Source organism: Hevea brasiliensis, chromosome 14 (assembly GCF_030052815.1).
Source record: "Hevea brasiliensis isolate MT/VB/25A 57/8 chromosome 14, ASM3005281v1, whole genome shotgun sequence".
NCBI classification, from domain to species: Eukaryota; Viridiplantae; Streptophyta; class Magnoliopsida; order Malpighiales; family Euphorbiaceae; genus Hevea; species Hevea brasiliensis.
In genome coordinates, this window is record NC_079506.1 from 74,689,177 (window position 1) to 74,761,265 (window position 72,089).

Below are 72,089 nucleotides of genomic sequence, written 5' to 3' on the forward strand. Positions count from 1 at the left end.
GGTGAACATTGCTAGCCTGTTTTTGGTAGAAAGGGCTGATTCTTGATTCCAAAATTTGGTTAGGAAGGGATCCAATTCGTGGGAGGCATTTGAGAAAGGGTTTTTTTAGTACGTTTAGGGAGCAAGAGTTCAATGACATTGTGGAGACTCTGATGAGAATTAGGCAAGAGAATTCTATAGTGTATAAAGATCAGTTTGAAGGGTTGAGAATAAGGATGGAAAAGGCAATGCCTTAGCTAGGAAAGGCATACTTCCTCTCTGGATTCACTGGAGGACTCAAGGAGGACATAAGGCCTATGATAAGGATGCTCAAACCTGCAAACTTATTTCAGGCTTTTGAAGTAGCAATACTTCAGGAACAACTATTGGAGACCAATAGGAGAGGCAAACCCATTTACAAACCATCTCTACGGCCTTTAGGCCAAATCAAGTTAGTAACCCTTCCCCAACTGTAAATTACAGCTCCCAACCTTATCAGTATAGCAACTATAGCTAGAATTATAGTCAGAACCATCCCTATCTTTTTAAACCTCCTGATGTGGATCACAACAGTAATCAGAAACCCTTCGGCCCTGCAACTAAAACTTGTTCCACAGCTAGCAACGCTTCAATCAATCAATCAATCTGTAGCTAGTTCTGTCAACCTTAGGAGTGCCACACTCCAAGACTCTTTTTCATTAACATATTATAACTAGAAAACAACTCCACTACCAGCAACATTAGCAGAAAATTATTTATCTACCATTTCATTAATAAGTTGTATTGCCCTTGGTAAACCCTTACATAATCACATTACAAAAGCAACTGCAATCATTTGGGAAAGAGCAATCCACTTCCATTTTTCTGAAGATCTTGCATGCTTCACATAGGATAGTACTAAGAGGGGAAATGTTTGCAGTTAGACATATCAATGAAATAACAAAAGTTATAGTCTCTTTTGTCCTTCCTGATTTTTGCATACATGACAACAAATGATCAGATACCTACCAAATCTAGGTACAGATACCAAACTGTTATACCGAAGAACTGGAATATCAAAATGAGTGAAATGAGCACATACATAAGAGAACACACACCATTTTGAGACTGTATATAGGAAATTGAAGTTATGTTACTTAGCACAATGTAGTATTAACACAAATTCACTAATATTGATAAGCAAGCACAACCTAAAACATGAGTTGAGCGACAGTTTGCCATATAAAGTAATAGCATCTAACTGGCAGCAAATTAATTGTACTCATATTGGAATGGAGTGAATCACAGATAACTCAAAACGTAACAAAGTCCTCTTGCACCTATTGTTCAGGTGTTGATTGTTAAAATCTCACTTCGTATCTACACCTTTAGAACTTTTAGAATAATTTCCTAGTTTTCTTAGAAAGAGATCGTCATTGTCTGATTGATGTGCCAGTGGTCATGGCATCTGCAGAGAATCCCTTGCCAACCATTTCATCAAGAAATTGACTTGCCCTTGGTACATGCTTGAGCTTAAGAAACTCTTGAACAATCACATTATTACAGTAATTATACAGTAAAGTCCACCCTCTCCCATTCCTCTAAAGACCTTGTATGCTTCATTTAGTAATCCTTCTTTGCAAAGTCCTTTAATCATTGTACAATATGCATAAACATCATGTTGTGAACCATTTTCAAAAAACCTAGAAAATAGTTCCTTGGCATCATTAATCTTCCCAGCTTTGCACATACCATTGATTGAAATATTATAGATCACAAGATCGAGCTCCAATTCGCCCTTTTCCATCTCTCTAAATACTGTGAGTGTCTCATCAAGGCCCCCCTATTTACACCAGTTATTAAGCAAAATTGAGAAAGTTATTATATCTGGCTGCTGATTCTGAGAACACACGTTCTTGTAAACCTCTTGTGCATGCCACAAGCTCCGTGCCTGACAAAAGAGCCAGGAACTAAACATTTTTTAGGTATTTCATTAAAAAGATCCTTTGCTTCATCTATCCTTTTGCTCTTCCAGCATCCATTAATCAAGATGTTGTAGCTAAAGGTATCAACTATTCCATCGCGTACCATCTGAGCAAATACTTTTCTAGCTTCATCCATTTGGCTATGCTGACAATATGCATTCATCAATGAACAGTAAGTGACAACATCAAGCTTTATGCCCATTTGAACCATCATATTGAAAATACCTTGAACCTCTGAAACCATTCCTTCCATAAAAAAGTGTCAATCAATAGATTGAAGGTAATAACATTTGGTGATATGTTCTGTCCCACTATTTCATTCAATAAAGTCAAAACTTCATTCCATTTTCCTAAATTGCAAAGACAATTAATTAAGGAGTTATAAGTGACCACATCAAGCTCCACACCTCTTGGAATCATTATTTTGATTATACATTGAACCTCTGTAATCATTCCTTTCTTAGAAAGACTTAACTATCAATACATTGAAGCTAACAACATTTGGTGATATGTTCTGCCCCACCTTTTCATTCAAAAAGGCCAAAGCTTGATTCCATTTGCCTATATTGCAAAGACCATGAATTACACAGTGAAATGCCTTTATTCCTCATTTGAGAGAAGAGGTCTAAAGCCTCAACAACTAGCTTATCCTTGCAAAGGGCATCGATGATTGTATTGTATGCCGTGGCATCTAGCTCACAACCTCTCTCAACCATTCCCTTTAGCAACCCAACAGCAACATTTATTTTACTATGACATCCTAAGCATAAACATCAGGTTGACAACGCTTGATCGATTTTACCCTTGTAAATGTCACAGTCGCTCCAATCCAAATTTGAGGATTTTCCCCAGAACAGAGAAGCCAGAATACACATGCTGTAAGTGGCAGAAGCAATTAATCAAGATGTTAAGAGAATAAATAATGGGTGAGATTTCCAACAATTCAGTTGTTTTGGATAAGGAAATGACAGTATGATACTGTTTCATTCTCACAAGAGCAGATAAAAATCGATTAAATTCAACCCTAGAAGATAGAGGATGCATATGAATAAGGAAGGTGATTTGAACTTAGATCTGAAGAAATGTGCATCTGGATTGATTGAACGGTACCCAATGGCCTTTGCAGTTGAAAGTGGAAGCTGAAGCTCCTCCAAGTCCATGGCTTGCAGTTGAAAGAGGAAGCTGAAGCTCCTCCAAGTCCAATGCTTCATTTTCATCGATCTCTCTGCAAATTTTTTTAGGTTTGTTTGGATCTGAGATAAACGTGGGAAAGGAAGGCTAACGTCTGATGAAGTGGTAAACTGGAAATAATCGCTGACTGCGTGCAAGGTTAGGTAAACCACGCGTATTTTTATTAGTAAAAAATTGCTTTTTAGTCACTAAAATATTCAAATTAACATATATGTCCCTCTATTTCTAAAACTCAACATGTTTGAAACCATACAATACAAAGCCCATATTTCCTTTAATTTATGGATGACTAAAAAAAATAGCACTCTTCAAATTTTTATAATTTTACCTTATATTATCAATTAAATATTAAAATTTTTAATTCTTATTAATTTTACTCTATTTTTAAAAATATTATACAAAAATATCACATAAGTATGATCTAATTGCAGTCAATATAAGAGAGGAAAATATACTTTTGAATAAAAGAAAAAAAAATATAAAAGAAAAAAAATATATTTAACTAAATGTAGTTACCTTATATTAATATATATATTTCACAAATTGCAGTTAAATAATTTTTTATTATTAACATATAAAATAAAAATATGAGATTAGGATATTTAAAAAAATTGAAAATATGTGTTTTTGGATAAAAATATATTATTTTAATATGCTAATATGAAAAATATTGCATATAAATTGTATTATTACATGATACTTGCATGACACTTCTGGTAGTGAAATAATTGTTTTATTGATGATAAGGTAGAATTAATAAGGGTAAAAAAATTTGGTATTTAATTAATTATTTTTTAGACATACAAAAATTTAAACATTATTGATTTTTTTTTAATTATCCCATTAATTTACCATTAATTGTTTAAGAAATGACTAATATGTCTTTAAAAATAAATTATTTTTCTGTATTTATCTTATGTTCACTCACACAAACCCACATAGTTATGAACATAAACTCATACAAGTCCTCCCTGTATTTTTACAATTTGATATCTAAATATTAAAATTATTTACAAATAACACCTTATAATCTACGCAATAATATTCAATTAACCTTTCAACAAATCTTCAGTAATATTTCAACTAATTTCAATAAAAATTCAACCAAAAAAACAATCTAACCAAAAAGAGAAATCAAAAGCAATATATGCGTGACAACAGAAGATAGAATTTGTAATTAATAAAAATATAATCATTAACTTATAAATAATTATAATATTTAAAAATTAATTTATTACAATATATGAATGATTTTATAATTAATTAAAAATTTTAAGGATCTAATGTAATTAATTCATATTTTTACTAATTATAACTTAAATTCAATTTTTTTTTTAATTTAATGTGATCCACATTTATCAAATTAATGGCTTATTTTGAGTTAGATGGAAGAAATTCTAGGAATGAAACCATTAACTTTTAAAAATTGATGGATATATGTGATAATTCAGAGATAAAACTATTTAATTTTGAAAACCAACGAACATATATGTTAATTAGGTTTAAATTATTTAATTATTATTTCTATTAAAATAATTTTGTAATAATTTTATTCACTGTTTTAACTACAGCGTTGTGATCATTTAATGATGTCGTGGTTCTTTATTTTCTTTTTTTTTTTAATATAATTTTTATTTTATTACTAAAAATAAAGACTTTTATTAAAAATAAAGACTTTCTTTTTAATTCTTACATAATATATTATTGAATTTTTTTAATAAGCTACTCCACTTTTTTATTTTTCAATTAGTTGAATTTTTTTGAGTTAGAAAGAACGGTTGAGGCCCTTCAAATTTTTATTTAGGCTTTTATTTTATTAATTAGATTTTCAAAATTTTATTTATTTATTTTTATTTTTAAACCACATAAGTGTTGATATATAAATTCAAATTATTCTTTTTAGTAATTTATTTTTCTGTTATTGTCATTTTAATAGTTTTAAATTTAATTATTATGTTAATTATTATTATTATTATTATTATTATTATTATTATTATTATTATTGTTAAGATGACTTTATTTTACGATAAAATGAATTTACTTTGTATCTCAATATTTAATGAAATATCAAATTTTTATCTCATGACAACAAAAGTATAAAAAGAATAAATTATTGATCTATTTTAGTAATATTTCTTACTTTTATTTTTTGCTATAAATACTTACTATTTTAATGTAATAAGATTTTGATTGACATTATTATTCTTTTGCTATATTATTATTATTATTATTATTATTATTATTATTATTATTATCAAAAAAGAATCTATAAATTTTTTTATAATATATATTTTGAGCTGTTAGTCTATTAAATGTATAAATTTAATTTATAAGTAAAAAATTCTTAAATTTACTAATTTACAATTTATTTAATTTATGTTTTAACAAATATAATTTAATAATAAAAATTATTTAATTATAGAGTCTAATAATAATAATAATAATAATAACTAAACAAAGTAAAATTAATTAACTCATCTAAAAAAGCTTAACATTATTTTATAATAATAGGTATAGTATATAAAAATAATGTATATGCACTTTCTTTTAAATATTTTTGATTTGTTATAAATATTTTTGATTTGTTAAAACATAAATTATATATAAATATATATAGTGAGTAACTAAAATTTAATTTCATTTGAACTAACTATATAAATATTGAAGGATAATAGCTTTGTTTATAATATGTAAATATAATATTTTATATTATTATAAAAAATAATAAAATACATGTTTGGCAATCATATTAATATAATAAATATAAAAAAAATTTTCTGTAGTATAACGGAGGCTTTAGAGCTTGTTATTACAAAATTAGTCCATTTTCATTGTTTTTAAGAACAGTGAAATCATGCCTGTCTACCGTTGCTTAAGGATCACCCTAAATTCTTCTGCAAAATAGTCTACGTGTTAGTCACTCCTCTCCATAAAGAAGAATAATTAGATCTAGCAATAAAAAAAGGAACACCTTCCCCATCCATCTTATAATTTTTAAAGAATTTAACCTAGAAAGCTTCTAAATTACATAATACATTCCAACCAAGCTTCTTAAAATAAGCTTTATTAAGCATAAACATACTTTGAAGACCCAAACCACCAACCTCTCTAGGTTTAGCAACTCTATCCCTATTCTACAAGAAAATTATAAAAAAGATATATTTAATTAATAGTTTCATTAGAACTAGATTTAACTTCATTTTGTAAGATAGACAAATTTTGGCAGTCAAAGGTGAGACCTTTGACACACAAGTTTGCATGCATTGTGTACCCGACCATATACGTAGGGGAGAGCAGTTTTCGGCTTAAACCGAAAAATAGAACCGAACCGATTAATTCAGTTCAATCGGTTCGGTTTTAAAATTTAATCGGTTCGGTTCGATTTATAATTTTAATAATTTCGATTACTCGGTTCGGTTCGGTTATTTTCATAAAAAAATCAAAAAAATCGAACCGAACCGAAATTATTAATATACATAGGAAATAAAAAAAAAAATCGAATCAAATTGAATCGAACCAAATCGAACCGAACCGAAATCAAAGAAAACCGAACTGAACCTTAAGATTTTTTAGTTTTGATTTCTAATTTTTTTTGTTTTTATTATTTAGATTTAATGTTAAAAATATGAAATTTTATCAATTTCGGTTTGATCGGTTTAAAACCGAACCGAACCGATATTTATCAGTTCGATACGGTTTAGTTTTCTCTTATCAATTGGTTCGGTTCGATTTTTAAAATTTTTGATTTTTAATTTTCGGTTTTGTTGGTTCGGTTCGGTTCGGAACCGAACTGACCGTTTGCACACCTCTACATATATGTAGTTTGGTTGCTAAAGATTGATGGTTCAGCTGCTGAATTTGCACTTCCCAAAATGTCCATTTTTAAATTACAATAATAATAATAAAATAATATTAAAATTCTTAATTTTATATTTTTGAAATTCAGGTTAATACAATCCTCCTCTTGAATCTATGAAGGAGGAAGACATTTAACAATGATATTTACTACATATTGTGACAGATAATTAGCAAATAGGTTTCACTTTCACCTCCCCTTTTCATCAACATAATTAATAACCGATGTTCCCCATCTGCTGCGGAATAATTCCTTGCACGATATCAACTAACACATCTCCACAGGGAAGTCAATTGTCCTACCAAAATCTTGCTGATTTAGTCAAATTATATAGGCATTTAGGGTTTGTTAGCATTTAGTCTCTTTTATGTTTATTTTTAAGTGTTTTTATTAACATTTTAGAAATTTGTTAATCCAATCTAATTTTTTTATTTTTATATTTTATCAGGTATTTTTGTGTGGTTCTTGAGCCAAGGACAAGCTTGGAAAAGATCCAGAGATCAAAAAGTAAAAAATAGAAGGCTAGAAAAATTGCATCGGGCGTGCAAGTAAGGTACACGGTCCATGCAACTTAATCCTGCAGAAAACTAATTGCACAACCCATATAACCTACCCTGTGCAACCTCCTGGACCCTGTGCAATCTTTTGGACAAAAGAAAACTCAAAGAACAAAGCTACAGAACATTACATGGGGTACCCCGTGTAATGCTGTATGGGCCATGTAATGACTCCAGACAATAATTCTAACTTTACCTTTTTTCTTTCTAATTCAACCTCAGAGGACTTCTAAGGCTTTTAAAACTCTGAAATAAGGGTTGTTATACTAGATATAAATATAATAAGTTAAGATTTAAGGGAGATAGAACCAATTTACATTCAAGAGAGTACATTAACTTCAATAGAGGTAAAAGGAGAAACGGATTTGCAAGGCTTTCAGAGGAAGTTCCAACTGAAGTTCTAAAAGTCCAATGTTGTAATTCTTCATTTGGGTTCTTTCATTCTATTTCTTCTCATGTCTCCTTTTTATTATTTTATAAACTTTATTATAAACTCACTATGTGTGAGTAGTTTCCTTACTATAGGGATAGGGTTGTAGCACTTTTAATTCAGTTATGGATTTAATTTAATTTTCTTTAATAAATTGGGCATTTTGTTCTTTGATTCAATATCTCGTATTTTTAATGCATGCTTTGTGTTGAGCTCCACTTAGTATTAATTCTAGATGTTAATTGAATGACTGAAAAATGAAGATTATATTGGAATAATAGGGTTTTGAGCTTAGGGTTCTTGATCCAAAGATAGGTTAGAATTTTATATGAATCTAACAATTAATCAAAGAACTTAATAGGTTTTAATTGATTTAATCATCATGAAAGTAGGATTTAAGTTGATTAAGATACATCTTGAGTGCCTTGAGATAGGACTTAAGATAACTCCTTTAATGTAATAATTTCCCATTTATTGAATGAATTAGATTGCATTTGTAATTAATTGAAGTGTGAACCCCTAACTCTGAAGTGTTTTTATCCATTGATATTCAAGTTTAGTTAATTGTTGATGGTTTTCGATTTCACCAGAAATTAAATTAACTGAAATTACCAGTTATAAAATATTTTTTGTAGTAGGTGGTAAATCTAGGTCGAACCCTAAAGACTGAATTACTAAAATTTCATGCACTTGTGTAAAGGAAAAAGAAATAAAGGTTGGGGGTAGTTCGCAGTCCAAAGAAGAAATCAGAAATCAGAAATCAAAAATTAAGAACTAAAATTAAACATGATACTCTCAAATTAAACAAACTTTAGTCCAAGGTAATTCACATTCCAATGCATTGATTCGATTATAGACAAAAGAAATACAATTATCTCTTATTGAATACTTAACCTAGATTTACCAAACAGCGAGGTACAATCCCTAACTTACATATACTCATCAATTCGAGCCCAGCACTCTTATTGACTCTAATTATTAATTGAGTTGCTATTAAGCAATCCTCATCAAATTAATAACTGCTTTAAGAAAAAGAAGTAGTTAAGCTGAACAATAATTTATAAAGCATAAATCATTTAATTCACCCTATTGTTTCCTTAGGTTATTATCGAAAATTTGGATCATAATCAATAAAACCTAATTGCTACTCACGTTCAATCTTATAAAATAATTATAGATTATGAAGATGAACTAGTAATTGATCACATCAAACAATTAACTAATAGGCATTTTTAGCAAATCATTCAATAAATCAAAGTCAATGAAATCAAAAAATAATAGATATTCAAAAAGATATAAATTAAATTAAGAACCTGGCCTCACAAATCAAGCATAAGAACTAGAATCCCTTGAACTGAATTAAAAACTTAGCCACTCATATTCATGGCTTACAGAAAATTAAAGAAGAAAATTAAAGAAATCTAGAATGTGAATGGAGAACGAAGGTCTGATCCCCCCTGTGTTGGCTGCTGCCTCTTCTATTTATAATAAATGGCCTAGGGTTAGGTTTTTAGAGTCCCTGAGGTGTTAAGAGTATTTCTCTCTGTCAAAAACTGCAACTGGAGCAAAATCAGGGAACTGATTGTTGACGGATACACGACCCATGTATCACTACACGGCCTAAGGCCATGTAACTTACTGGAGCTGAATGGGTATGTCTTGCATTGGTACAGAAAGTTACACGGGTCTCCAAGATTTATACGGGTCAAGTTACACTGCCCATGTACTTTGTTTCTGCCTCAGTTCTCTGGATTTCTTATGGCAGAATGTTACACGGGTCTGTGGTTGTACTTACACCACCTGTGTACTTTGTATCAGCAACGCTTCTCAATCCTTTGACCTTTCCAAGCTTCCTTCCACACCTCTATGCTCTGGAACTTACCAAGAGTCAAATTAATGCAAATGCTAAAAATTTGTCCATTTAACACAATTATTCCAACAACTCTCTAAACATATGCCTAATAGATAATTATACTTTAATCAACTGAATTAGTCATAAAGCTACCCTAGAAACAATAAATGTGATGGGAGTAAAATTAATAAATTATGCACTTATTAATTGTTTTAGATTTTATTTCATTTAATTTAAATTTAATTACTATTTCTCTACAACTTGATCATCTAGATAATTAAAATCACTATAATTTATACTCAACACGGTCCTAGTGGGAACGATGCTTTTCTCACTACTTTATTATTTATTAATGATCCATGCATTTGTGAGATTTTGCACAACTAGTTTTTTGTTAGTATTTATTTAGAGTTGTTCAGTATATTAAATATAGGGCTAAGTATTTGGTTCAAGCCAAACCAAACTGAATCATTAAAACTGAATTAATCAAATTATTATATTTTAGAAATCGAACTAAACTAAAATGAATAAAAAATTAATTGAAGCAAACCATTCCATTTCACTTTAGTTTGATTCAAACTGATCAGTTTTTGAGTTTTGATTAGTTTTTTTAATTTATATTTACTTTTAAGTTATTTGGTTTGATTTTGATCTTTTTTTTAACCTAATAACAATTAATCAATGAAATTAAATAATTTATATATATATATAATTACTTATAATTCATAAATTCTTTATAAAAATAAATCAATTTAAAAATAAATAAAGTAATTAGGTTCAGTTTGGCTCAACTAATTTTTTTCTCTTCAAAATCGAACCAAATCAAAATAATCAAAATTCTTAAAATGTAAATCGAATTGAACTAAATTATCTTAAAAATCGAATTGAATTATTGAATTAAGGTGGTTTTGTACAATTTATTTAATTCAAAGAATATTATTCACTTTTAATTAAATATACAAATTTAATTTATAAGTAATAAATAATTAAATTTTATTTATTTTTAAATTGATTAAATAATTTTAATAATTATTAAAAAAATAATTTTATTTATAATATATAAATATAATAGTTATATTATTATAAAATAAAATTGAATATATTTTTAGTATAAATTTTTTTTATTTATTAATCATATTAAAAATTAAATAAAAAAATAACATCCGCAACACAGTCGAACATTTGGAGCTTGTTTATACTTATAAATCGTTTATAAAAATATATGAAATTTTATTAATAAAACTTTAATTGAGTAGCATTGGAGTCTCCCCGAAACTACAAAGTCATGCCTTTTTTTTTTTTTTAATCAAGTTGGAAGGCTATGGGTTGTGTTTTAAATTTAGAATAAGACAAAAAATTATTTTTTCTTTCTTCCCTTATCTTCTTCAAATTTCATGCCTGTCAAGATTGCCGGGCCATGCCAACATTACAGCTGGCTGGCTAAGCCATGTCACCAACTGCACTCTACCATTCACACAAGCAAACAAACCCCATTCCACACGATCACCTTAGGCTGACACGCCATCTCTGGACGTAAACATCTTGTCTGCCACAGGAACCTTTCTCCATGCGCCCTTTTATCACCTACATAACCCGACCGATCAATTAAAACTCTCACACTTAAACCAGTCAAAAGCATCACCTTCTTTTCCATCTCCATCAATTTAGTTATAAACTCCAGATTCTTTGATTTTGCAACAACATTTTGTTCTGAGTTTTCTTCAAAGATTAGTGTTTAATGGAGTGGAATAGCTGTGGTAGTGGGTTTAGAGAGTTGAGGCCTTTGGTGCACTTGCTTTTGCCATTATCTATACATTGGGTTGCTGAGCAAATGACTGTTTCTGTTCTTGTTGATGTTGTTACTTCTGCCTTATGTCCTGGGGAGTCTGCGTGTTCTCAGGCTATTTATCTAAGTGGTCTCCAACAAACGGTAATTAATAATGCCTGCTATTATACAACTTTTTTGTTTGTGTTCTTCTATTTTCTTTGTTTGGTTGGTGAGAAAATGAAGAGGGGAAAGAAAAGAAGGAAAAAAAGAAACGAAAAAAGAACAGAAAATTGGTTGTTGACTTTTATGTTTGTTTTTTACTTCCCTGATTTTTTTTTTTCATTTTTTTATCTGTTTGGTGGTCATTTTTCTCCTCTTGTTTTGCTGGCGCTAAAATTGAGGAAAGGCAACAGAGAAGAGAAAACACAATTACAGTGTATATATTTATCTTTTAACTGCAATGACATAGTTGTATTTTGTGTCCTGTGGTTCAATTTGTTTTCCTTTGATTCATTTGATTGTTAGGCATCTTTCTCTTTTGAAGTTTTTGAAGGGAAGAAAAGAAAGGACATGACTATTGAATTTGGGACCTTTTTTTTTCCATTTGCAAGTAAACTGTAGAAAGGGGAAATGGGATTACTAAATTTTTGTGTTTGATAGCTTTGATTTTCTTATTACTCTTAAAAATCTTTGGTTTGAATAAATTTTTGTGATTTCCGAAGTTTTGCATCTGGGTTATAGAAAAGTTGAAAACCTTCACTATTCGAAGGCGTTATCTTCTCAAACTTCTCTTTTTCTGGGCAACCAGAGACTTAACATGAGCAAAAAGAATTCACATACGGCATTAGGCATATTCAGTTCTTCTATAACTAGGAGATTTCCTTGACTGATTTTCTTTTCTCTAGCCAGTAACTTCTCCTAATTTTTCTCAGATATTAGAGCCTGTAAGTTCTATGACAAAGGTTATGGGATTTTTATGTACTGCAGTTTCCTTTGTTTCTCTTTTTTCCTTCCTTCTTCCAGGGTTGGGTTTTGGATGTTTACTTCCTGACGTAATATCTCAGTAATAGTTTTTTTTTTTCTCTTAGTATAATATATTGGTTACATCACCATCCAGGGTCAACACCAGGTTCTAGTATGACAGAAGGGTTTAGAAAACTAATATGTTTTGGAAGCTATCTTGAGAGGGACTGAATCTGTCCTTCTAGGCATCATCTTGTTGATGTTCACTGAGAGAGAGAGAGAGAGAGAGAGAGAGAGAGAGAGGCTGAAATTTGTATCTACTTTTTTGTTTGATTTGTGATTATTGACAAGTGCTCTAATAGCATTCAAATGTGAAACTATTCAAATGTTTAACTAGATTTCTGCATAGGCAAATCACAAATACTATGACAGGTCTGGACTTGTATAGTTGTATGTATATAAGAAAACTGTATTTTGCGTATGTTAATTACGATCTTATTTTTTTCTATTGAATAATTGGGTTACCCAGTGGGGGCGAATTTTCTCCTCTCTCGAGCAGTCTAATTGTGGACATGAGCAGAATTGGATCCCTGGTCTTTTGAAATAAGGATTTTACCGAGTAATCTTCAGTTGGTTGTTCATTGACCATGTTCCTTAATTTATTCCTGGGGAAAATCATGAAAATATTTTCCACAAACCATTTGGGGAGAAAGACTATTTTCTCAGAGATAGTAGCCTTTTTTATTATAATTCAGCCATTTCGGGAAGTAAATTATAGTTCCCAGTAATGAATTAAGAGTTTTTAAACATGTGATCATGTGTTCCATAGATGATATAGTTGTTGACAACTAGTTTTTCTTATAAAGTTTTGTGCTTTCGTTTAGATATATCATCTTGCTGAATGCTTAAGAATAGGGACACATGAATATCGCTTTCATCTAATGAAAGCAGTGGGTTCACTTTGGTCCCAGCAAGATGATAAAGATAAAAAGCCTAGGTGAAACCTCATTTTCTCCTCCAATTTTTTTCTATTAAATTTGGATTACATCTTTGTCTATCTTTTATGTTTGATGCATGACAAAGACATGTTGCATCACCTCTAAATATGGTTTTCATCATTGGACTTTTATAAAGCTTTAGGTTTTTGGCTATGTTGGCTTTTATCTTTCTTTTGTTTGGATTTATGATTTGTTATTTAATCTTCTTTCAGTTCCTATCCATGGCCCTGGTTTAAGACTGAGATTGATAATGACTGTAGTGGTAGTTGAGTGAATGAGATAGCTTGTGGGTGCTAACAGTTCCACAAAAATGAGTAATTGTAAGGAGATGAGGCCAAATTAATGGGAAAAAAATAGGCGATAGAAAAAGAAGACTGCTCATTATGGTAGCAAGGAAAACTTGTTAACTTAGTTGGAGACCATATATTTATATGCATGCAGCTCAGCTCAACCCAACTCAACCAAGCCTTTATCCTAAAAATTTATTAGGGTTGGCTACATGGATTTTCTTTCTTCATTCTAAACGATTTTGAGTTAAATCCTAAAAAATATGTAATGCTTCTAGGTCATGTTGTACTACTCTCCTCCAAGTCAGTTTAGGTCTACCCCTTTTTTTCTTTCTATCCTCTAACCCAATGTGCTCTACATGTCTAACTGGAGCCTCCGTATATCTACGATTCACATGACCAGACCACTTCAATCTCTCTTCTCTCAACTTATCCTCAATTGATACCACTCCTACCTTTTCTCTAATACTCTCATTACAGATTTTATCTAGTCTAGTATGGCCACTCATCCACCTTAACATTTTCATCTCCGCAACTCTCTTATTTATATGCATATAGAAAAAAAAATTAAAAAAATTAAAAATCTTAATTTGGGCTAGAGGATGTATGTATACACCCAAGTGCTTAGGTGGAGACTTGAGAATATGGCATTATAATTTTAATATCTATGAACAATCACCATAAAGTGTAAAGTTAAGTTTGTAAAATATGACTTAAATATTCAACTTTATTCTATGTTTTCTTTTCTTGAAGCAAAGGTTTAGGCTAATACTTTTTGTTTGTAGGTGGTTGGAATTTTCAAGATGGTGGTATTACCACTCCTGGGACAGCTTGCAGATGAGTATGGGCGTAAACCATTTCTACTTCTCACTGTATCTACATCCATATTTCCTTTTGGTATGTTTCAAATAAGCATTTTCAGTGAGGAATTAAGATTAACTGAAGTAATACTTAAGCTTAAATGTTAGCACAGCAATACACTTAATTTCCCCAAATTTTAGAACTGAAGCATCATAAATGAGACATCCTTTTTGTTTGACTTTGCTAAGAACCTTGAGTTTGTGAAAGAAAATTCTGAAGTCTAATTACTGATTTAATATATAATGTCCTAAGCCTTTTAGTTATGAAAAATACATCCCCTGTGATTTATCTGATGTCCTATTTGAAAAAAATTAGTGTTGCAATCAAGACAATATCTGATACTCTCTCTCTCTCTCTCTCTCTCTCTCTCTCTCTCTCTCTCTCTCTCTCTTCCTTGTTTTGTTATTTCAGCTTTACTTGCCTATAATCAATCAAGAGAATTTGTGTATGCCTACTATGTGCTTCGTACAATTTCATATATTCTAAGTCAAGGAAGCATTTTCTGCATTGCTGTTGCCTATGCGGTAAGAACTGGTCCCTGCTGATAAAAAGTCATATTGAATGTCAAGGTTTAGATTTTTCCTTCCTTTTGTAGGCAGATTTTGCCAAAGAAAGCAGGAGGGCTGCAGTATTTAGTTGGATGACTGGTCTCTTTTCTGCTTCTCACGTCATAGGAAATGTTTTAGCACGTTTTCTTCCTGAGAAATACATTTTTCTGGTATGTTAGTCCTGTGAACACCATGTCATTTTCTGCACATCTTTCTTTCCTTTTATTTTTTTTTAATTTACCTATTTTCTGATTTACAGTTGTTTTGAATTGTGTTATAGTGATTATCTGCAAATTCGTAGTCTTTGTGCTGATTGACCATTTTATTCAGGTTTCAGTTGCTCTCTTGATCTGTTGTCCACTTTATATGCAATTCTATCTAGTTGAATCAGTTGAACGTACTCAAAGGAGGGAGCAAAAATCAGCCTTCTTAACTAAGACCATTAAGGTTTTCCATGCAAGATATAAATCAATGATAGATGCTGCAACAGTGGTCTTTAGCAGGTACTTGTGTGTTAGTTAAAAAGAAAATAAACCTCTTCAAATACACACCATTTCTCAATTGTTTTCTATGCTGCTACTTTTTTATTTTATTTTTTGCAATGTGTACTGGCCTTGTCATATAATTTTTGTTTTTGCAAACCATTCTATTTATGGGATCTGACTGAGTTCTATCTCACTTTTCAGCCCCACTCTTAGGGGAATTTCTTTTGTTTCCTTCTTCTATGAGTTGGGAATGTCCGGCATCAGCAGTGTCTTATTTGTAAGTTTGTTTTCAACTTTATTCTTTTTATGCCCAATCTGATAATCCTTATGCATCATGAGCAAACCATTAATGCAGAAAGTCCTTTGAAATCCAGTCTTAAAGTCAGTTTTTGCCCTTCTGCATGGAGAAAATAGAATCATTTTTTTTTACTGTCCATCTTCTACAAAAAAGATTCATGATGCTTAGTTCTTTTGTTGATGCTTCGTGTGTAAGGGCAAAAAAATCTATAAAATAAGGTGTTGTTAAGGAAAATATGGGCTTCAGAGTTTCAGAGTTATAGGATCTTATTGTATACCTATTTGGCATTTAAATTCTATTGGAACACAAAAAAGAATGAAACAAAAGGTAATTGTGTAATTCAATCTCTACCAAATCAATTGCACGAGTACTGTTCAGGCTTGCTTGCCTTTTATTCTATAGATAATGAATTTGCCTATCCCCACAACCACAATGGAGGAAGGCTTTTTGTGGAGGAGGAAATTGATCTCTTAAGGATGGAGAAACTAATTGTTAAGACAGCTTTACCCTATTTGGATCATCCTAGGAAAAAAAAGGAATGGGAATGGAAATGACAGTTTTGCAGGCCTTTTATTCCAAGATTTCCATTCAAATTTATTTTTGTGATAGTTAAACATATCATAATGGCAATTTAATTATTATTATTATTATTATTATTTTGGAAATTATACTTACATTTCATATGTACTAAGATTAGTTTGTCGAACACCAAATATCATCCAAAAAATTGGAATTCTTTGTCTAACAAACTATTATAATAGAATCCTATCTCAAATCCATTTTCCAGCCGAATCAAGCCAGAGTTCTGCTAATACTATACTCCATGGGAGGTAATATTACTTTGTCATTTTAATTTTCCTTGTGTTTTTACGGTTCAAGCAATTAGTATAATGCATTGACACTATTCATTTTTAACAAAACATGAACCTAAGGGTGTACCTTAATATAATAGCACTCATTGAATCAATGGTCACAGTGCTAATTGTAAATATTTGTGTTTTCTGGTGCAGTTTTTATTTTATTGTAGTTTTTCTTTGCTTGAGTAAAAATTTCCTGACTTAGGATTGTGTGTGCAGTTCTATCTCAAGTCAGTGTTTGGGTTTAACAAAAATCAATATTCAGAAATTCTGTTAATGGTGGGAATTGGTGAAATTTTTTCTCAGGTATGTTTTTCTTGGAGCTTATTTCTTCTGTTTTATTTCCTTTACGAACCTGAAAGAAGTATGTGCTTAAACAATGAACAATTGTGATTCTTATTCACCATAACTTTTCTCCAAATATTCTTTTATGTTTCTCTGAGAGAAAAGAGAAGCATTCTCAAAATTCTAAAGCTAATTGGCTTTCTAATGTTTCTCAGCTATCCTTTGTATAATTCTTAAGTCGAAAAGGGTGCACGTATTACTTCATTGCAATAATATTAGATTGATTTCTTAAAATTCTATTGTGTTGATGTTAAGTTCACTTTGAATTAAGTTCTTAGCATTTAAAATTATATTCTTTTACATTTTTCCATGATATATTTTGAACTGACTGAAATTTTTTGGCCTAATATATGTCTTTTCATGTGTTTTTTTCTCCCAGATTGTGGTGCTTCCTCTTATCAATCCATTGGTTGGTGAGAAAGTGATATTGTGTCTATCCTTACTTGCATCAATAGCTTATGTAAGTTGCCTTGCCTTGCCTATCACTATCCCTCTCAACATCCAACACATGTGCACATCCACCAAAAGAGAAAAGATGAGACAAAAAAGAGAATCTAATGGTGCTCTTTTCTGAACAGGCACTCCTATATGGATTAGCATGGTCATCTTGGGTACGTACTTAAACAGCCCTTTTTCCAGATAGTAAAGTTCTTATGGTGTTTTCAAGAAAAAGCTTAAAGTAGAATTCCTATAAGAAAAAGTTCTTAAGATGTACTTGACCAATTCTTTACTCATTAATTTTACATGTTGCATGAGATAAGGACTCTAGTTTCTTTATTGGAATATGTTTTGTACATTTCATATTGCTAATTGCAGGTGCCATACTTGAGTGCCTCATTTGGAGCCATTTATATCCTTGTAACCCCTTCAGTAAGTATCATAGATTCACTAATTCTCTCTCCTTTTATTTCCATGTAATGTAAAATTGTAGTTGATCATCGACTTTTTAAAACTTGAATGATCACTGCTTGATGTTCTGAATTTCTTCATGTGCAGACTTATGCTATTATTTCCAAAGCCTCAAGCTCAACTAATCAGGTTTATAACTCTTCTTTCTTTCGGATAATCACATTTCTATGAACTCCTGTGCAATTTTCATTCATGCAAGAAACCCTGTTTAAAACTTGAAATGTGGACTTCAGATTTTGTTCAGTCGAATCATTAACAGAATTTGCTACCAGAATAAGCCTGCATATTTAACTTCTACTTGGTGGAACCAATTAGTGCAAGTTCACATACAATTTGTCCACTGCTAACCATTTAATAATTTTATAGAAGGCATTAAGTGAATATAGCTTAAACTTGCTACACAAGGAAAAGAGGATTTTGATCAAATTAAAATTTTCATGTTATCTTAATCCTAGACTCAAGGTAGGGTTAGCAGCATTCCCTGCTTGGCATCTTCTTATAAATATTTACGTTTGTGTATGATTTATCTCAAATTCAGGGTAAAGCACAAGGATTCATTGCAGGTGTGCAGTCAGTAGCAAGTTTGTTATCCCCTCTTGCAATGAGTCCATTAACTTGTGAGTTGTTAATCTTATTGCCCTTTTTCTGTTTAGTATGAGTATCATTTCACTCTCTCTTTTGCTTAGTGGTTGAGTGGTTGTTTCAGCATTATTCCTGTCTAGCAATGCCCCTTTCAACTGCAAAGGCTTCAGCATCATAGTTGCATCTTTATGCATGGTAAGCCATTACATATCTCTCTCTGGTGCACACGCACTTTCCCGCTCTTTTCTCATTGAATGAATTAATGATAGAGTAATTCTGAATTGTTTAATTTTGTCAGATAGTTGCTTTATGCTATGCTTGCCTGCTTAAACCAGAGCAACAATTACCTAGGAAATCAGAAGAAGATATTGAAGCACCACTCTTATCTGACAATCAACTGGCTACCTAACATTTTAATTTCCAAGGAAAATTATGTAAATATCTATATCTAGCATCACTTTAGTCGTATAATTGACGCATTTTGTTGTGTAAATATTGTTTTTCTTATGCAATTTTCCCTCCAAAGTCCTGCAAATGAACATTGCAAATCAGCATACATTTCCTTTCATTAACAAAAGTCTCAGAAGATTTTTTTTTTTTTCTGTCCTGAAATTTAAGACATACCCAAGAAGAAAAAGAAGCAATCTCTAGTGTTGATCCTTATTTTCACCCTCCTGTGGTCTTGATTATGGTTTGCAGAACTTAATATGATGCATTAGCCTGGAAATGGAAAAATTATACAATGAAATCGTCATATACAACAATTGCACCAAATAAAAATTGAATGTAGAGAGAGCAATTTTGTAGAAGCAAAAATGGTCATTGTCGTCTATTGGGTCTTTATCTAGTTGATTATCCTATGAGCATTCCTTATCAATTCAGTGATATTTTTAAATTCTTAAAATAATAATTATCTAAACTGAAATCAAATTAAATGTGGCTATACAGTTGCTTATTTGTTATAATTGAAATCAATTATAATATATAATTTATATATTATTAATTTATAAGATATTAAAAATCGTATTTATCAATTTTTTTTTAAATTAATTAAAATTATAATGATAAATAATAATTATAAATATAAAATTACTACTATAATTAACTACCATATTTAAAAAGAAAATGCCGATAAGAGGGTGAAATTATGAAATTTGTATAATTAAACTTATGTATTTATGAAAAGACCTAAACTTATTAAATTAAATTTTAATTACAAAGTGATCATAATAAACATTTTTTGGGTATTTAAACATTGACATGATTGATTGACAAGTATGGCGTTTGTAATCCCACTTTAAAATCTATTATTATGTGATTTTGTTCACTTTTTTTTATTAAGCAATCATAATAACGCTTTTGTGTGATTGATACATTCTTATTGTGTTATTTTTCTTTTATTTTTAAGTCTTCTCACAAGGTGGGATAAATTTTTATAATCCGTACTTTAATTTTATTTTATATTTTATTTTTATTTTTTAATTTTTATTTATTATTAAAAAAAATTTTGAACTTTAATTTTATTTCAGAAAAATTTATCTAACTTGCTATAGTAGATTTTCAAATTAAAAGAATAATATTTTTTTTTTTACTTTCTTTCCTCTTACACTCAAAAAGCACCGATCATTTTAATCTTTATTTAGACTTATTAGAAAAATATTAATGTTATCATAATGATTTATTTTTTTATAAAAGAAGAGGATTTATCCGTCATCAAAAAGTGTTGAGACTGTATTTATAGATGTCACACTGTAGTTTAGAGAAATTTTTTTTAATCTAAAAATCTATTATTGTATATTAGATGAATTTCTTAAGAAATAAAATTAAAGTTTATAAATTTTTTAATAACCATTTGAAGTTAAATAACAAAAGTGTAACATATGGCAAAGTTTAAAAAGGGGCTATAAAAATTACCCCACAAGTGTCACCAAACCATATGTTATATATTTATATTAATGACACCTATAATGCTTATATAATTTAAAAAGAAAAATTGTTATTTATTCTCTATATTTTAATAAAATTAACTACTTAGTTTTTATATTTTAAAAAATATATTAATTAATTTTTATATTTTATTTTTATAAAAAAATTTAATCTCTTTATCAAATTTTAATGCTAATTAAACTATTATATAATCTTTCTATTTTAATAAAACTAATTAATTAAACTTTATATTTTAAAAAATATATTAATTAGTCCCTATAATTTGATTATATTAACTTTAATTTCTCCTGTTATTTTTTTTTTATACCCAAATTATCTTAATCATCCTTATATTTCTTTCTCCTATATTTTTTCCCCTTTGCTCCCACACTCTTCTCTCCCTCATTTCTCTCTTTGTTTTACATCTTTTGACTAAAATTTGGTACTGTATAAAAAGGTTAATCATTACCCACTATATTTCCAAGTAAATAAGGCAATAATATAAAAAAATTATTTTTTAATAGTGAAAACACACAAATGATGCTAAGGTAATTGAATGAAAATATATAAAGAATTTTTTAAAAATGTAAATTCATATTTAATATTCGGACATTAAATTTCATTTAAAAATATATTTTTTTAAAATATTGTGTTTTCAAAATATAGAAATTAATTAATTAATTTTTTAAAATAAAATGATTAAATAATAGTATTTTAAAAAAAAAATACTGAGACCAACTAATTATTTTCATTAAAATAGATGGACTAAATAATACTTTAATAGACATTGACTAACAAAAAATTTAACAACCAAATAGTGAATCTTTCAAAACATAAAAACTAAATAATTAGTTTCATCAAAATACATGAATTAAATAATAATTTTTTAATTTAAAAACTAATTTTCTAATTAATAATTAAAATAGTAAAAAATTTATGTATAGTTCATTGAATTTCTATTTTAATATTTTTGGGGATGGGTTGGTATCGTCAACGATGGCAGCAAAGTTTACAATACTGAGTCCACTGTCTTACCATGTGGCGATGGATGAGGCAAGTAGGAAGCACATGATGATGGTAAGATGCTATGTCCATTTGAGAAAATTTTCTTTTAAGCTTTTAATTTCCATTTGAGAAGTTAGTAATCTCGTCTTTGGTTTAATCATGGCTTATGAGTTCAATTTATTCGATAGGATGCTTACTCAAATTCTCACTCGCCGTGTACAAGCCAATGTGTTGCCACTCAAGGATTTTCTCTAAAAACAAACTTATGTCAAGCTTTAGGATACAATGTTTTAGTGAGTTTATATGCTCCTTTAACCATGTCTGTTATACATGTGATAATGTAGGAGTATTTAGTTAATCAAGTTGATGCCAGTATATATACATATATTTTTTTAAATAGATAGAACTTATGTACATACTGATCATAATTGAGGTCTACGAATGAGTTGGACATACTCAGGGATTAGTCATTCGATATCCCATCGTTGGATGTGCAATGTACGTATATAGGTTATATAAAAAAAAAAGAATTATATAAAAAATTGTTAGTACTTGAGTTAGTATAAGGCTTTGAAACCCATTGCAAGTCTAAATTATAACCATGTTCAATCATATTTATAAACTTGCATAATATGCATATAAGGTCAACTGGATAAAAAAATATTAAATTTTTATGTAAATTCAAGATTATATTCAATTTTTTTAATTTTATGTAAAAAATATTAAACCTTTTATCATTTATTGGGATTGTATTTAAAATACTAAATTAAATTGAACAAAAGTTAATGATAAATTATAATACAGTGCTCAAAGTTTATTTAATTAACTAAATAGTCTATTATTTTAAATTTTATATTTAATTTTTTTTATTTATTATATAAAATATATTTATCAAATAAAATATATCTTATATTCTTTTATTGAAATTTTATAAAAAAATATTTTTATTGATTAAAATTAACTTAATTATTTTTTGAATCAAGCAAAATAACTCCCTATATTCAAAAATAAAATAAACATATTTTACAAATCTCTCTTGTCACGATTGATTTTCATTTGTATCTATTGAACTTTTTTTCAAGCAAAATATACTAAATCGATTCAATTTAAAATATAAATTGATTTTGAATCGAACTCAATCCATCTATTTGATTTTATTTAAAAGCAAATTTTTAAATAAAATAAAAAAAAAAATCAATAATTGAATTTATCAAAATTAGAATCAAATCAAAATTTTAAAGAAAAAATCAAGCATTCTATGATTATATTAAGCATTTACCCTCCAAGTTGTTTTAGTGAGAAGTTTGTATTTTTACATTTTTTTTTAGATATATAAATCTATTGGCTTAATTAAGAAAATAATTAAAATAGTTTCCATCAATAAAATATATTTTCCAGTATAAAATTTTGACTAAAAATAAATATAAAATATATTTTATATAATAAGTATATTTTACATAATAAATAAATAAATAAAATTTAATTATAAAATTTAAAATAATAAATTATTTTATTAATCAAATAAAATTTTATAAACTATAATTTTCGGTTAAATTTTATTAATTATAATTTAATTCTTTAATACAATCATGATAAATATTAAAAATTTAATATTTTTTTACAAATAATTAAAAAAATTAAATAAAATTATAAATTCACGTAAAAGTTTAATATTTTTTTTTTCATCGGATTAGTCTTATATAAAAACACAATGGTGAGATAAACACCCAGCCAATCTCATACAAATGGTAGTAATATAACCTCAACTCGTCCAACTCAACATCTATAACTCGGCAGTTCAACTCAACTCACATCGCTTTAACCACTATTTTAAATATTCACACACAGAGAGAAAAAAGGGTTTTTTTTTTCTTTTTTTTTTTTTTTATGAAACTTCAATTTATTACTATATAGTTTAAAATTTTATTTTTAAATAATAATTAAAATTAGTGGGATTGATATTCTAACAAAAATTAATATTATTGGTTTTTTTTTATAAAATTATACAAATAAAAAATTATTATATTGTGAAATTTATTGAATTGGTCAATATAGTATTTACTTATAAGATTTTACAATAAATAATAAAAAAAATTAACGATAAAATTATTTTAATCATCTTAATTTTAAATGTATCTTATTGGACTCGTACAAATTTAATAGGTTTATAAATTATAATATTGATAGATATACTTTATCATAATTTTTTTTAATAATTTATGATATGACACATAGAGGATATTTAAATAAAAGATTATATTTAAGATATTAATATATGCATATATTATATTTTAAATCTAATATATAATTATTTAAATATAAAATTATTTAAATATAAAATTCATATGGATGGATCAACTTGTTAATAAAATAAAATTTTAGAGAATAGAAAATCAAGTTAACAGTAATTTAGACAAAAGAGATTAATTTATTAACGGAATAAAATCTAAAAAATAAGTTATTTATAATTAAAAATAAAAAAATAAATTATAAATTTGATAAATTTTAAAAACTAATTTATAATCTATTTAATCATTAATTATGATAAATTATGTGAATTAATTTATAATTTATATTTTTCAAAAAATTATTTCCTCTATCTCATAAAAATATATTTATTTTTATTTGTATATAAATTAAAAAAATATAAATAATATAATTAAATTAATAATTTAAAAAAAATTTAATATACCTTACATTTATATTATTTTTTAAAAAAGTAAATAATTTATGTTACTGTAATTATTTTAAAATTAATAAATTTTATTTCTTAATGTGGAATAATTAGAAAATTAATAAATAAATTATTTAAAAATAGAAGTGGCTTATGATCCGGACCAAAAAAAAGTAAATCTATTTAACCAAAAAAAGGTTTCAGCCAGGAATTGCAGACAGAAGCTTAACGTGGTTAGGAGCGCAGCAGAAAATAAATAAAAATACAGAAATTTACAACTTAATTCTTAAATTTATATGATATTTACATTCTAGTCTTTAAAATTTTAAAAAATTAATTATTTAATATTTAAATTTTATATTATTACACTTTAATTTCCAAGTTTTTAAAAAATTATTTATTTAATTCCTAAATTTTATATTATATCATATTTTCAATTTTTAACTTTCATATATAGAATAAATTAATTTTTTTATAAATAAATAAAATTATTATAAATATTAAAATTATAAATATTAATTATTTTATATATTAAAATTATAGAAATTAAATAATTTATTTTTTAAAATTTAAAGACTAATATATAATGCAGTATAAAATTTAAGACTAAATATTTAATTTTTTAAAATTTAGTGACTAAATGACTCATAGAGCAAATTGTAAATTTCCCATAAAAATATCGCAATAGAAGCAGATAAGCCGAAAATAGATTACACAGTAACACAAGTTCCGCAACAAAGAGAAGAGCTTCCTTCATGATTCCTTAGAAAGGTAGCCATGGAAATCCTCTCTCCCTCATTCTCCACCACCATAACTTCCTTATCCAACAAACTTCCAATTCAAAATTCTACTCCAACTATCAATGTCCTCAATCCCACGAAAAACATGAACCGCACTAATCTCTCTTTGTCCTCCTCTCAATCTTCTCCCTTTTCTTGTGTGTTTTTATCATCCAGGATAAAACCAACAGTTACTACATCAACAACTACACTTTTCACTTCCCCTTCTATGTCTTCCACTAAAACTGACGACCGCCATTGGATGGTGCTCATGGAGAGTCCTCAACAAGGGGTTAATTCCAAGCCAGAAATCATTGATTACTATGTCAAGACTCTAGAGAGAGTTTTGGGCAGGTGGGTGTGTTTCAATACTTGACCCGCTTGAGCATTTCTTGGTTTTGGGTGTGAATTTACTTTCTTTGTGGTTTTAAACAGTGAAAAAGATGCTCAAATGTGCATATATGATGCTTCTTGTGATACCCACTATGGTTTTTGCTGCGATATCGATAAAGAAGCCTCCCGTGAGCTTGCCAGTAAGTTTTGATCCTTCCTGATCTTTATTGCTTCTATTGTTCATTTGTTCTTTGAAACTGTTTAAATATTTTGGTCATGATATACGGGTATGCGAAACAGAACAATATGCTTATTTCCTGTTTTACTGATGGAGAGATTGCAGATTGCAAGAGGTTTACTTGTTTTGTTAATGATTGATGACTGGATGGAATTTTTATCCGCGCATGTTTTATAGGTTTGCCTGGGGTTTTATCAGTTATGCCTGACCCAGATTATAATTCTAGAGAAAAAGATTATGCTTCAAATATTCAATCGAGTAACCTATCGAACCTACAAATCAGAAGTACATTGCTTTTTCCTGCTGGGACTACGAGACACTGGCTGGTTAGAATTGATAAGCCAGGCGTTGGGGTTGTTACAAAGGCTCAAATGGTTGATTATTATGCTGAAATACTAACCAAGGTTCTGGGGAAGTAAGTGTTAATGTTTAAAGAACAATGTAATCTATTTCCCATTATCAGTTTCTTTCACTTATCTTAAAGTGAAAATTTTGTTTATTGCAGTGAGAAGGATGCTCAAATGTGTATATATCACATTTCTTGGCGATCTAATTTTGGGTTTTGTTGTGAACTTGATGAGGAATGTGCTCAAGAACTAGCAGGTGAGTTTTTTTCTGTTTGACCAATGTTTTCCGTTGAATGCATTGTGCAGTTGAAGGAAAAATTCTTCCATGTTTTTGTAGGTGTGCCTGGGGTTTTATCTGTTCAGCCAGATAAGAATTATGATTCAGAAAATAAGGATTACGGAGGTGAGTCCCTTTCTTTATTGTGCATAAGATTTTTCTTTGTCTTGTTCTGGTTGTTTGCCTTGAACGTGGTTACAAACTTTATTTCCTTGGTTCATCATCATGAATGTTTTTCTGTAACAATCGGTTAGATATAATTTTTCCAAGTTTTGTTATTTTTATTTCTTATTTAATGTCTTCTTCGGTATAAGGCAACAACCTCAAGTATGTAACTTTTCCTTGTATTGTTGTCATAATAATATAATTTATGACCTGTATGGTATTAGGACTAACTGTATGGGTTGCTGGCAATACATATAGCAAATAGCAAAGAGGCTTTATAGGAGGGTTATAAGCTTTAAAACTCTACCATGGCCAGTTTTATTGCGATAGAATATTATACAATTACTAACAGACACAAGTCTTCTCGTTTGTTGATTCATGCATATGCTGTGGGAAATCATTGTGTGATTCATGTGGAAAATTTTGGAGACAATTGAGGTAAATGAAAATGCGATTCTAGAATTTTTGTTAATGACAGAAGGAGCAATGGCATAATTGCAGCTGAAGAATAACTTTTGAAATGTATTCCCTCTGTAGAACTTAATTGAAGGCAGTGGACCTTTTATCTTCTGAAGAAAATCCTATCAGGTATAACTAATGCCTACAGAAAAGCAGATGAGTTAAAAATCTATTATCGGTATATGCTGAAAATTCTAGCTGGGATAGTCTTTTGTGGAACTGTGCTAGGAATGGACTAATGTTGCATTCGGACTAAAAATTCAAAATCCTATGATTTGCTTTTTAGTTTTTAGTTGATACTGTATAAGTTCAGGAAAGAAAAATGTATAAGCAAGGATTTGGTCTTGTAAAGAAGAGAGAAAAATATTATTTCCTGGAGAGTGTAATTGAAATTACACATTTTTCTTTTAGTTATTTTCATCATGAATCAAATAATAATTCAGATTGATGAACCTAATCTTCATTCAATGAATCTAACCAATCTATATGTATATATATTCAAATGCCCCTTCATTTCAAATATTTGGGGTCATCAATGAATATAACAGATAGGTTTTTGTTCTTGATTTGGAAAGTGATGAATCAGTTAAAATGTAATTTCTTTTGGAATCTACTGATGCCTTGTGCTAGAAAAAGTAGAAAATTTTAAAAAAGAAAACCTTGAATTGATAGAGAAGAAAATTTTAGTGCATAGACTATAAGTATGGCAAATGAGACCAAAGTTGAATTGTTGGCTTAAATCCACATTGCCACCTCTGAAAGAAAAACTTCTTATGGGACCAGCTTTAAGGTTTCTTACCAGTGAAGCTTTAAAAACTGATCTTTATTGTTTTTTGTCTGTAGATGCCATGTTATAGCATTTGTAGCAAGAAAATGTTTGCTGATGTTTAACTCAGATTCCTCTTTGTTAACGTCCTCTTCTTCCTCTCTATGTTTCACATGCACATTTGCTTGTGCGTATGCGCACACGTCATGGAGGATGACATTGGCCTTAGAGATTTGAAAAATCTCAAATTAGTTATATCATTTTCTATTGGACTTAAAAATTATCATAGCTATTGTCGTGACCTCTAAGATAAGCGAATCACCTGTGTTTTTATGTCTGTATCATTGAGAATGTGGTATGTTGATTTGATTTTCTTCCCTTCATATGGTTGATGATATTTTATTTTACAGGTGATAATATTGAAAATCCTGTAGATAGATCTGCTTCATCAGAAGCAAGTCAAACAACTCCTGTGAAAACAAAGAAACTTTTTGTAACTGGTATGTGGCATCTCTAAATCAAATTTCGAGTATTATGTTCTATAACTTGTGCTTGCTTTTTCTTGTTATTTTTCCCCAAAAAATCTTGCTTAGAAATAATATAAGTTTGTTCACTTGTATATTTTCATATTGGTAGCCAATATTTATGAATAATGCATAGACCAAAATCAAAATGCAAAATGCCAAAGAAGTTCCTGTAAAAGTTATATCTCTTGCCAGTTGAAAATGGCTATAGTTAGGACTCAAAATTTATTATGTTATGCCTTGTCAAAAATTCCGCCTGTTTCCTGATTTCGTATCAACGAAAATGTGTATGATAATATAACCTGTCTTTTCATATTATAGTAAGCTGTCCCATATTTTATATTCTAGCTTATTATAAATAAATAAATAAATAGATTATCTTTTTATTAAGTGGTGGTAAGTGCTTGGGGATCTTTACAATAGGCCTGTCGTTTTATACTTCTGAAAAGACTTTACGAGCAGCATTCGAGAGCTTTGGTGAGCTTGTTGAAGGTACATTTTGCAGTCAACGCAAGTACTTCACTTTTATAACAATGCTGAGCTCAGTATGCTTTTACTAATGGAATGCTAATCTTGACAGTTAAGATAATAATGGACAAGATCTCTAAAAGGTCGAAGGGTTATGCATTTGTAGAGTACACCACCGAGGAGGCTGCAAGTGCGGCACTCAAAGAGATGAATGGCAAGGTGGGTTTGAACACGAGTCTTTGATTTTGTTCAGCTTTAATTTAACACTCTAATCAAGGGGCCTGAGCTCCATTCTTTATCACTCATACTTGCAGATTATTAATGGTTGGATGATAGTTGTTGATGTTGCCAAGGCCAACCCTCCAAAATACAGCAGGGGTCGTCCAAGAATGGCAGCCTGAGAGTTAAAGATGAGAGGGTGGATTATTTTTCAAACAAGCTACCCAAATCTCATATTCTGAAATTGCTAATTCATACAAATGTACTCGTTATCTCTACCAGCTTCTTACTGTAGAAGCAGCATAATTGAAATTGTTAAATTGACACATGACTACTTTCCATTGATTATGCTATATTACCCTTTTTTATAAATTCTGACTGCTGAGTTGAAGGATACTCTTTTTCTGAAACTAGCCCACCTCCCCAAAAGGAAGTGTGTGCGTGTGTTCTGTTAATTTAAAACATTAACTTTGTGCATTGGACTATGAAATTTACTCATTCATTTAGATATGCGATATTTCTTTGCGGTGGAAAACATTAACTGCTGGTGTTGTCCCATCTAATTGAAAATATGAAGATTTTACATGTGGCTGAGCAGTTATATATACATACACACACACTTAACAATATACATTGTATTATCTGTTTATGTGATTAGTGAAGGCCTTTTCTTATCCTAAAAGTAATCAGCCCTCCTCTCCAAACTCCTTTGTGAATCTTTCATGCACCTCAAGATCAGCTTTACTCACTGTTGGCTTCTGCCTTGCCAGCACTTTATCAAAATCTGCTCTTGTGATTGGCGGTGGAAGAATCTGCAAAGTCATTGATTTCTACTAGTGAGTCACCATTCAAGTCGATCGAAGGACTAAAAGCCTAGAGATTATAAACTTGCAATCAATTGTTTTCTTAAACCTAGCCCATTGTGTGGGAAAGTGATTATGAAAATACATGGAATATGTAATATGAAAATATACCTATTCCAGTATCATGAAATTATCATTGTGTCTCAGTTCAATGTTGAAAATTCAATTCTATCCTATCAAATCACCATTCTTTGTTTTTCTGCAATTAAAGCAGCAGAATTAGGAATCCTTAAACCAGGTTACAAAATGGACAAAAGTCAATGCAGCATGTTGTTGGGAATTATGTATGCTCTGTGTGCCATAATGATGCCACATTTTTTGTTTCTTGTAATTTTATAACATTTTGTTGTTTTATTATTTCATGTACTTTGTTTGTTACAAGATTTAGAAAAAGTTAATTTCCACAGGTTATGTTAGAACTAGAAAACAGTTGGAAGATATTTTTACCTTTAAATAAATGGAACACAGGTTGACTACATTCGTATGAAGTTTTTTAAATATGCTCATCTTTTCAATCTTCTCGCCTCCCCAACTCCAGTCAGTGGAAGTCTTTTACCCTTTATGCCTAAATCTGCAAAATTGTTCTCTTTGTTTATGAAATAGAGGGAAAAAAAAAATTCCCTAGGAAACTGAAATTACCCTCAGGAATAACACGGAAAAGACCAACTAACTCTTCAGATTTGCTCTTTGCATCTACAAGCTTTTCATATATTTGCTGCAAATTTTCAACACCATACCATTCAGGACAAGGGTGAAAAAAAAAAAAAAAAAGATAATATGGACAGAGGTATTTGAGAGGACAGATGAAACTGGGATTTCCGGAAGATCAGTTGGAATGAAACATTTTCATTGAATATGCTCCAATTTTTTAGGTTTCTCATATTATTCGCTTGAGCATTCAAGTAAAGAGCATTCGGTACTTCTCAAGTGCATTTGATGTCCAATCACCCTACCTATTACCCCATGTTTTATTTGGGATTTGGTCTTTCTCTTTTCTACCAATGATGACAAAGGATCTCCAACTTGTAGACACTGAATTTTGATAACACAATTTCCCAATGATGATAGCCAAAGGATTGTTTGTTGGGGGCATAATTAAATTGGTTCAAGTAACTTATATGGTTTCAGAGTGGTTGGAACGAACTCTGGGTTGACTTTAGACCGTACAAACCTTTTTTCAGTCCTATATTGCTAGGATGCATCATTTCAAAACAAGGAACGAGGTTGGCTGGAACACGGGCCTGTTTAAGGAGCACGCAACCCTGTATGCGAATTCCTCAGCCTAGACCCAGCCAGAGCCAGGGACCTGGGAAGCCCATGAATTGGACTGAGGCTGGTCCAAGTCAAACTTGGAACAGGCCCCAGTCAATGATTCAAGTGCCTGAAGTGGCCCTGAAGCTTAAATAAGGAGAGAATTCTGCTAATTGTGCTCTAGAGCCAAACAGGCTCAAAATCTCGTCAAAGTCATTGTTCCTGTCTTGGCGAGTGATCGGAGTGATCACCAACTGCTCCAATTCATCTCAGAAATTTGAAATCCATTAATTTTTGTTCTTTGTGCAAACTCTAACCAAGGTAAGCCTCTAAAAGCAAGAGTTTACTCAATTCCACATTTATCTGATGTTAATCTATGTTATGAAAGTTGTTCTTCATCTTGGGTGAGTTTTCGATGGTAATATTCCACATGTAGCCCACACAATTGCCAACAAGCATTGTATCATCTCATTTAAAAACACTGACTTGATTGTAATGGATTAAACTTTTGAAAGTGAACCAAAATTTAGGCCACAGATGCAATTCACCCCACAATGTCATCTTATAGAATTCTATACACTGTCTTTTAAGCACCAAACAATTTTTAATGCAAACCGTGCAAATGGTTCCCTAGGTGATCTCTCTTCATGTCATGCAATATCATTTTATCCGGTACATACCTTTGAAGCAAGGCCTTGTGCATCAAGTTCCTCCAATGTGATCTTGACAGCTCCTCGTTGAGTTGGTTCACAAGGGAACCACATGCCATCAGAAGTCTCCATGAAATATTTAGCATCTCTGGTTTTACGAACAGGCTCAAAGAGTACATCTTTAACCTATCAAATAGTACAGTGATAAAATGAGGAAAAAGGAAACACTTAATTACCTTTTGCATTCACTAATCCATCTGATGAAATTCACTATAATTAGTGTTCAGATATTGCAAGACCCAAAGTAAACCTGACACTCACACAGATGGAAATATCTGAACCTGAAAAGCTTTCTGTTTTCTGAGCCAAGTGCTCAAAATAACTTTCGGTCAAATTGTGCGGAGTATCTCCAAGATGCACCTGCTTATGACTCATATCAGATCCCAGAAGGATGATAAAAAGTTTATAAACTCAAAAAATATATTTTACTTGGACGTTTTAAAAAGCCTATGTGATTCCAAAGACAAATACCTTAAATATGTGTTTCCTTGCCTTCAAATCTGGGAGCGGAATGTATATTCTCTTGTCAAAACGCCTCCTGATGGCCTGTTATCCACTTTGCATTGTTTTGAACAAATTAATGACACTTACGATTATAAAGAAAGATTTTCTATTCAAAACCGTTGAAGTTTAAAGGAAGAGGTTCTTCTCACCTGATCCAGAGCATAGGGTGTATTTGTGGCTGCAAGAACAAGAACTTTATGATCATCATTCCCTATACCCTAGAATTCAAGAAAGAGAGACCCCAGCTCAAGGTTAGGACAAACATGAAAAGAGCATAAGCCCCAGTTTTAGATTAAAGATGCAAGTGTGTTACCAACTAGTACTCAAATTAAAATACCTATGAGGAGAGAGGCAGTTTTAATTGCCTACCAAAATTAAGAAATAATATCAGGAGACACAAATATAGGTTGCAAATTTAAAATGCTGCAGTGCAATATGCAATAATGCCAACAGAATACAACAGATATAGGCTCTAGCGTTAGGTCTGCAAGTTATTGTGGTGTTAAACTTGTGTCAAAGGAAATTGGTTTTGAGACACGATTAATTTGGTGGTTAACCACTAATGAAACCAAAAGTACAGCTAGCTAGTATTTTAACAAAAGGGGCTCAAGGTGCAAGTTTCCCATTCCAACTTTTGTAAGTCAATGTATACAACACCTAAGCATTAGATTGAAAATTTGTAAGAGAATGTAGGAAGACAATTTTGTGCATCTCATTTTATTACTGACATTTTTATATATATTAAGACTTGAGATGAACTCCACCTAAGTTGTTTGAGTTTACCCGGTCCCAAACCCAGATAAAAGAGGAGGATTGCGGTAGGTGACAACCAGCGTAAAAATTTCGTCACACCTTATGATATGGATTTAAATGATATGAACGTTGGGGCATCCTCTACTTACGACGCGCTACATCGGAGCCCGAGTGTAGTGAAAAATATGCAAGAGTGTAGGGTGTTCACCGAAAGCGACGCGCCATGCCGGTCCCCGGGTGTGGTGTTAAATGAGCAAGGGTTCCCACATCATGGACGGGTGTGGGTAAAGAAGTTAGTCCATAGGACAAATAGTAAAACAGATAGTGGAATAGAACACAAAATAGGTATAGAGAACAATAAAAGATATCATAAAAGGAGATCAATTAGGAAAGAACAGGATAGGAGGAGAATCAAGGTTGGTACTTGGAATATTGGATCACTTATAGGAAAATTAATGGAGTTTATGGATACTTTGGAAAGGAAAAGAGTAAATATTGCTTGCATTCAGGAGACTAAAGCCCTGTTTGGCATTGAGTTTCAGAGTCTCAAACTGCTTTTCTGAATAAAAACACCATTTTAGATGCTGTTGAGAAAAGCAGTTTGGAAAAAACTGTTTTGTTATTTTAGTATTTTTATGATTAAAACTGATTAAATTTCATTTTTAATTATTTTTTAACACTCCCTAACTAGTATATTTAAAAAAGTGATTTTCTCAACAGCAATTTCAACAGCAATGCCAAACAGGCCCTAAATGGGTAGGTGAGAAAAGCAAAGAAGTGGGTAATTCATGGTACAAACTGTAGTTTACCGGAAAAAGAGAAATAAGAATGGAGTGGGCATAATCATAAACAGGACATTGAAAGATGTAATAGCTGTGAAAAGAGTAGAAGATAGAATTATACTGGTAAAGCTAGTATTAGAAAGAAAAACAATAAATGTAATTAGTGCTTATGCCCCACAAATAGGACTAGATAGTGAGAGTAAACAAAGGCTTTGGAAAGATATGGATGATCTAATACAAACATACCGAATGAAGAGAACGCTTTCATCGGTGGAGATTTGAATAGATATGTAGGAAATGATAGGTAAGGTTATGAGAATGTTCATAGAGGTTTTTGTTTTGGCAGCTGAAATGAGGAGGAAAAAAGCATCCTGTATTTTACTATGGCATACGACCTAATGCTAGCAAATACCTACTTTATAAAAAGAGAGTCACATTTAGTGACTTTCAAAAGTGGGCAATATAGAAGCCAAATTGACTTCCTCCTAACCAATAAGACAAATACAGCTCTATGCAAAGATTGTAAGGTCATTCCGGGAGAGGCATTAACAAGTCAACATCGGTTAGTGGTCTTGGATGTCAAGTTTAGGAAAAATTCAGGTAAGGCTAGAAGAAATAGTATAACTCGAATAAAGTGGTAGGAGTTTAAAGGAGTAAAGCAAGTGAAGTTCAAAAATGAACTTCTCGAGTCCGAAGCATGGAAGCTAGATATGAAGGCCAATGGTATGTGGATACAGATGGCATCAAAGATTAGAGAAGTAACTAGAAAAGTACTTGAAAAGTCTAGAAGACATGGGCCACCCTCAAAAGAGAGATGGCGGTGGAATGAGGAAGTACAAAGAGCTGTGAAGAGAAAGAGGGAATGGTATAAGAAATTACCTAAGTGTGATAATAATGAGGCATATGAACAGTACAAGATAGCAAAGAAAGAGACAAAAAAGGCAGTTAATCAAGTAAGAGTGCAAGCCTTTGAAAAGTTATATGAGAAACTTAGAACTAAAAAAGAGGAGAAAGATATTTATAGATTAGCAAGGAGGAGAGAAAAGAAATGTCAAGATCTCAATCAAGTTAGGTACATTAAGGATAAAGAAGGAAAAGTGTTAGTGAAAGATGAGGACATTAAAGAAAGATAGAGAAAATATTTTAATGATCTCTTTAATAATAGTCAAAATGGTAATAACGTGAATATAGATTACAGAGCAATAGAAAAAAATGTGAATTATACTAGAAGGATTAGATTTTTAGAAGTAAAGGAAGCACTTAAGAGAATGAAAGTGGGTAAAGCCTGTGGACCCGATGGAATACCAATTGAAGTGTGGAAGTGTTTGGGAGATATGGGAGTGGCATGGTTAACTAAATTGTTTAATAAAATTCTAAACTCAAAGAAAATGCCTGATGAATAGAGAAAGAGTATTTTAGTACCTACTTTTTAAAATAAGGAAGACATACAAAGTTGCTCAAACTATAGGGGAATTAAATTCATGAGCCATACTATGAAGTTGTGGGAGAGAGTTGTGGAACATCGACTGCGTCATGATACTTCTATCTCTCCCAATCAATTTGGCTTCATGCCCGGTCGTTCAACTATGGAAGCGATCTTTCTCATTAGAAGCTTGATGGAGAAATAAAGAGATGGGAAGAAAGATTTACACATGGTTTTTATCGATTTGGAAAAGGCTTATGATAGTGTTCCAAGATATGTCTTATGGAGAGTATTAGAACAAAAGAGGGTATCTATAAGGTACATACAAGTGTTGAAAGATATGTATAAAGGAGCAACTACTATTGTGCGCACAGTGGGAGGAGACACAAGATTTTCCTATCTCAGTTGGATTACACCAAGGTTCAGCTGTAAGCCCTTACCTTTTTACATTAGTTTTAGATGAATTGACGAAACATATACAAGAGAGTATTCCTTGGTGCATGATGTTTGCGGATAATATAGTTCTGATAGATGAGATGCGAGAAGGAGTCAATAGAAAGCTTGAGCTTTGGAGAAGTACTCTAGAGTCAAAGGGATTTAAGTTAAGTAGAACAAAGATAGAATACATGCATTGCAAGTTCAATGAAGGCTAAACTGGTGATAGGGAAGAAGATAGTTTGAATGGAGTGGTACTATTTCAAAGTAATCACTTTAAATATCTTGGCTCAGCCCTTCAAGTAGATGGGGGATGTGAGGAGGATGTTAGTCATAGGATTAAAACCGGATGGTTGAAGTGGAGACGTGCCACGAGAGTTTTATGTGATCACAAGATTCCCAATAAATTGAAAGGAAAATTTTACTGTATAGCCATATGACCGGCCATGTTATATGGTAGTGAGTGTTGGGCACTGAAGAATTCGTATGTGTCTAAGCTAAAAGTTGCGGAGATGAGAATGTTAAGGTGGATGAGTGGCCATACTAGACTAAATAAAGTCCGTAATGAGTGTATTAGAGAAAAGATAGGAGTGGTGTCAATTGAGGATAAGTTGAGAGAAGGGAGATTGAAGTGGTTTGGTCATGTGAAGCGTAGACATACGGAGGCTCCAGTTAGACAAGTAGAACACATTAGGTTAGAGGACAGAAAGAAAAGAAGAGGTCGGCCTAAACTGACTTGGAGAAAAGTAGTACAAAATGACCTAAAAGCATTACACATTTTCAAGGATTTAATCCAAAATCGTTTAGAGTGGAGAGAGAATCCATATAGCCAATCCTAAATTTTTTGGATAAAGGCTTAGTTGAGTTGAGTTTAGTTTAGTTTGAGTTTAAGACTTGAGATGCTTAAAGGAACAAAGATAATTCTCTTAATCTTCCTCCTACCATCCTAAACTTCCCTTTCTTTCTTCTCCTCCTTATCTCTTATTTTCTGTCTTAAAAATTATCCATTACCTATCTGAAAGAACTGCAGCTGCAGCAAAAGTTGCCTCTACCAGGTAAGGACACCTGCATTTTGTTTCCCACACTACCCCTTGCTATTTGAAAATTTTAGTTTCTGTGATTAGCTCAAACAAGATCCCCTTGCTTTTACATATCTAATCATGTAAGTTTTACCTTTTTAACTGTCATATATGACAATGCCAAAATGCAGGTCTTACTTTGCATCAAGGAATAGTCTCAATGACCACAATCACCTTTCCTGTTATTCTGAACATATATATCTCCAATCACAGGATAGATTGTCAAATGTCATTATTGCATCAAAGCAATTATTTTCTTTTTTCCTGGAGCACACTCACAAACAATTGGCCACTACACATTTATTTAGAGAAATAATTGCTTTCATTTTCCACATTCAGCAAAAAGAAAGTACCTGCATTTGCACTAAAAGTTCTGTTTTGATGCGCCGAGATGCTTCACTCTCATTGCCTTCACCCCGTTTACCACATAATGAATCAATTTCATCAATGAAAATGATGGAAGGAGCATTATCACGAGCCATTTGGAAAAGATTTGAAACTAGCTTCTCACTTTCACCCATCCATTTGGAAACAAGGTCTGAGGAAGAAACACTGCATATTGACAGAAGCTAGAACTTTTCAATGTACTTGCCAAATACATCTGAGATGAAGATGCTAAAAAGAAAAGAAAACAAAACTCACAGACATCTTTTACTGAAAAAGGATATACTGATTTACAATCCACAATTACAACCAAACGAGTCATATAATAGTAATTGCATATGTAAGTTTATTATAACATTAAGATTCAGAAACAGAGCTGAATACATGTACCATTAATTCTCCTCTTGAGAGGCATTTCTGCTGCAAGTTTGTGAAGGCATCCGACCAGTTCATTAAAGCAGATCTAACTCCAGACACCTCAGGCAAAACAAATTTCATCCAATAAAGAAAGAATGGGTTCTATGGAGTGAAAGATCCTAGAAAAGATGTAGGCATATTTTATATGGAAATGCCATCCAAATTCTGTTCAAGTTAAATCCAAAATAAGAGGAGCACTCAAACAAAGGTTCTGCCTAAAAACCATTCAGAAATTATTTTCCCCTCTTTTCTTGTTAACCCTTAATGCATAAAGCCACTAACAAGGGGAACAATTAAATTAAAACCTGCTCTGCCTGAATTTATATATATAGCTGTCTTGATTTTCAGCCCCAAAACTTAGAACCCTAGAAATAAGATTCAACTCATTTTGTTGGGCTTACTGTTGAAGTATTTTAAGCTAGCATCCCATTGTGTTTCTGTCAGCCAGGACTTGAGACTGCAGGGTTATTTCCTTCTGTATCCTAATTATCCAAAAAAGAAGAACAAGAACAAACAAAATAAACAAAGAAAATATCCTTGTGGAGGTTGCTAATATTATGTTTCCAAAAAGATATCAATAGTCTAGCTATTATATTTGTTATTATTTCTCTTTCATTTTTGGTCCTTTACATTCATCATATCCTTAATCTGCAGAAAATGCTCCACAACCCCACATTTTTTCATAAATGATATTTTGAGATTTAATTAGCAAAAAGGTCCTAAAAGTTTGAAACATGTCTTACAAGCACAAAATGACCAAAAAATGAAGGTGAAGGACAAATGAGCCAGATAATTAATAAAATACATAGAAATTCAAATGCTTGCTAGATAAGAGCAAATAGCATTTTGAAAGTTTAAAGACAAACTACTCATATAGTAGTAATGAAGTCAATGTGATGCATTTTGTTGTGGATGGTTGAATATATTACCTGAAGAAAGTTGAGTCTGCCTCTGTTGCAACAGCCTTTGCTAAGTATGACTTCCCTGTTCCAGGTGGACCATATAATAAAAAGGCCCTCCATGGTTTTCTCTTCCCTGAATGAGCACCAGACCAATAAATTAATCAAGACTTCCAAAAATTCACAAGGAAAATGCAGTAAAAATTTAAAAATTAAGAAGGGACATGTCTCAATATTTAGATTTACTGCTGAAATTTGGAGCATTTAATCATTAGTAAGCATTACCTTTAACCCTGTTAACTCCACCTAAGTAGTTTGCGCTTAGCCGGTCCTAAGCCAGGATAAAGGAGGAGGGTTGCGGTAGGTAACAACTAGCGTAAAAATTTCGTTACACCTTATGATATGGATTCAAAAATTATAAACGTTAAGACGTCCTCTACTTACGACGCGTTACATCGAAGCCCGGGTGTAGTGAAAAATATGCAAGGGTGTAGGGCGTTCACCGAAAGCGACGTGCCATGCCGACGCCCGGGTGTAGTGCTAAATAAGCAAGGGTTCCCACATCTTGGATATGTGTGGGTAAAAAAGTTAGTCTATAGGACAGATAGTAGAACAGATAGTTAAATAGAACACAAAATAGGTATAGAGAACAATAGAAGACATCATAGAAGGAGATCAATTAGGAAAGAACAGGATAGGAGGAGAATCAGGGTTGGTACTTGGAATATTAGATCACTTACAGAAAAATTAATGGAGCTTGTGGATACCTTGGAAAGGAGAAGAGTGAATATCGCTTGCATTCAGGAGATTAAATGGGTAGGAGAGAAAAGCAAGGAAGTGGGTAATTCAGGGTACAAACTGTGGTTTATCGGAAAGGAGAGAAATAAGAACAAAGTGGGCATAATCATAGACAGGATATTGAAAGATGCTGTAATAGTTGTGAAAATAGTAGGAGATAAAATTATACTGGTAAAGCTAGTATTAGAAGGAGAAACAATAAATGTAGTTAGTGCTTATGCCCCACAAATATGACTAGTTTGGATGGACATGTAGAAAGTGATAGGCAAGGTTATAAGAATGTTCATGGGGACTTTGGTTTTGGCAGCCGAAATGAGGAGGGAAAAAGCATCCTGAATTTTGCTATGGCATACGACTTAATACTAGCAAATACCTACTTTATAAAAAGAGAGTCACATTTAGTGACTTTCAAAAGTGGGCAACATAGAAGCCAAATTAACTTCCTCTTAACCAGGAAGACAAATAGAGCTCTATGCAAGGTCATTCCGGGAGAGGCTTTAACAAGTCAACATCGGTTTGTGGTCTTGGATGTCAAGTTAAGGAAACAATTCAACTAAAGTTAGAAGAAATAGTGTAGCTCGAATAAAGTGATGGGAGTTTAAAGGAGTAAAGCAAGTGAAGTTCAAAAATGTACTTCTCCAGTCTGAAGCATGGAACATAGATATGGAGGCCAATGGTATATGGATACAGATGACATCAAAGATTAGAGAAGTAGCTAGAAAAGTATTTTGAGAGTCTAGAAGAAATGGACCACCCTCAAAAGAGAGATGGTGGTGGAATGAGGAAGTACAAAGAGCAGTGGAAAGAAAGAGGGAATGGTATAAGAAATTACCTAAGTGTGATAATAATGAGGCATATGAACAGTACAAGATAGCAAAGAAAGAGGCAAAAAATACAGTTAATCAAGTAAGAGCGCAAGCCTTTGAAAAGTTATATGAGAAACTTGGAACTAAAAAAGGGAGAAAGATATTTATAGATTAGCAAGGAGGAGAGAAAAGAAATGTCAAGATCTCAATCAAGTTAGGTGCATTAAGGATAAAGAAGGAAAAGTGTTAGTGAAAGATGAGGACATTAAAAAAAGATGGAGAAATTATTTTAATGATCTCTTTAATAATAGTCAAAATGTTAATAACGTGAATATAGATTACAGAGCAATAGAAAAAAATGTGAATTATACTAAAAGGATTAGATTTTTATAAGTAAAGGAAGCACTTAAGAGAATGAAAGTGAGTAAAGCCTGTGGACCCGATGGAATACCAATTGAAGTGTGGAAGTTTTTGGGAGATATGGGAGTGGTATGGTTAATTAAATTGTTTAATAAAATTCTAAACTCAAAGAAAATGCCTGATGAATAGAGGATGAGTATTTTAGTACCTACTTTTTAAAATAAGGAAAATATACAAAGTTGCTCAAATTATAGAGGAATTAAATTCATGAGCCATACTATGAAGTTGTGGGAGAGAGTTGTGGAACATCGACTATGTCATGATACTTCTATATCTCCCAATCAATTTGGCTTCATGCCCGGTCGTTCAACTATGGAAGCAATCTTTCTCATTAGAAACTTGATGAAGAAATAAAGAGATGGGAAGAAAGATTTACACATGGTTTTTATGGATTTGGAAAAAGCTTATGATAGTGTTCCAAGATATGTCTTATTGAGAGTGTTAGAACAAAAGAAGGTATTTTAGTACCTACTTTTTAAAATAAGGGAGACATACAAAGTTGCTCAAACTATAGGAGAATTAAATTCATAAGCCATACTATGAAGTTGTAAGAGAGAGTTGTGGAACATCGACTACATCATGATACTTCTATCTCTCCAAATCAATTTGGCTTCATGCCCAATCGTTCAACTATGGAAGCGATCTTTCTCATTAGAAGCTTGATAGAGAAATAAAGAGATGGGAAGAAAGATTTACACATGGTTTTTATCGATTTGGAAAAGGCTTATGATAGTGTTCCAAAATATGTCTCATGGAGAGTGTTAGAACAAAAGACGGTATCTATTAAGTACATACAAGTGTTGAAAGATATGTATGAAGAAGCAACTACTATTGTGCGTACAGTTGGAGGGGACACAAGAGATATTTACACCAAGGTTCAGTTGGATTACACCAAGATTCAGCTATAAGCCCTTACCTTTTTACATTAGTTTTAGAAGAATTGACAAAATATATACAAGAGAATATCCCTTGGTGCATGATGTTTGCGGATGATATAATTTTGATAGATGAGACGCGATAAGGAGTCAATAAAAAGCTAGAGCTTTGGGGAAGTACTTAGAGTCAAATGGATTTAAGTTAAGTAGAACGAAGACAGAATACATGCATTGCAAGTTCAGTGAAGGCCAAACTGGTGATAGGGAATGAGTTAATTTAGATGGAGTGGTACTGTCCCAAAGTAATCACTTTAAATATCTTGACTCAGTCCTTCAAGTAGATGGAGGATGTGAGGAGGATGTTAGTCATAGGATTAAAGCCGGATGGTTGAAGTCGAGACGTGCCATGGGAGTTTTATGTGATCGCAAGATTCCCAATAAGTTGAAAGGAAAATTTTACCGTACAGCCATATGACTAGCCATGTTATATGGTAGTGAGTGTTGAGCACTGAAGGAGTCGTATGTGTTTAAGCTAAGAGTTGCGGAGATAAGAATGTTAAGGTGTGTAGAAAAAGATGATTCTCATTGATATCAATTAATCTGTACATGGGTGTATATATATACAATTGATTCCTATAATTGTGTTCTACTAATTAGGAAGAAATCCTAAATAAGAAATCTTAAATAGGAATACAGAATACAAAATATACAGAGAAATAATATAGTGATCGACTTTCCATAACATAGTGATTGACTTTCCATAACACTCCCCCTCAAGTTGGAGCATAGATGTTAATCATGCCCAACTTGTTACAAATGTAGTCAATCCTAGCTCCATTCAGAGCTTTTGTGAAAATATCTCCTAACTGCTCTCCAGTTTTGATGTGTCCTGTTGAGATGATCTGTTGTTGAATCTTTTCACGAATAAAGTGACAATCAATCTCAATATGTTTGGTCCGCTCATGAAACACCGGATTAGAAGCAATATGAAGAGCAGCTTGATTATCACACCACAATTTCACAGGCAGGGAGGTCTTAAAACCTGTCTCATCTAGTAATTGAAGTATCCACATTACCTCACATACTGATTGTGCCATGGCTCTGTATTCGGGTTCAGCACTAGAACGAGAAACTACACTCTGCTTCTTGCTTCTCCAAGACACCAAATTTCCTCTAATAAAAACGCAATATCCAGTAGTTGACCTCCTGTCAACCTTAGATCCAGCCCAATAGGCATCTGAAAAACATTCAACATTCAAATGCCCATGATTACCATATAGCAAACCTCTTCCTGGAGCGCCCTTCAGATAACACAAGATTTGTTCCAAAGCTTCCCAATGAGCAACAATTGGGGAAGACATAAACTGACTTACCACACTAACGGCATAAGCAATGTCTAAGGTAGTTCAATTTTCCTACCAATCTCCTGTATCTCTCTGGATCTTCAAACAACTCACTATCCCTTGCTAACAATTGTAAAGTTGGAGTCATTGGTGCGCTACAAGACTTAGCACCTAATTTTCCAATCTCTGTCAATAGATCGAGGACATATTTTCTTTGAGACAAGAAAATATCCTTCTTACTTCTCATAACTTCGATACCCAAGAAATACTTTAACAATCCCAAGTCTTTGGTCTGAAACTGAGTTTGGAGGAAAGTTTTAAGAGATGAAATACCTGCAGAGTCACTCCCAGTGATGACAATGTCATCCACATAGACTACCAAGAGAATTAGACCAGCCTCAGATTGCCTATAAAATACTGAGTGATCACACTTACTCTTTTGCATACCAAATTCCTGTACTGCTTCACTGAATCTCCCAAATCATGCCCTAGGACTTTGTTTCAAGCCATAAAGAGACTTCCGAAGCCTACAAACTTTACCCAACTCCCCCTGAGCAACAAACCCAGGTGGTTGCTCCATATACACCTCCTCCTGAAGATCACCATGAAGGAAAGCATTCTTGATATCCAATTGATGCAAGGGCCAATCATATGTAGCTGCTAAAGAGATAAACAAGCGAATAGAAGTAAGTTTAGCTACAGGAGAAAAAGTATCAGAGTAATCAACCCCATATGTCTGAGCATATCCTTTTGCTACAAGGCGTGCTTTTAACCTAGCCACGTAACCATCGGATTTACCTTTTATACCCATTTGCAACCAATAGCTTTCTTACCGGTGGGCAAAGGCAATAGTTCCCATGTACCATTAGCATCTAAAGCCTCCATTTCCTCTTTCATAGCATCACACGATGAGACAAAGGCCTCATCAACAGTATTAGGGATAGGAACAGAGTCTAAAGAAGTAACAAAACACCGAGAAATTGATTATAAGAAATAAAAGAAGAGATAGGGTAAGTACATGACCGTTTACCTTTACGAAGAGCAATGGGTAAGTCTAGATCAGAATCATGATTAGTATGAGGTATAGGATCTCCCAACGAAGTAGCTGGTGGAGGATCTGAGTCAGGAATCTCCAATCTCCTGGAATAAACATGAACAACGGGAGGTCGAGTAGATCTAGAGACAGGAGGAACAGGCTGTGGGAGAGGACTAGACATTGGTTGGACAGTATATATTAAGAGATCATCCTCCTCCCCCTGATTCTCATACACAGATGATGGAGGAAAAAATGGAGTAGACTCAAAAAATGTGACATCTGCAGAAATAAGATAACCATTAAGAGTAGGAGAGAAACAACGGTACCCTTTTTGAAGCCGGGAGTACCCAAGGAAGACACATTTGAGAGATTTTGGATCCAATTTAGTAACCTGTGGACGAACATCACGCACAAAGGTACAACAAAAAATACGGGGTTCAATAGGAAACAAAGATTTTGTAGGAAACAAAGTAGTATAAGGAATATCCCCATTAAGCGATTGATCAAAAACATGCATCCGCCCAAAAGTGTTTAGGTACTTTCATCTGAAAAAGAAGAGCACGAGTTACCTCAAGAAGATGACGATTTTTTCTTTCGGCCACGCCATTTTGGGATGGGGTATCCACACAGGAAGACTGATGAAGAATGCCATTTTGTGTCATATAAGGCTGAAATTGTAAGTATTCTTTGGCATTGTCGCTTAATATGCGCACAGAAATATTAAATTGAGTTTTGATTTCATTACAAAAGGCACAAAATATAGAAAACAACTCAGAACGATTCTTCATTAAATATAACCAGGTAACACGAGAGTAATCATCGACAAAAGTAACAAAATAACGAAATCCAGTTTTAGATGTACAAGGACCCCAAACATCGAATGAACTAACTCAAAAGGAGATGAAGCCCGTTTATTGACTCTAGACACGAAGGCAAACGATGATGTTTTGCAACCGACACGACTCACATTCTAGTGATAAAGATCAAATTGAGGACATTCTTCATGGTAGACAAAGAAGGATGACCCAATCTACAATGAGCTTCAAGAGGTGTTAAGGTATTGGAGCAAACAAGCGATACATGATTTTCATGTAGAGACCACTGACTCGCGTCCTCTACCAATAATCAAGATCCTCAAACAAACAAAAAAGAAACAGAACAAATTTAAGGTACGAGTAAGTTTACTAAAGTAGATTAAAAGAGAATTTTGGTAGACACAAAATGTAAGACAAAGAAATTAACGGTCGGGTTACCCATGACACGAGTAGAACCATCACTAAAGTAATGAGAGGAAGTGAGATTAGATAGAAGACTAGAATTACTTGTCATGTGATAATCAATAACCCATTTGGATGAAGAAGACACAAGGCATGTAGTGGATTTACGACTCGTGATCGCGGAACTAGTAGGCTTTAGAGATGAAAATTGTGCAAAATCCTCTGCAGATACCAAAATAGTTTTCTCGGAGGAAGATATCAGAGAATTCTCTTGTCATGTTTGTCATCCGTGATCGCTGATTTTTCCTCTGGTTGCGGACAATTATATTTTGTATGGCCGTGCTCATGGCAATAATAACAAATGACTCCTCTTGAGTCCCGATTAGAACTAGCCTCTCCATTACGCTGATTACATTTGCGTAATTCCTCCTCTACTTCCTCTTCTATTATCCTGTTGTCCATTTGGATTACGACTAATAAGAGCACTCGTGAAGATTGAGTACTCTAGGACCCGTGTGAACGTTTCATGCAAAGAGGAAATCTAGAGAATAGATTTAGCGCCTCATACTCAAGGAAGACAGAAAACTCATAAAACTTTCACATCAGGACTAAAAGGCAACAATACATTAAGTTCCTCATATACCCATTTAAAATCCATAAAATAAGCCGTGAGAGACTTATCCTCTTTCTCAGCACGGTAGAATACCTTACAAACATCATAAATACGAGAGATATTCCCTTTACCAGAATACAGAAAATTTAAATAATCCATCAATTCCTTAACAAATTCACAGTGATTAATTAAAATAATTACCTCACTATGAATCGAGTTCCGAAACTACAAAAACAACCGAGCATCCTCCCTTAGCCAAGTTTGTCGTGTATCATCAGTGGGTGGATCTTTAGTAAGGTGATCATCCTTATCAATGCTACGCAAATAGACCCTAACAGTTTTACTCCACTCCAGGTAATTCGAACCATTAAGTTTGTGTTCCGTGATCTTAGTCATCACCGGAATCACATCAGAAATAACATTCTTATTGTCTGCCATTTGTTGAGACAAAGAAAACTAACCGAAATGCTAATCCAAAGTGCTTATAGCAGCAAAATAACCCAAAATCACAAATCAAGCAAATACCGAAATAGGATCTGAGAGCCAAACCTCAGAAGTCCTTTAATGGTTATACTGGATCGCAAAGTGGTGGAATGAAGGGTTGAGATGACGCCGCGATGTTGATCGGGGTTGAAACGCCAAGGTCTCTCGTAGTGAGAACAAATAGTCACCCTAGATTGATGATCTGCTCTGATACCATGTAGAAAAAGATGATTCTCATTGATATCAATTAATCTGTACATGGGTGTATATATATACAATTGATTCCTATAATTGTGTTCTACTAATTAGGAAGAAATCCTAAATAAGAAATCTTAAATAGGAATACAGAATACAAAATATACAGAGAAATAATATAGTGATCGACTTTCCATAACATAGTGATTGACTTTCCATGACAAGGTGGATGAATGGCCATACTAAACTAGATAAAGTCCGTAATGAGAGTATTAGAGAAAAGATAAGAGTGGTGCCAATTGAGGATAAGTTGAGAGAAGGGAGATTGAGGTGGTTTGGTCATGTGAAGCGTAGACATACAGAGGCTCCAGTTAGACAAGTAGAACACATTAGGTTAGAGGATAGAAAGAAAAGAAGGGGTAGGCCTAAACTGACTTGGAGGAGAGTAGTACAACATGACATAGAAGTATTACACATTTCTGAAGATTTAACCCAAAATCGTTTAGAGTGGAGAAAGAAAATCTATATAGCCAATCCCAAATTTTTGGAATAAAGGCTTAGTTGAGTTGAGTTGAGTTGTACCTTTAACCCTATTATGTGCTAAAGAGTTAAAATTCTTTGTTCTTATCAAATGAGCAATCATGTTACATAACTGCCATCTAATTCAAGCACATATACAAATCCTTTTTGTTCTGTCCTTATATCCTGCAAAGTAGACAGATTGTATATTCATTGTCTAGAAGGTAGGATGGTTATCATTAACAAAGTATTCATACACCACGCACTGATTCCATTTTAAGAAAACAAAAACAAGAAAATAGAGAGATGTAGATTTCACCAGACCCATTACTAAAACAGAATAAAATTTGGTATCCTACTAAAACTGATAACAAATTCACTTGAAGCAACTGAATCCACATGTTTATGTCATCAAAAGAAGTAGCTAATGAGCAAGCCCCTTCCATCATTAAAAAAGTATGCATATACTCTGACAGTCCAACTCAGTTAATCAATTTTTTATTCACAATATAGTCAATATACCAGTAGTGGCAGATTAAATTTAGGACCCTTTTTGACAAACAAATGAATTAGAATGCCCATTACAACATGTCTGTGCCTGACATCATTATATGTATGTTTTTATATTCACATATAAATGTATTTGTTAAATTCCATGAAAAATATGGGAAGATGACTGCAGAAAACTGAAAACTATCGTTGGAATTCAGAAGGAGAAACAATTTAAATGGATAGTTCACATTTCATACTAGAGAAAAAAATTAAAGCAAACAAGTTGAGTAATTATAATTCAAAGACGAAAAAATACAACTTTACAACATAACGATAAATGATTTGTTTACAACAGAACAATAAATTATTCTCAACTAGTAAATGTTTTGCCAACTACTGAATCCATGTTGATTTATTCATATCATCTGCTAAAATTTTACACTCGCACAGCAATGTACATTTGAACAAGAAATTGAAAAGCAAAAGCACCTGGTTTCAAACATTATGATAAAGAAAGTAACCTGTAAAAAATTGTGGGAATTTCACAGGCAAGATCACAGCCTCTTGCAATGCCTGTTTGGCACTCTCAAGCCCTGCCACATCATTCCACCTCACATTTGGTTTCTCCCTAATGATAACAGAATCAAGTCCTATCCTAAGCTTTGCTTGCTCTGGATCCTCCTTGTCTTTTCCTTCTCCATCTTTCAGATTTGGCTTTCTCTTTGGCTCTGCAGCCCCTACAGCAGAACCATTTGAGGTGGGTGTACTCCCCACATTATCAAGAATGGCCCGAATTTCCTCTGCTCTCTTCAAGTATCCCATACATTTTTGCCTAATTGTTTTTCCAACTTGTTGATTCTTCTCATACTTTAAATGAGTATGGAAGTACTCTAATGCATTCATGTAAAGCTGAAAAGCTTTAGCATAGTTTCCGGCATCATCCTCCTTAACAGCCTGCCTAGCATACTCAGTTCCATGTTCCAGAAAATTGCAATACATTTTGCACTCACAACTAATCCCTCTTCAACTCTGAGTTCTTCTAATCCACTTTAAACAGACGTGGACCTCAATAACTCCAACAGTCCAGGAGAATATCAAAACCCAATAGTCATATAAGCACTTTACATGATCCCTTCAAGAGTGCAATAATTTAGATGTATGCAAAACCATCAAAACTCCTCCAACTTAATCAAGCTAAGCTTTCAATACTAACACAATCAAGAGCTGAAAAACACCAAAATTTAGACAAAACTTAGAAGCCCAATACTTATACTCATAATCCAAAGCTTGAAAGAAGTTGATGCTTCAAAATACAATTAAACCTGTTCTCTATTTATCCACAAGAGAGAATCCAAAACCCAGAAATTGTAACTTTTCCATTTTCTAAGTTATCAGCAACCAAAACTATCACCAATCAATATTCTACTGTAAAAAAAGGAGCAGAAAAGAAAATACCCAATAAAACGCTGGAAGTTTGAGCCTCGATCAAAATGCTGTTAAGTGCTAACGTGTTCGAATACGGGATTTGGGATTTCCACAACATAAAGCGAAGCAGACAATTAATGCTAGTACAGTCTCTTTCAATCATGGAAAGTGGTATGGACCACAAGTTGAAAATAAATAAATAAATAAACAGATTATTAGAACTCTTGAAATTCATATCCTATAAAAGTAAATCATGCGTGCAATTTCAGTTTTTTTTTTTCTTTTAATATTAAAAAAAATATTTCTGAACTTTGCAATTTTTTAAATTTTGAGTTAAGCACATGTATTACATTACAGGTGTATTAAATAATTTATGGTAAATAATAATTTTTTACATATAAAATTAAGGAAATTTTATAATTCAGATTTTGAGTTTTATTTTATATTATATTTTAATTTTTAAATTTTAAAAATTAATTATTTAATTCATAAATTTTTCACTACATCACTACATTATACTTTAATTTTAAAATTTTGAGAAATAAATTATTTAGTTATGTAATTTTAATATATATATATATATAATAATTTAATTTTGTAATTTTATTGCTTATAATAATTTTATTCATTAAAAAAATGACTATATTGTTTTATATATTAAAATTATAAAAATCAAAGTATGATATAATATAAAATTTAAGGACTAAATAATTAATTTTTAAAAATCTAAGGATTAATAATATATTACAAAACTTAAAGATAAAATAATCAATTTCTTAAAATTTTAGAACTAAAATGTAATATTTAGAAAAAAAATTCAGGAATCAAATTATAAATTTTTTAAAATTAACATTAATTCAATTGTTTAAATTAAGATATTAAGATTTTATAATAATTAATGTTAAATTTTAATAAGTGTAACTTAATATTTTATTATTATTATTATTATTATTATTATCGAGAATTTTCTATATTGTACAATTATAAAATAAAATTTATTAAAATATGAGAAATTTATTTTTTTATAATTATATATTGTGCATCTATTAATTTAAAATTTTTAATGAATGTTAATATAAAAAGAATTCCATTTATTTTAAAATTAAGTAAGTTTAGGATTACTTGTTGAACTAAAATGAAATTATTAGTTTTAATGTTTAAATGAATAGTATAAAACATTTCTACTTTAATTCTAAACTATTAAAATATATGTCACCGTAAAATTTTTAATATATATATATATATATATATATATATATATATATATATATATATATATATATATATTATAATATTAATAATATTTTTATTTAATTTAATAAATTAGAATTGAAATCTACATTAGAACTATAAAATTTTCTCAATAAATAAAATTAATTTTTTATTATTTCCAGTAGTAATAATAATAGACATTATCTTCTTTCAAAATAAATAAATATATTATTTTGTCAAATTTTTCTTTCCTGTAATTAATATTATCAATTATTAGTAAAACTTAATATCATTATTTTTTAAAATCCAAAATATTTTACACATTACAAATAAATAAAATATATCATTTATTTTCTCTATTTATATAACTGTAAAGATATTATTTATATTTTTGTTTTTTCTTATTAAAATAAATAAATTTATTATAATGTTATAATAATTTAGATAGAAATTGATAAAATGATAAATTTGAAAATATGTACAAAGACCAAGATTCTTTTAAGCTATTAGATTATTTTTTTTTTAACTTGTATTGTAATATTATGGATTAAAAATTAAGAATTTTAGTTATTATTTATTCTCACAAATTTGTATAATTATATCAAAAGTTGTAAATTTGTGAAATTTTGTCTAATAAACTAAATCAACAAAAATAATAAATCTTTTGAGGACAAATAAAAGTAGTTAATTTATGTTCATAGATATGGCAATGGGTCGGATATTTACAAGTACCCAATCCGATCAAACTCATGTAAGACTAGTTTGAATAATATATAATTAAGTTTAGGTTGGATTCGGATTTGAGAAACAATATCCGTGATGAGTTCAAAGTCGAATTTTACATATTATGTATCTTAGCCGAACTTATTTATATAAATAATTAATTAAATATAAAATATATTTTTAATAATATTTAAAATTTTTATATATTATATATTTTAAATAAATAGAGTTTAAATATTCTATATAATTATTAAATTTTTAAAATATAAATTATTCATAAAAAAATATTTTTATGTAGATTTTTAATTAAAATATATAAAACTAAACAAATTCAAATTTTTTTAGTAATAATAATAGGTTTCATAAGAGTGCGAATAGTTTAGGGTAAATTTTAATCGATTTTGAGATGAGTTCAAGTTGTGAGAATATTAATTAGATTTTTAGGGATATCTTACTTGTTGCTATTTCTAGATATTTGTTTTTATTAGCAAAATTTCTCAATTGAACCATGCATATTCTTAATTATTTTCAAAAAATATAATAAGAAGAATAAAAATAAAAAGGGTAAATGTCAAAAAAAGAGCTAATTAGCCTTCTTAAATTAAATTATTAATGTCGCAATTAGTGTATTTTTTTACAGTATTTGCCTTTTTTAATAATTGTACCATAAACTTTTTTATTTAAATAAAAATACCCTGAGCTATTAATTTTATTACAGTTATATCTTACCTTATATTCTACCGTTAATCTAATGGATTTTGCCAAGTCAGCATGTTTAATATCAAGGAAAATGTTAAAAAAAGAAAAATCAAATTTTACTTTTTTTTATAATTATATCCTAACTTATTCTTTTAACAAATATATCATGAACTTTAAACTTTATTACGACTGAACCGTACTGTTAATTACTTTATTAAATATTATCAAAAGTATCTCATTAGTATTTCTAATCCCCCAATTTTATATTAAATAAGCCTAATTTGCAATAGAAGAAAATATTCATTTCTACCAAAACAATACACTTCTCCGATAACAAAAAGATTCATCTTCTAATTCCCCACTTGTAAGCCATTAGCTCCCTTCAACTTTCATTTCTCACAAAACCATTTAATACCAATCTTCTACACCCACTCAGACCAGTATGCTTATTCCTCCCTTACCACATCAAAGCGTACAACATTTCTCTCAATCATTTTTCATCATCCCAACAAAGCCATAACCTATGTGATATTTATCTCTACCCAACTCAATTCTGTCTTTATGAAAACTCAATCTTACTCCTCATCATTATTTCCCTCTCAACAACTCAACCAGACCTACTTTGACAGCCCCAAAAGTGCACGCATTAATTCATTAATTAGGATTTATTTTTATTGTAAATTATATTTAATTAGTTGTAATTTGGGAGATTAAAAGTACCGACTAAACATCTCTATAGCATTTAACGGGACAATTAACGATGGGTTCAATCATATTGAATTTCAAATCTCATGGTATATTTATTTAAAAAAATAATTTAAGATATAATTATAAAAAAAGGTAAATTTTAAGATTTTTTTTTTTTGACATTTACCCTAATATTAAACATGCTGACGTGACAAAGTCAATTAAAATTAATGGTGAAATAGACGATAAATTATAATTATAATAAACTTAATAATTTATGATATTTTTATTAAAAAAATTTTGTGGAACAATTATAAAAAAATTTTAAATTTTTTAGACAATTGCTCAAATAAGAAAGCAGTAAATTTATATTTTATAAAAGAAGAGTAAAGTAAAAGAAAGAAAATACATAATATTAATAATTATTGAAAAAACAATAAATTATCAATATTTTAAAATTAATTATTATTATTATTATTATTATTATTATTATAAGTCTCCAAATTTTCATGTTAAAATAAAAATATTTCCATGAATTGAATTGGCCTTTACTGTTTTGTTTTTCTAAAAATATTTTATAGATAATTTTTGAAGAAAATATTATTTTTTCACTAAATAAACAGATTAAAATTTTTCTCCAATGAATTAAATTCAACTCGGTTTGTTTTCTAGATTAATTTGAGTTTTACTACCTGTTAAATTTTATAGAAGTTTTTATTTTACAATTACATTGATAAAAATGAAAGATTATTCATTATTATCCACCACATCCATTGTTATATATATATGATTTATTTAATTAAAAAAAATATTGAAACTTTCTGCATGTGAAATGATTGAATTTTGGATTAGTACTCTGAAATTATTACAGTGGACGAAAGATGGCAACAATCCATAATATTGAAATAATTTTATTCTCCAAAATAATCATTATAAATTGCACGCAAATTCCAATTGACATCAGAAATTTGTTCTTAGATTTTCCGAATTCAAAATAATTCTGATACTTTATTTTAATTCAATCACCACATCAAATTCATAATCGCTTCCTCTATAATAAATCATTTATAAAAAAAATAATTAAATTAAATTTTTATATAATTATATATATATTTTTATTTTTTTCAAATTTAAAAAAATTAAACTCTTTAACTTTAAATATAAAAATTAATAAAAAATTAATTACCTTAAATTTTTATAAAATTTTAATTTTGAAATGAGAATGATAAAAATTATCTTGCAAGCTTCGATCATTCTAGCCGATATTTGAGGTTTTTAATATGATGATACAAATCCTTAATTGTTATTCTTTGAGCGTGACATTGGGAAGGACTATTATTATTACTATTATTATTATTATTATTATTATTAGAAAAGGACTCTTACTTATTTCATTAAATGTAAGTTTTATGTATATTTTAAATTTATCAACTTAAATATAAATTTATTTGCATTTTACACTTATTGTCAAGTTATTGTTTACTTATGTTATTATTTTGATATTTTTTTATTTTTATTTTTCTTTAATTTAGGTAAATTTTTTTAAATATTTTGTTAATATGCTATATACTATAACTTTTTGGGTTTATATTTATATTTAAATTTTTAAATTTTAAATAATGATAATATAGGGAAATTTATTATTTATTTCCTCAATTTTAATTAAATTAATAATTTAGTTTCTATATTTTAAAAAATATACTATTTAATTTTTATATTTTGTTTTTATTGAACTCTTTAATTCATCTATCAAATTTTTTATTGGTCGATTTTAATAGCAGTCAAACTAAACTCCTATTTTAGTGAATCTAAGTAGTTGATACCTATATTTTAAAAAAATTATTATTTAATCTCTTTATTTTAATAAAACTAATTGATTGATTTTTGTATTTTAAAAAACAAATATTTTAAAAAATATATTCCTAGATTAAAATATAAATTTTTTTGTATAGAGATAAAATTCGAATTTGCATTTTTTTAAATTGTTCTTATTTTAAAAAATATATTCTTGGATGAAAATAAAAATTTCAAAATATAGAGATCAACTAATTAGTTTTATTAAAATATAGAGATTAAATAGTAGTTTGATAGGTATTAAAATCAATCAACTAATAAGAAAATGAATAGAGAGATTAAGCAATTTAACAGATCAAAAATAAGGAGACTAAATAGTAATTTTTTGAAATAAATGGACTAAATAGTTAGTTTTGATAAAATAAATAAATAAAATAATAATTTTTCCTTTATTCTTTTAATAATAAAATTTATATTTTAAAGTTATGTGATGATTGAAATTATAATTACATAATTTATATTTATTATAAAAAAATGTTATAAACTTTTAAACTAATAAAAAATTTTTATACTGTGTTATTTTTATTCTTTATATATTTTATGACCATATATGATTAGAGTCTAGAGTTATGCACAGTTCTCAGGGTCTCAAACTGAATCGAAAAACCGTACCAAATCGATAAAAACTGTAGCAAACTAAATTTATTTTGATACCTTAATTTGATTCTGGTTTTTTATACTAAAAATTGAACCAAAATCAAATTGGAATTAAATCGAAAAATAAATTTATACATATATTATTTATGTTTTTAAATATATTATATACTTTCAAAATATACACATGCACACATATATGTGTTTTCTTGGAAAATAATTTAGCAAGCTAGCAGCTTAGGAATTACAGGCATACCAAATACTAAGTGTATCAGCTATGCACTCTTCTGATTTATCTTATAATTAAATTAAATTAATTTCATAAAAAATTGATTTAATTAATCATGAGCCTAAAATAATTAATGAGCTGATTAAATTATTTTTTGTTTAAACAATATATATAAAATTCTTAATTATATTTGTATCTTATAATTAAAGATTACATAATTAATAAATAGTTAAAAGATTATATTATATGATGTATTTGTCCTATTATACTATATAATATGCTTAATTTTAAATTATATATAAACCTCATAGTTAAATATTATATAATTTAGAAATAACTAAAGACATATTATATATTAATAATTCACTTCAAAACTTAATTGCCAAATAAGTATGATTTTCATGTACATAATTTCATAAAATTCTTTAAAGAATCGAGAATTAAATTAAAATTGTATTGAACTGAATCAGAATAAAAAAATCGGGAATCATATCAAATTAAATATGAAACAATAAAAAAACGAATTGAAATCTTATTAAAATTTCAATTCGATTCTCATTCTTAAGCAATTCTCAAACTAAAACTAGAAACACACACCCTTAATTAAAGTAATGAGTTTTAGCTCATGCAATTGAAGTTCTTTTTAGAGCAATAAAGTCTTGAATTCAAGTATGGGTAAAAGTCAATTGTAAAATAAATAAATAAATAAATTATAAAAAATAAAAAAATAAATAAATTTGCTGAGTCAAGTAAAAGAAATGTTTTGTTGATGTTTTATTATTAATCCCCTAATAAAAATTTTCTGCAACCATGCAGTTAACCATTTGTCATTGCTTAAAGTTTGGAGAATGGTCATGACACATATACCATTTCTAAATCCTAATTTCACCTTACTCCCAATGCAATTTTCATAGATCTACTCCAAGACTTGCTACCTCAGTAAGTGGTACATTTAACAGAATAATGATCAGAACTTTGCTCCAACAGATGATCTCTATACCCTATGATTTTCGCTTGAGACCTTGTCTCTCAATCTTTCTGAGTAGCATTTGATTTTCTTGTTTCATGATCTCTACCAATATCAGCCATATCTCGATCTCTACTTTAAACAGTTGCATAGAAACTGTAAATCAAAAGAAAATCAATTCTCACAGTAAAACTAAGTTGCCATTGATACAGCAGAGAAACTCTGAAGTAAGAAAGAAGTTTCTCCTTTTATACATTAAGCTACGAAACTACCTTCTACCTCTAAATTAATAGGTATACAGAACCTGTCTAACTAATGAAACTAACTAGCTGACTTGGACAATAAGCTCAGCTAACTAACCTTAGTTCACAGGAAGGACTTACCTACATACACTCAACTTTCCAAGTTCACGTATCGAAGGGGCCGCGTATATATATGTATAGCACACTCAATTTCAGCAGGCGATGATCAGTTGAAGAAACAAAGAAATTTCAGCTAGGGATCGATTTGTCGTCGCAGGAGTAATTAGTTAGCTGAACCAAAAATCTGATAGTTAGGATGATTAAGGAATTAAAAAGAAGTTTCCCCTTGTAACTTACGTAACACAAACTCTACACATAAATATCCTTTCTCCTTCAGTGCCTTCAAGTCTCCATACCCACATTTTTTCCGTCTACATAGCACTAAAAATTTCTGCCAATTTGAAAGCCTCCGACCGGCTGCTCTTCAATGAAGAAACAAGTTAGCTTCCTCTTCTGTTATGTTCTTTTCTGCTTCTTATATTCATTTACAGGTGAATTATAATCTTTTTCCTTTCTTTCTTCTTTTTCTTTTTTCTTTTATTAGACAAAAATAATCTCAATCTTGTGATTACTATGGAGGAGAGTAGTTATTAGTAGTTACTTTGACATCATCTTCTGGGTATTTTGGCTCATATCATATCATAACTAACAACCCATTATATGTGTATATATATATATATATATATATATATATATATATATATATATATATATATATATATATATATATATATATATATATTCAAATATGTATTTTGGATGTGGATATAGAATTGTTCATTGTTTACTTGGCTTGAGTTAATGGATCAGAAGGCGAAGGACATAAGCATCATCTTCATGATCACCATAAGCATGGATCAGTGAAGCTTTTTGTTTTTGGGGACTCGTATGCTGATACTGGAAACTGGGAGAAGTCCGCTATTTCATGGAAAGAGCCTTATGGAATCACATATCCTGGCAAACCAGCAGGTCGCTTCTCCGATGGCCGTGTTCTCACAGATTATATAGGTAATCACATCTCTCTGTCTCTCTCTCTCTCTCTCTCTCTCTCTAGCACCGTGCAAATTATGCATGAATACTTGATTAAATTAATTGGAGTTTAATTTTGAATAAAAGTATATCTGAAAATTTTAAAAATATATATTTACAAAATAATTATGAAAATATAATCTAGTTAATTATTTTGTTTTTTAAAGGCGAGATGCAAATCGAATTGAATTAACCAAACTAGTTACCCAATTTTGAAATTCAAACTAAAATGAATTTATACAAATCTATCAATTTAATTCAGAAATTAATATTTTGTCTGCATGTTATATAGATTATTTATTATTTTATTTTAATAAGATATTTAATATTTATTTTTTATATTTCTATAAAAATTTATAAATGATGAAATCTTTAATTAATTATGTTAAATATGTATTAAAATTTTGAATAATTATATGCTATTAAAATTAATTAAATTTTTATTTCTTAAATAATTATTAATTATTTTACTCTAATTATTTCTTTATAAGAATGTAATAATATAATATTTTATATTTTTAATAGAAATTTTTATTATTTATATTTAATAAAAGATAAAAAAAATATAAATTGTTTAATTTTAAATCTTAAAATAAGTTGATTAATAAATTGTTTTTTAAATTATATTAATTTAAATTTTTTAATATGCTACGTAACGGCTTTTTAAGAAGTCAAGTGCTGTGCTCTTGTAAGTTATTTTCTAAGGTTTATATACATACACACACACATGATTTGAATTGAACATTGTTGAACCCTAAAAATTACTTATGGTAGATTAATTTTATTCTTATAATAAGTTTTTTTATTATTATTTTTTAATCCTGTTTGGATTGTATGGAATATATATGCAGCCTCATTTCTGGGCATAAAATCTCCATTACCTTTCAGAATGAGGAACACCACAAGAAAATCTGGTCTACAATTTGGAATGAACTTTGCATATGGTGGGACTGGTGTCTTCGACACTTTAAACAATGCACCAGATATGTCTACCCAAATCAATTATTTTCAACAGCTACTTCAAGAAAAAGTTTTCACCAAACACGACCTTAATTCTTCCATCGCGCTGGTATCTCTTGCAGGCAATGACTACAATACTCTGTATAAAAATGGGAACCTCAAGGTGAGTTTGGTAAACTAATTCTTCTATATATAAGCCTTTGGTAGGTTATCTGTTGCTTCCCCATATAGCATGAATGGGTTAACAGAGTGACAAATTCGTCAATAACCATTATGTTGAAACGGTGGCCTACCAATAATCTAACGGCTAGAACGAATTTGTGTATTCATGAATTCGTATTGTATAATAATTTTTTCCTTTAAAAAGGAAAATTTAATTTATTATATCGAATTATATAATTTAATACAAAATTTAATTACATTATATATGATATTATATACATAAGTAACATTCTAATGATTAGACTTAAATTTTATATAATAAATTAAATTGTATTCTAACATCAATGCCTTTATCACATTTTCTACTTGCACAGGATTTGCCACATTTAGCTACTTCAATTATCAAGCAACTTTCCTTGAACGTAAAACGAATCCATGGTTTGGGAGTGCAAAAAATAGCAGTTACAGCATTGCAGCCTATAGGGTGCTTGCCTGAATTGGCAGCATCATCTTCATATAAAAATTGCAGTGAAAATTGGAATTCTGCCTCCAAGTTCCACAACCAGATGTTGGAGAAAGCAGTGCAGAAGCTGAACAATGAGACTCAGAAGCATGTTTTCGAAATTTTGGATCTTTATAGTGCTTTCGTGTCTGCATTCAACAAAGCACACCATGCAGGTATAGTTTTCTACATATATATATATATATATATATATATATATATTGGCTGTATGAGAGATTTCTTTTTTGGTATTATTTTAACGAGGCATCTCTTTCGTTTTCCCACAAATGTCAGGAAGCTTGAACTCTGAGAGTCCATTGAGGCCATGTTGTAGGGGTGTGACAAGTGATTCCTTATGTGGGGAGGTAGACAAAAGTGGATCAAAAAAGTATGTGATTTGCAATAACACAGAATTATCAGTGTTTTGGGATATGGTACACCCTTCCCAGAATGGTTGGCGCCAAGTTTATTTGGCTCTGCAATCTTCTCTTCATCACCTCTATTACAAATAAACATATTATTCTGGAATCTTCTCATATTAGAAACTTTCAATTAGATGCCAACCTTAAAATAGGACAAGAATCTCTTTTGTTGAGATTTCTGCTTTGCTTTTCCCTTTTTTTTTTTTAATTTGTTCTTTTTAAATTGGAAAAGTTAACCTAAAACTTTATGTTGAAGCAATAGCAACGGCTAATATATTCAATAACAGACCTAGCTCGATACTACTGGAGGAACTTCATGAAAATTGCAATATCTGATACCCTAATGAAAGCCCATTAATTATTTAGCTAAATTATGAGTAACTCTGCGTTTTAATTCACATGCGTGAAGCTAATCTATCTATATCGGTTTATCTATGTATATAAAGTGAAGCCTTCCCTTGAAGCTAACCACGCAATGCCCCTAACAAGAGATTACTTGTAAATTACTAACTATTAATTATTATTTTATTATTTTATTTTTAATAATTTAAGTAATATATATTTAAGATTAATATGCATTGTAATTTATGTAATTAATAAATAAAAAATAATTGTTTTTGTTATAATATTATTTTTATTATTTAAAATTAAAAAATAATTTAATTTAATATTATAATTTAATTAATTTAATTTAACTTAATTATAGTTTAATACGAGCTGGCCGCATGGCGCCTTGTAAGGAAAGTTTGCTTGTTAATTGCTAATTGCTCTTACTTTTTTATTTAATATTATTATACTAACACTTTATTTTTTAACATTTAAGTTATATTTAAAATTAATATGCATCGTAACCTATCATGACTTAGAAGTATTACATATTTATGAGGATTTAACTCAAAATCGTTTAGAGTGGAGAAAGCGAATCCATATAGCCGACCCCAAATTTTTGGGATAAAAACTTAGTTGAGTTGAGTTATGCATCGTAACCTATGTAATTAGTTAAGAAAAAAAGTAATTATTATTTTAAAAGGTATTTTCTATAAATTTATTATTTTAACTGATATTTCAAACATATATATTATTTAAAAATTTTAATTTTTTGAAAATTATGCATTTTATCTCAAAAATTTATGTACCGATGAAAAAAATTATTTTGCATATAAAGATATTGAATTTTTAAAAATAATATAATAAATATTTCATTCATTATTACAAATTTAATATAATTTTTTTTATATTAATTACAAAAATTATTATCTTTATATAGTTTTTTGGAATACATCATTTTTCCATTATATATTTTCTGCAAATTCATTAATCCAAAAAAATAAATATCACTTTACAAATAAAATATAAAATTTTCATAAAATTTAAATTATTTTTATGAATAAAGTAATTTTATTTTATTTTAAATAATATTATTATAAAAATTATTATTAATTTATACATAAAAAGAATTAAATAAGTTATATTAATTAATTATATCATAAATTAATTAAAATTATTATTATAATATGTGAAACTTTGCTTAAATTAAATTAATTAAAAAATTTGAATGGAAATTAAATTAATAATAACAATACTTTATCATTATTTAGATTATAATTAAAAATTAAATTAAAAAAATCATAAATTACCTCAACTTTAGTAGATTGGAAAGAGTAATGTATAAGCTTAGAGGAGTGAGATTTGATTATTTGTTGGTCGATACATTAGGCATTAATCACATTAGCATCCCTCTCAACTTTGACTTGTCAATGACAACAATATCAAGCAAACCTTACAAAAGTAAATTGCATTAATCGTTCCTAAAGTTAAGGTTTCTTTTATTTCTTAAATTTTAATTTATTATTATAAATTTTAATTTTATTTAAAAAAAATTCTCTAAATTTCAGTAATAAATTTCTAAGTTAAAAAAAGAAAAAATTATTTTTTACTCTTCTCTTAAAAATAAAATTATCATTTTATTATTTTTTTTATTCTCTTTTTCTCTCTTATTTTTATAATTAAATTAGTAATTAATAATTATTTATCAATAAAATAATTTTATTTTACTTTTTAATAAAAATATTAAGTATATATTATTATTATATAAAATTATTTTCTGGCCATCCCCATTCCTGTTGCAGGCTCTCTCCCCAACATCTCCATATTTTCCAGCGAGTTGACAATGTTTCAGCTCATCACAAAATAGAGTAATAATTAATAAATAAAATAATTTTATTGATAAATAATTATTAATCAATTTAATTATAAAAATGAGAAAAAAAATAAAAACAAAGAAATGATAATTTTATTTTTGAGAGAGATGTAAAAAGGTAATTTTATTTATTTATTTATTTATTTATCTAAAAATTTATTATCGTAGATTAAATAGGCTTTTAAAATTGAATGGTATCATTGTTATGAATCATAGCTCAAGTAAATATTTTTTATATAAGTTATTTCAATGAAAATATTTTTCATTATTTGATTGTAATATTAAATTATTAATATATATTTATATTATATGTGTATAAGTGTTTTTATATTTTAATAAGACTGTTAGTATAAGAAAAATGACTTTCTCTTATATAAAGTCATTTTTTTAAAAATAATTTAATTTTTTCTTTAATTAAAAAAATATTTTTTATTATTTAATTTTTTTAAGCGTTTTAAATATTAAAAAAAAATAAAAAAGTATTTTTTTAAAAAATAATTTTTACGAAATAAACAAATCCTAAATTCAGGAATGGTGTAATTTAGCCAAAATTTATAACATGACTAGCCTAATACATGCACTTGGATGGCTATAATAACTTTTTAACGTAGGTCTAATAAATTTGATTCCATCGGCAAATCTTATCTGAATCCCTCTAAACCAAAAAGCCACTTGTAATGTGTTTTAATTTGAAAAACTTAATGACCCAAACTCAAATAATCTGTAAACTTGAGTGTTTAATTAATGGTCAATATAATGATGAACCCGAAACTAACATGTTTGAATTCACATGGAGAACTCGAATTTGACTAAAATTTAAATGAATAAAAATGAATTTTCATCCAAAAAATTAATAATTTTTACCTGAAGCGACCCTCAACCTGCAAATTGATCCTTACTTGGCTCAAAATCATTTCTGTGGAATGACTCTGTGGAATGACCCGATGGGCTTGCAATATGAAATAATCTGAAAAGGACTTGAATTTACCTGTAATACGTCGAAAATGAATGATATAAATCCGTCTGACCAGACTCATTTCCTACGTCTACTAATGACTTAAAATATTCATATTTTTAATTTTAATTAAATAAAACGTTTAATTTTTATCAACATGACAGTCAGCATTTGCTATTTGTTTAAATTTTACCGATTAATTTTTTTTTAGAGTTAACGGTAAAAAAACTCTAAAATTTAGCGATTTTTATAATTAAACTCTAAAGTTTACATAATTACCAATTAAATCTTCACGTTTGATTGATGTCTTAAGTTGGCCCCGACCATCAAAAAATCATTAGTATACTTAACAGAATTCCACGTCAGCTGTTATATTATCATTGAAAAAGCCACATTAAAAATCCAAAATTTGTGTTAATTGCTAAAAAACCATGAAGTCTGTTAATTTTTGCAATTAAATTTTGAAGTTTACATAATTATTAATTAAACCCTTACGTTTTATTTATGTTTAAAATTGATCCGACCGTCAATAAATTATTAGTATACTTAAAAAAAATAGAAATTATAAGTCAAATTCTGTTTTGCAGATACAATTACCCTATCTCATTTTAATTAACCTACACATTCAACCAGCATTAACAAAGCTTATTCACTATTAATATACATATGCATAACAACATAATACAACCTTAGAAACAGAGCAAAATAGAACAAAATTAAATTCCTCCTCCTCTACACAGTCAACTCTTTCTTCAAATAAACTATTTCATCCTTTAAAATTTTTTTGGCCTTTGTCAATAGAGTCAATTTGAGACATTAATCAAACATAAGGATTTAATTAGTAATTATGTAAATTTCAGTGTTTAATTGTAAAAATTGACAAACTTTATTTTTTTTTTTTGCAATTAAACCTGATTTAGAGTTTCTGATGTGCCTTTTTCAGTGATTTTATGGCAGTTGATGTGAAATTTTTGTTAAATATACTATCAATTTATTGACAATTAGAACAATTTGAGATATCAATTAAATGTGAGGGTTTTCTTATAAAAATGAGCAAACTTCAGTTTTTTTTTGGCAATTAAACCTTTTTTTTAAGCAACCAGATTTTATTAATCTTAATAAAATCTAGGAAAAATTAATATGATCGCTTCAACCTAGAACCCAGTCAAAAGACCTCCCTAATGCACCCATTCTAGAAAATGACATGTTAAGTGAAACAAACCTGAAGAACCTCGTAGCAAAATCAAAAAACATCGTATCTAGAAAAGATACAAGGCACATGATGTGACAGCACCAATGGACAAAAGCAAACGTAAAGAAAAATAGATAAACAAAAAGCATAGAACACTAGTAATGTTAGGACTTAGAAACCATTTGATGCAGCCTCACAGATGTTGCAGATTATAACCATTTAACCAAAAAAGCAAGATAACTAGGATAGCATCAGGACATAATTGGTATGACAAAAACCAAAAAGTCTAGTTGGCATATAAACTGCAAATATTTAAATAACAAAATCCAGGACAAATTTCAAGCCCAGAATTCAGGGTCACAACTATGTTATAAATTCTTGATTTTTGAAGATGCCTTACTTGACAAACATATCTGCAACATTATTTTATTCGCGCAACACATGCTGAAAAAGAAAGATTACCAATCTTGAATTTTAGATTGTCAATCATGTTGAATACTTGTTGAAGGCACCAAGGTCTATTTTCAGGGGAAGATGTGACCTATTTTATTACATTGGAAGAATTTGATTCAATTATTAAACTGGATAAATTGGAATTTTGAATTGAAAAGGACAATTGAAGTGTTTTTAAAATGACTAATACTTCAGCATCATTGGAGTCAAAAACACTTCAAGGACTGGGAAAAACACACATAAAGGTGCCAAAAGATTTTCTGAGGATTCCATTGAAACTAGTTGGTCCAAGTTTTCCTAAAATAGAAGCATCCACATTCCATTTTAGGTAATTGGAAAGTGAAGGAATCTAAGACATAGTAGGGCGAGAAGAGATTACTTGTTTAAAGGATTTGATACCTTCCACTGCAAGCATGATATCCTGATTAGCAAATGGAAAATTAGGATTTAAAGCACCCAACTATATAGATGTCCTATGAAAAATAGTTTATGTCAAGTATTTTGCATCCAGATGTATGTCATCAAATATAAGCTGATTCCTACATAACAATATAGATGAGAGGGTTGTAAAAATAGTGTCATACAAACTATTTTTTGTAAAGAACCAAAAACCATGAGAATAGCTATATTAAATTACATGGCATACACCAGCTCAACCCCCACTATTTGGAAAAATTGCACCAAATAGACTAAGAAAAAGAACAATGTAGAGAAAGATGGTCATTTTTTTTCCATAGTGGAACCACAAGTTGGACAGTTACACTTATCAGCTTGAATAATTCCTCTTTTAAATAGCAAGTCCTTTGTTAAGAGTTTCCCTAATAGAGCTAACCAATAGAATACTTTGACTTTTGGGGGGTGCTAAACCTTTTCAAACTCCAACAACAAAGTCAAAAGAGGTTAGGGTTTGGGAATGAGACATAACCAAGCATGCAGATTTAACACTATATTTACACTTAGCATCAAATTTCCAAATCATTCTATCCTTATTGAAGGGACACAACCCTATATCTTTGAGTAAATTAGGAAGAGCTTTCTTTTGAGATGATTCCCAATCTCTCAAGTTTCTTCACCAATGAAAACACCAGAACCAATGTGCGCCATCCCATAGACCCATGTTGTTTACTACTATAGATTTGTCCATCAATAAAGAGAAGAATGAAGGGAAAAGCTTTTCCAACATGTCATTTGCCAATCCAAATATCTATCCAAAAGTTACATAAAGCAACGTCTCCTAATCCAATTCTAATACCGTCTTTAAAAGATGGAACATTCTTAAGCTAAAAAATGTCCTTCCACATTCTAGAGCTGCCATGGATGGAGTTACGCTGGCTTGTTACCTTACTATTGATATTGCATTTTTATGAGATCACTTCGGACCATAAAGCTCCTTGCTCTTTCCCCAGGTGCCAAATCCATTTGAAAAGGAGAGCTTGATTTTTTTTTTATTTAAGGGAACCAACACCTAGACCACCCTGAAATTTTGGGAGATGAATTTGGTCCCATTTAACAGTGATGAGTTTCTTTTTATCAGTTATTCCATGCCAAAAGAACCGCCTTTGAATTGATGTGATCTCTTTTACAACAGAGGTAGGGATCTTAAAAAGGGATAAATAGTAAATTATAAGATTAGAAAGAGATGACTTTATCAATATTAGCCTTCCTCCTAAGGAAAGGTATCTAGATTTCCAAGTGGCTAATTTTTAAGTAGCTAATTTCTTTTCAAAACGGTTAACAACAAGGTCCCAAAATTTAAAAGCTCATGGACTGATTCCAATAGGCAAACCCAGGTATTTGAAAGGTAGAGATTGAAGAAAGCATTTCAGTTGAGTACATAAGGTTGAGGTTGAATCCACATTGACCCCAATTAGTGCACTCTTATAGAAGTTTATATTGAGCCCAGAGACAAGTGCAAAGCAACAAAGAATTCTCTTAATCAATAATAATTCAGAAGCATCAGCTTTATAGAGGATCAGGATGTCATTTGCATACTGTAGGTGAGTTAAACTATCCCAACAATTCAAAATTGGAATTCCAAAGATGAGATTTAAATCCTTGGCTTTGTTGATCATATAAGACAGTCCCTTTGTGGCAATTATGAAGAGAAAGGGGGAAAAAGGATCCCTTTGCCTCAACTCTTTTGCAAAAGAAATTTCATCAGTTAAGGAACCACTGATTAAGATAGAGATTTTTGTGATTGATAAATGTTCCTAATCTAAGAGCACCATTTTGATCCGAAGCCCATTTATTCCATAATTAACATCAGAAAAGTCCAATTAATCGAATTAAAGACCTTTTGAAAGTCTACCTTAAAAAGAAAGCCACTTTGATTCTTCTTTTTGAATGAGTGAATTGCCTCACTAGCAATTAGAACTCCATCAAGGATCTACCTACCTTTTACAAATGTAGATTATTAAGGGCCAATCACCTCTTCGATGACCAATCTTAGTCGGTTAGCAAGTGCTTTTGCTATAATTTTATATAAACTTCTAATAAGGCTAATTGGCAGATAGTCAGAAAATAAAGGAGAGCCTAAGACCTTAGGAATTAAATCCACAAAGGAGGAATTAGAACCCTTGGGTAAGAGTCCAGTCTTCTGAAAAGGGACCTCATTATGTCGAACCATAAGAAATCCCAACAAGCTTTGATGAAAGCAAAGTTGTAACCATCGGGCCCTAGAGCTTTGTCATTTCCACAGGACCAAACTGCAGATTTGACTTCTTCAAAAGAAAAAGGGACCTCCAGAAATTTTGACATTGTGGGAATAAGGAACAGATGTTGTCAATTTGAAGTTAAGGGCGCTGGGTAGGAATTTTACTGAATAAGAGCTTAAAACAATTAACTACCTCATTTCTTATTCCTTTGACATCTCTAACCAAAACAAAAGAGGTTTTAATGTAGCCAAGGAAATTTTTTCTTCTTCTATTTGAGGCAATAAGGTGAAAGAATTTAGTATTTTTATCCCCCTTTTTGAAACATTAAACTCTAGATTTTTGATTTCAGAGTGATTCTTTCATCTTGTATTGCCTCCAAAGCTAGCCCCAAAGTTTTCCATCTACTTATGGTGGAGGATCTAAAGGATGGATTATTTGGATCAGATTGAGATTCTAATGCTTGATCAAGGACATCTAGTTGTTGCTCAAGTGAAGCAATGCAAGAGTTTAAAGAGAGAAAAACATCTCTATTCCAATTGACAAGGAGACATTTCAAAGATTTCAGTTTCTTACTAAGATTCCCACCTGTAGCTAATAAATTATGCCACCAATATTTAACTAATTTGATGAAGCCATGCCATTTCAGCCAGCAATTTAGAAAACAAAATGGTCGAGGTCCCTAATTGATGGGAACTAAATAAAAAAAAAAAGTGGGCATTGGTATGAAAGGCCCTTAGCTAAAGCCCATAACTTGGAGTTCGGAAAAGAAGAGAGCTAAGCACTATTCATAATGATACGATCAATGCGACTCACATTAGAGTTGTTCCTCCAAGTGAATTTTTAACCAATAAGAGGTAAGTCAAACAGCCCATAGATGTTCATAAGAGATCTGAAAGCTTTGTCCTATGTTGAAAGAGATGTAGGTTGCCTAAGACGATCCTCAGGCCACAAAATTGCATTAAAGTCGCCCGCAAGAATAAAAGGTTGATGTAATGATAGAAGAAAAAAATGTCAAGCTATTCCAAAGATTAATTTGCAATGACGAATAGCAAGGAGCATAGATAGAAATAATCTAACAATCTACACTGGAATTAGTAATAAAATGAAAAATAGCAATCCAATGTTCACTAACTTTACTATTGATCTTATTAAAAACTTGCTTCTCCCAACAAATGAGGAAGCCACTTGACCTCTCGGAAGATTGCATAAATTTGAATCCGAAATTAGTGTGTCCCCAGGAAGACTTTAGTAAGTTCTTAAGTACAAAGCCAAGCTGTGACTCCTGAATTAAGAGAATACTAACTTTCTTTCTCCTCACCAACCTAATTAATGCCTTTTGCTTAATAAAAGAGCCCAAACCCTTATGTTCCAACAAAGTAAATTCATAAAGAAACATTAACACACGCCTGTGTATCTAGTAATGTTTTTTAATTCCCCATGTTAGACTATAACTTGCCTTGGTCTGAAATTGCTTTATACAAAAGTGCCTCTTCATTTCTTTCCATATCAAATAGTAGCTCGACAATTTCATCTATATTATGGTTAACTTTCATACCTAAACATTCTCCAAGCTTTAGTATTTGCAACACTTCATTTGCCAGCTCTTTCGATGAAATGTCATGTTTAAGGATTAATCTGTTTTTATTTGGAATATCAATGTTCAAGCTTGAGGAGGGCATTGGAAAAACTCTTAAGTCCTTGTGGATGGAGTGGGGTTGTAGATACTCCTTACTGATGAAGACATCTCCTTTCTTGAGATTAAAACTTTGAGGAAGACCTTTCTTTATTGTAAGAGATTTTCTGCTAAAGGAACCAATTGGACCTAGGGCACAAAGAAATTTGACCCTTCTATTCCTTTTCCTTAAACATTTCTTTTTTCTCTTCTCTGAGGCTCTAAGAATATTATCTTTAAAATGGGCAAAGTCCACCAAATCGAATTGTCAACATGGGATTTTCCCACTAAGGCTTTGGCAATAGGTGCCGGGAACGATGGCTCATCTATAGTTCTTAAGAGAGCTAGGTAAGTTGCTAGAAATAATAACTTATGTGGGTAGCATTACCTGGATGGGAGAATAGGCAGGAGACAAATTGTTCCTTAACCCAAGATTACTCTTTTTGATGACACTAAAGTCTTCCACTGCATTAGGAGGTTGCCAATTAAAATTATTCTTTGACATATCAGTCGAGGTGGAGTAATTATGTGCATGGGGGACAACTAATGACAGCTTTTGATAATCATTATGGTTCTTATCAAGCTATTAATCTTTGTGCAAATTGTACAGCTCAAAGATAAGTGAGGAGGAGTATTTGTTCAGATGTTGACATTCCAGGTTCCAATCACTGAAGACTTGGTCTTTGAAGGTTGTTGCTGCAATCTCTCAAGTATGAAGATTTGTTGGTTTTTGTTGGACTTTAGATTACATTTGTTATGATTTCAATTGTAACATACCATAAAAGTACGAGTAATTTGTTATTTTTTCCTGTATAAATTCTGCACTTTGAATGAAATAAAATAAAATCAGTTGCTTTATCCATCTTTCAACTTTTTAAATTGCAAACTTTCTTGCCTACTGCTAAAACTAGAAATTCCAATCGTTTAAACACTTTTACTCCAACAAGTGGTATTAGAGCCTCAGTTGGTCTTATAGGACCTGTGAGTTTTGAGAGAAAACCAAGAGTTGCTTTAAAACCCTCACCCTTTTTACCAGAAATGGCAACCGGCAACCTTTCCTTGTTAACTCCACAAGTTTTCACTGGTGAAAACTATCAAATTTGGTCAGTGAAGATGCAATCTTACTTAGAGGCATTTGATCTATGGGAGGTTGTAGTTGAAGATAGGCCAGTGGCTCCACTACCACCAAACCCTACCTTGGCACAAATCAAGGCCCACTCTGAAGAAAAGACCAAAAAGTTCAAAGCCAAGACACTTATTCAAAATTCTGTGGGAGATTCAGTCTTCCCTAGGATCATGGCATGCCAAACTGCTAAAAAAGCATGGGACAGGCCAAAAGTTGAGTACCAAGGAAGTGATAGAACTAGACAGATGCAAATCTTGAACCTGAAAAGGGACTTTGAGTCTCTAAGCATGCAAGAAGATGAATCCATCGCCAAATATTCTGATAGAATTTCATTGATTGTTAACAAAATCAGGTTGCTTGGTGAAGATTTTCCTGATAACAGGATTGTTGAAAAGGTTCTTTTGACACTTATAGAAAGGTATGAGTCTAAAATCTCCTCTCTTGAAGAGTCCAAGGATCTCTCCACCATTTCTCTTGCAGAATTAATGAATGCTCTTCAGGCACAAGAGCAAAGGAGGGCCTTGAGACAAGACAAACAAACTGAAGGTGCCTTTCATGTGCAAAACCAGCAGCCTAGCAAAGGAAAAAAAACTCTTCAATAAGAAGATCAAAGGCAAAAAAGAAGGAAGTAGCAGTAATGAAGGTTCAAAATATCCACCTTGCACACATTGCAAGAAGAATACTCATCTAGAGAAGTACTGCTGGTGGAGGCCTGATGCAATGTGTGGCAATTGTAAGCAACTTGGACACATCACCAAAGTGTGCAAGTTCAAGAATAAGGGCCCTAAAAATAATCAACAAGCACAGACAGCAGATGCTGAATCTCAAGAGGAGGAACTTTTTGTTGCTTCATCTTTGCATAGCAATTCTACTTGCAATACATGGCTCATTGATAGTGGATGTACACACCACATGTGTCACAATGCTACAATGTTCAAAAATCTTGATGAAACCTATAGCTCCAAGGTGAAGATTGGCAATGGAGAATATGTGAAAGTTAAAGGAAGAGGCACAGTAGCAGTCAAAACAAATTCAGGTATCAAATACATCCCTGATGTGTTATTTGTACCTGACATTAGCCAAAATCTATTGAGTGTAGGTCAGATGCTTGGAAAGGAATATTCTCTGCATTTCAGAGACGATCAATGCACCATCTTTGATCTTTCTGGAGCAAAATTAATTTGTGTAAAAATGAAAAACAAGAGTTTTACCATTGATTGGGAGCAAGCTGCTAAACATGCTTTTGCTAGCATCACTCAAGGAGTTTCAAACTTGTGGCATAAAAGGTTTGGACACTTCAACCAAAGGAGTTTAGCAAACTTAAAGAAGTGTGGGCTGGTTAAAAACATGCCTGAAATTTCTAAAGAGGCTCAAATATGTGAGACTTGTCAACAAGGCAAATAAGCAAAATTGCCATTCCCGAGGAATCAATCTTGGAGAGCCATTGAGAAGCTTCAACTCATTCACACAGATGTGTGTGGCCCCATGAGAACTGAATCATTGAGTGGTAACAAATACTTCACTCTCTTTATTGATGATTATACGAGAATGTGCTGGGTGTATTTTATCAAATTCAAAAGTGAAGTCTTTTCAGTTTTCAAAAGATTCAAAGCCCTTGTAGAGAATCAAAGTGGCATGAAGATTAAAATCTTGAGATTTGACAATGGCACCAAATATTCTTCCACTCAATTTGCTGAGTTTTGTAGCATTGCAGGCATAAAGCATCAATTAACAACTCCATACACACCACAGCAGAACGGTGTCTCTGAGAGGAAGAATATAACTGTAATGGAGATGGCTAGGTGTCTATTGTTTGAGAAAAATATGCCAAACAAATTTTGGGCAGAGGCTGTCAATACCTCTGTATATTTGCTGAATAGATTAACAACAAAGGCATTGAAGAACCATACACCATATGAAGCTTGGAATGATGTCAAACCCTCAGTGCATCATCTCAAGGTGTTTGGGAGCATATGTTACTATCAAGTGCCTGAACCAAAAAGAAGCAAACTTGATAGTAGAGCACAAAAGGGAATTCTCATTGGCTATGGTTCATCAACTAAAGGTTATAGAATTTATTGCCTTCAAACTAACAAAATTATCTTGAGCAGGGATGTGAAGGTTGATGAGGCAATAACTTGGGATTGGCAAAATCAGAATAACGTGCAACCAGATGTCTCTATTGGTGATCAAATTCATGAAGAAAACTTTGATGACATACCAATAAGAGGCACAAGATCCTTGCAGGACATTTATCAAAGTTGCAGCTTGGCAATCTCAGAACCTTCAAGTTATTTTGAAGTAAAGGATTTTCAAGAATGGAGGAGAGCAATGAGAGAAGAACTGGAGATGATTAATAAAAATGAAACCTAGCGATTGGTAGAAAGGCCTAAAAATCACAAGGTGATAAGAGTCAAATGGGTTTTCAAAACAAAACTCAATCCTGATGGTACAATTTGCAAACACAAAGCCAGATTGGTGGTGAAAGGCTATGCCCAACAGTATGGTGTGGATTTTCAAGAGACCTTTGCTCCTGTGGCAAGGTATGATACAATCAAGCTCCTTATTGCTCTTACTGCTCAATATTCTTGGCAAATTCATCAATTAGATGTCAAATCTGCCTTTTTGAATGGATTTCTTGATGAAGAAATATATGTAGAGCAACCAGATGGGTATATAGCTCCAGGCAAAGAAGATCATGTGTATTTGCTAAAAAAGGCCTTGTATGGCTTGAAACAAGCTCCTAGGGCCTGGTATGTTAGAGTGGACAGTCATTTACATCAACTAGGTATTTGCAGAAGCCAAAGTGAAGCAACTTTGTATGTGAAATCTAGTGGAGGTCAACTTCTAATAGTCTCCATTT

General features: G+C 30.6%; 5 protein-coding genes and 2 long non-coding RNA genes across 9 annotated transcripts in view; 5 read left to right on the forward strand and 2 right to left on the reverse strand.

Annotated features, from left to right (window-relative positions):
• The window catches only part of LOC131172471 (uncharacterized), a 4,341-nt gene extending 1,064 nt beyond the window's left edge, over positions 1 to 3,277 (reverse strand). The window contains exon 1 of the long non-coding RNA XR_009142943.1: positions 3,054 to 3,277. This is a non-coding gene — a long non-coding RNA (uncharacterized LOC131172471). The remainder of the gene's footprint in view (positions 1 to 3,053) is intronic.
• An 8,073-nt stretch (positions 3,278 to 11,350) lies between these two features.
• LOC110634588 (uncharacterized) lies at positions 11,351 to 19,327 on the forward strand. The gene is made up of 14 exons (XM_021783650.2): positions 11,351 to 11,759; positions 14,631 to 14,742; positions 15,118 to 15,230; positions 15,302 to 15,424; positions 15,585 to 15,757; positions 15,941 to 16,016; positions 17,114 to 17,200; positions 17,619 to 17,699; positions 17,818 to 17,850; positions 18,056 to 18,109; positions 18,236 to 18,277; positions 18,687 to 18,765; positions 18,855 to 18,925; positions 19,029 to 19,327. Exons 1-14 carry the CDS (start codon positions 11,568 to 11,570, stop codon positions 19,137 to 19,139), a joined length of 1,347 nt encoding a protein of 448 aa, XP_021639342.2. The 5' UTR covers positions 11,351 to 11,567; the 3' UTR covers positions 19,140 to 19,327.
• A 2,067-nt stretch (positions 19,328 to 21,394) lies between these two features.
• LOC131173345 (uncharacterized) lies at positions 21,395 to 22,058 on the forward strand. Its single transcript, XR_009143651.1, has 2 exons — positions 21,395 to 21,733; positions 21,850 to 22,058. It is a non-coding gene; the product is annotated as an uncharacterized LOC131173345 (long non-coding RNA).
• Positions 22,059 to 25,016: 2,958 nt separating this feature from the next.
• Positions 25,017 to 29,282, forward strand: LOC110634577 (organelle RRM domain-containing protein 1, chloroplastic). The gene is made up of 9 exons (XM_021783627.2): positions 25,017 to 25,468; positions 25,550 to 25,647; positions 25,863 to 26,100; positions 26,191 to 26,288; positions 26,370 to 26,435; positions 28,110 to 28,199; positions 28,647 to 28,715; positions 28,804 to 28,910; positions 29,006 to 29,282. The coding sequence occupies exons 1-9, from the start codon at positions 25,113 to 25,115 to the stop codon at positions 29,090 to 29,092; spliced, it is 1,209 nt and encodes a 402-aa protein (XP_021639319.2). The 5' UTR covers positions 25,017 to 25,112; the 3' UTR covers positions 29,093 to 29,282.
• Positions 29,283 to 29,440: 158 nt separating this feature from the next.
• Positions 29,441 to 48,799, reverse strand: LOC110634575 (protein SUPPRESSOR OF K(+) TRANSPORT GROWTH DEFECT 1). 3 transcript variants are annotated; one of them, XM_021783624.2, is made up of 8 exons: positions 47,729 to 48,739; positions 38,441 to 38,546; positions 37,064 to 37,262; positions 32,388 to 32,456; positions 32,206 to 32,280; positions 31,996 to 32,094; positions 31,705 to 31,860; positions 29,441 to 29,722 (listed from the first exon to the last, which is right to left on the reverse strand). In XM_021783624.2, exons 1-8 carry the CDS (start codon positions 48,204 to 48,206, stop codon positions 29,597 to 29,599), a joined length of 1,308 nt encoding a protein of 435 aa, XP_021639316.2. In that variant the 5' UTR covers positions 48,207 to 48,739; the 3' UTR covers positions 29,441 to 29,596. The 3 variants fall into 3 exon arrangements, 1 of the variants encoding a protein (XP_021639316.2); XR_009142945.1 differs by lacking the exon at positions 29,441 to 29,722 and having other exon boundaries at positions 32,016 to 32,094; positions 32,206 to 32,456; positions 47,729 to 48,431; positions 48,663 to 48,799; XR_009142944.1 differs by lacking the exon at positions 29,441 to 29,722 and having other exon boundaries at positions 32,016 to 32,094; positions 32,206 to 32,456.
• A 7,339-nt stretch (positions 48,800 to 56,138) lies between these two features.
• Positions 56,139 to 59,147, forward strand: LOC110634587 (GDSL esterase/lipase At5g03610-like). Its single transcript, XM_021783646.2, has 5 exons — positions 56,139 to 56,390; positions 56,710 to 56,907; positions 57,780 to 58,051; positions 58,425 to 58,728; positions 58,847 to 59,147. Exons 1-5 carry the CDS (start codon positions 56,327 to 56,329, stop codon positions 59,062 to 59,064), a joined length of 1,056 nt encoding a protein of 351 aa, XP_021639338.2. The 5' UTR covers positions 56,139 to 56,326; the 3' UTR covers positions 59,065 to 59,147.
• Positions 59,148 to 69,138: 9,991 nt separating this feature from the next.
• On the forward strand, positions 69,139 to 69,828 carry LOC131172989 (uncharacterized). Its single transcript, XM_058134628.1, has one exon. The coding sequence runs from the start codon at positions 69,139 to 69,141 to the stop codon at positions 69,826 to 69,828; it is 690 nt and encodes a 229-aa protein (XP_057990611.1).
• The last annotated feature ends 2,261 nt before the right edge of the window (positions 69,829 to 72,089 follow it).

Excerpts from the sequence above, each read along its gene's own strand:
- LOC110634588 (XM_021783650.2), top strand. The coding sequence starts at position 11,568 with ATGGAGTGGAATAGCTGTGGTAGTGGGTTTAGAGAGTTGAGGCCTTTG. Across the intron at positions 14,743-15,117 it reads TACATCCATATTTCCTTTTG|CTTTACTTGCCTATAATCAA; the intron begins GTATGTTTCAAA and ends TTGTTATTTCAG. Across the intron at positions 15,758-15,940 it reads GCAACAGTGGTCTTTAGCAG|CCCCACTCTTAGGGGAATTT; the intron begins GTACTTGTGTGT and ends CTCACTTTTCAG.
- LOC131172989 (XM_058134628.1), top strand. The coding sequence starts at position 69,139 with ATGGCAACCGGCAACCTTTCCTTGTTAACTCCACAAGTTTTCACTGGT.
- LOC110634577 (XM_021783627.2), top strand. The coding sequence starts at position 25,113 with ATGGAAATCCTCTCTCCCTCATTCTCCACCACCATAACTTCCTTATCC. Across the intron at positions 25,469-25,549 it reads CTAGAGAGAGTTTTGGGCAG|TGAAAAAGATGCTCAAATGT; the intron begins GTGGGTGTGTTT and ends GGTTTTAAACAG. Across the intron at positions 28,200-28,646 it reads AAAGAAACTTTTTGTAACTG|GCCTGTCGTTTTATACTTCT; the intron begins GTATGTGGCATC and ends TCTTTACAATAG.
- LOC110634575 (XM_021783624.2), bottom strand. The coding sequence starts at position 48,206 with ATGTATTGCAATTTTCTGGAACATGGAACTGAGTATGCTAGGCAGGCT. Across the intron at positions 38,547-47,728 it reads ATTCCCACAATTTTTTACAG|GGAAGAGAAAACCATGGAGG; the intron begins GTTACTTTCTTT and ends GTGCTCATTCAG. Across the intron at positions 31,861-31,995 it reads GTTCAGATATTTCCATCTGT|GTTAAAGATGTACTCTTTGA; the intron begins GTGAGTGTCAGG and ends ACTATTTGATAG.
- LOC110634587 (XM_021783646.2), top strand. The coding sequence starts at position 56,327 with ATGAAGAAACAAGTTAGCTTCCTCTTCTGTTATGTTCTTTTCTGCTTC. Across the intron at positions 56,391-56,709 it reads CTTCTTATATTCATTTACAG|AAGGCGAAGGACATAAGCAT; the intron begins GTGAATTATAAT and ends TTAATGGATCAG. Across the intron at positions 58,729-58,846 it reads CAACAAAGCACACCATGCAG|GAAGCTTGAACTCTGAGAGT; the intron begins GTATAGTTTTCT and ends CACAAATGTCAG.